At 48.0% G+C, this 71,223-nt stretch overlaps 3 protein-coding genes across 7 annotated transcripts in view; 1 reads left to right on the plus strand and 2 right to left on the minus strand.

The window, feature by feature from the left end:
• The window catches only part of TRAPPC12 (trafficking protein particle complex subunit 12), a 104,408-nt gene extending 103,204 nt beyond the window's left edge, over positions 1–1,204 (plus strand). For all 3 annotated transcript variants that reach the window (XM_032172102.2, XM_032172103.2, XM_032172104.2), the window contains 2 exons: positions 492–579; positions 858–1,204. In XM_032172102.2, the coding sequence (XP_032027993.1) occupies positions 492–579; positions 858–1,100 (331 nt within the window). In that variant the 3' untranslated portion in view covers positions 1,101–1,204. The remainder of the gene's footprint in view (positions 1–491; positions 580–857) is intronic.
• Positions 1,205–8,532: 7,328 nt separating this feature from the next.
• On the minus strand, positions 8,533–46,052 carry ADI1 (acireductone dioxygenase 1). Of its 3 annotated transcripts, XR_009209445.1 has the most exons (5): positions 45,880–46,052; positions 40,777–40,896; positions 22,091–22,270; positions 18,930–20,284; positions 8,533–10,902 (listed from the first exon to the last, which is right to left on the minus strand). XR_009209445.1 is itself a non-coding variant. In XM_032172106.2 (4 exons), exons 1-4 carry the CDS (start codon positions 45,997–45,999, stop codon positions 20,165–20,167), a joined length of 540 nt encoding a protein of 179 aa, XP_032027997.1. In that variant the 5' UTR covers positions 46,000–46,052; the 3' UTR covers positions 18,074–20,164. The 3 variants fall into 3 exon arrangements, 2 of the variants coding, with proteins under 2 accessions (XP_032027997.1, XP_032027996.1); XM_032172106.2 differs by lacking the exon at positions 8,533–10,902 and having other exon boundaries at positions 18,074–20,284; XM_032172105.2 differs by lacking the exons at positions 8,533–10,902; positions 45,880–46,052 and adding an exon at positions 41,724–45,460.
• A 19,191-nt stretch (positions 46,053–65,243) lies between these two features.
• Positions 65,244–71,223, minus strand: part of RNASEH1 (ribonuclease H1) — a 7,241-nt gene continuing 1,261 nt past the window's right edge. Inside the window, exons 3-6 of the mRNA XM_032172590.2 lie at positions 70,660–70,714; positions 70,234–70,318; positions 69,514–69,638; positions 65,244–67,150 (exon numbers count right to left, since the gene is read on the minus strand). Coding sequence (XP_032028481.1) covers positions 67,064–67,150; positions 69,514–69,638; positions 70,234–70,318; positions 70,660–70,714 — 352 coding nt within the window. The 3' untranslated portion in view covers positions 65,244–67,063. The remainder of the gene's footprint in view (positions 67,151–69,513; positions 69,639–70,233; positions 70,319–70,659; positions 70,715–71,223) is intronic.

Raw genomic sequence — 71,223 nt, forward strand, 5'->3', positions numbered from 1 at the left:
GATCCTGTGCTCTGGTGTTCTGTGGCAGAACGCACAGCGTTGTGCGAGTGCACATTCGTGAGGAGGAAACACGCCTGGGACAAAGCCTGCACCCAGGATCAGAAAGCGTAAATGAAGCAGGTGTCCGTTTTTAGCAGGAAGTCATTTAGGTGAAGTTACTCTATCTCAATTAATAAAAACTAGAGTGGCTTGGCCGGGCGCAGTGGCTCATGCCTGTAATCTCAGCACTTTGGGAGGCTGAGGCGGGTAGATCATTTGAGGTCAGGAGTTTGAGACCAGCCTGGCCAACATGGTGAAACCCCGTCTCTACTAAAAATACAAAATATTAGCTGGGCGTGGTGGCAGTCGCCTGTAATCCCAGCTACTTGGGAGGCTGAGGCAGGAGAATCGCTTGAATCCAGGAGGTGGAGGTTGCCGTGAGCCTGTAGGTTGTGTTGGGGACAGCAGCTCCTGGGCTTCCCCGCTAACTGCCGCCGTTGCTTGTGTTACAGAGCATTCCTTCACCTCGGGCAGAACAACTTTGCAGAAGCCCACAGGTTCTTCACAGAGATCCTAAGGATGGACCCAGCAAACGCCGTGGTAAGATCCCCAAGCTGCAGATCCTCTGTCCTCTGCCTTTCACAGACGCTAGAAACACACCCACACACGCCTCAGCAGGGGCCTGCGCTCTCCAGTCCACCAGCTCCAGGCAGTGGCCGTGGCCCTTAGGGGAAGTGACCCAGCGGGGCCACCTAGGCTCTGCCCAGCAGCTCTGCACCACCCGCAGGCCCCTAACACAGGGCCCAGCACGCAGCCTGGAACGGGCGGGCGTCTGTCCTGGTTGTGTGGGCCGACCCTGTGCGTGTGCTCCTCCCTAGGCCAACAACAACGCTGCCGTGTGTCTGCTGTACCTGGGCAAGCTCAAGGACTCCCTGCGGCAGCTGGAGGCCATGGTCCAGCAGGACCCCAGGCACTATCTGCACGAGAGCGTGCTCTTCAACCTGACCACCATGTACGAGCTGGAGTCCTCGCGGAGCACGCAGAAGAAACAGGCCCTGCTGGAGGCTGTCGCCAGCAAGGAAGGGGACAGCTTCAACACGCAGTGCCTCAAGCTGGCCTAGCTGCCGCCAACACACTACGTCAGAAGGAGCCAGGCCTTTGGAACTGTGTCATGAAGCTAATGTATTAATGTGACACGGAGGGACTCAATAAAACTCCTGCTTCACTGGTGTCTGGCTGCGTGTCTTCTTGGTCCCAAGCCACGGCCCAGCCCAGGACTGCCCCGCAGTTGGTCGGCATTCAGCCACACAGTCCCTGCAGCTGGGCCACTGCTCATGAAAGCAAGGGGCAGGCGTGCTGGGAGGACACAGCTCGTAGACACAGGAAATCTGGAGTCAGACTCGGGGCCTCTGTTCTGGGGGCCAATCCTGCTTTGCTCATTCCTTCTGGACATCCTCAGAGAAACGCTGGGAGGTGTGGAGACCCTCTCGCCATGCACCTGCACGTACAGGGGGTTTACAACAGAGAAGACACCCCCCACAGACCGCCGCTCATGCTCCTCTTGCCCTCCCCACACCCCCAAAACTAAGTGCATTGGTCTTACCCATCCGCGCCTCCAGCCCCTGCCTGCCTGTGTTTTACGCGCTCTTCCTTTACTGCTGGATGCCAATCCGCTCATGCTCCTCTTGCCCTCCCCACACCCCCAAAACTAAGTGCGTTGGTCTTACCCATCCGAGTCTCCAGCCTGATGCCGGCCAAACGACCCCTGCCAGCCTGGCGGTGGAGGAGAGGCCATCACCGTTTCTCCCATAGTTTATGCGTCCACGTGGAGAGTGAGCTGAGGAACAGGAACCACGATGCATAATCCAGTAAAGGAAGAGCGCGTAAAACACAGGCAGGCAGGGGCTGGGGGTGGTTTTGAAGCCAGACACGTGTTTTCATGTGTTCTCTCATGCCTGAAAGGCCTTTTGCCTTCACGTTTACACAGTTATTCCTGCTTTTGAAGAACTTAAAGTACCTGAAAATTTCTTCACTTTACGAAAAGAACTCTGACAAGGGTTCTCTAAATATCTACCTTTGTGGATAGTTTTAAATATAATTCATTTTACAGACTGTGATATAAACATCTGCACAAAGCGAAGCCATATTTCTGTTAATTTCTGTAATGGAGTAGAAACATACAAACACAGCATCTACCAGACAGTCTCAGCCCATTTGCTGACATCTAGATTAATTATGCATTAAAATAAAAAGAGGTGAGACAGCCAAAAGGACTGTTGCACACCAAGGAGGTTTCAAAATCTTTCTCTTCGAAAAGAAAAATGAAACTATTGTTAAGCCCAGAAAGCTGAAGATGTAATTAGAAGCCCTTCACCTTGAGGGTCTTCCTCCAAATCTGACTTCAGGGATGAGATGCAAGGCTCTTCCTCTGCTCCCACCTGGCCCCTCACTGCAGGCATCTTGCAGGCTTTGCCAGGCCCGGGGCTCAGCTGTCCCCGGCCAGTTGTGCAGGAAAGCAGACAGCGGTGCCCAGGCTCCAACTAGACGTGAGCCCTGCAAATTAGAAACAGAGATCAAGGTTCCCTAGTAAGCTGGTGAGCCTAAATCCACCCTCCCGCCCAAGTCCCACCCCCATGCCGCTGGCATGAGGCCAGGCCAGGTGACGGTATCATTGCCTCATGTCTTGCCTGGATTATTGCTTTTTTTTTTTTCGAGACAGGATTTTACCCTGTCATCCATCCAGGCTGAAGTGCAGTGGTGCAAACATGGTTCACTCCAGCCCCAACCTCCTGGGATCAAACGATTTCCCCTCAGCCTCCTGAGTAGCCAGGACCACAAGTGTGCTCCACCACGCCCAGGATTTTTTATTTTTATAGAGATGGAATCTCATTATGTTGCCCAGGCCAGTCTCTAACTCCTGGCCTCAAGTGATCCTCCCACCTTGGCCTCCCAAAGTGCCGGGGTTACAGGTGTGAGCCATGGTGTCCAGCTAATTTTTTTTTCCTTACTGTCTGTATGATTGCAGAATTTTTTGTTTTGTTTTGCTAGAAGAGGAAAATGGTGCTGTGAGTGTCTATAACGGCTGGGACAATTGTTGTAACTTATCTAGTTTACACTTAGCTTTTCTTTATGTTAAAAGTAAATTATACATCCCTGAAATCTTTTCTAGAGCCAAGTGAAGTGAATGGCTAACCATCAAAAAGCTAATTTTCTAACTGGGAAATGGGAACCTCGCTGAGTTGATGATGGGCTCACTACTGTGGAAATGCCACCCTGGAATGCACAGTGGAGAATGAAAAAGCCAGTAACCCTGATGGCCATCGTTACGAAATGGCCAGGGTGTGCCAGGCGGCAAAGGTGGATTTGCTCCCTGAATGATCCATCCAGCCGAATCTTGGAGTCATTCCACGTTTGCCACGAGGGGCAGTGTTAGATCAGTGATCCTCAAAGTGGGGTCCCCAAAGCAGCAGCGCCAGGGTCTGCTGGGAACTTGTCGGAAATGCACGTCCTCAGCCCCACCCTCTGATTACAGAGGAGTCAGAACTGCTGGGGCCTGGGCTGGGCCGGGCCAACAGTGTCATCTGCACGGCCCTCCAGGGGCTTCTGGTGCTCCTGCAGGTGTGAGAACGAATGTCAGACGCTGGAGGCCACAGACAGAATTCCAGTTACGTGGCAGGCGTTGGAGCCCGTGGGCATCGCCGTCCTGCCTTACACTGCCGGCCTCTTCTGCGCCCCCTTGAGGACTGTGCCCCCACCTGTTGTCTCTGCCTGGACCCCTCCTGGCATGCACCTTCCTAGTCCCTATTCAGTGTCACACCCTGAAGCCTGCCCTCAACCCCAGGACAGTGCAGCCCCATCCACATTCTCTTTACCTCTTGCCCTGGACCCACACAGGCTCCGTGACACCTGCTCCTGGCACAGCCCCACAGTTGCAGTGCATGGGCTGGAGCTGCCGCCATCAGGTTCTCCTTCAAACACCCAGTTCCAGCGTTCCTCAGGAAGCTTCCCATGCCATCCTGTCACGTCTTGCACCCAGCACCGAGGGCGAGGCCCGGCACAGCAGAGCTGCAGGGGCTCAGCTGTGTACACCACAGTTCTTGAGACTCCGGCCTGTGTGTCCTCCCCAATCTGCTCCACAGGCCCAGGCCCAGAGGTCGTCCCTGCGTTCGCATGGCTTCAGGCACATATGTGCAGACATGACGCCAAGAACGCCAGCTTTGCCAAGGACAGAAGACAGTCTGCCCCACCCGGGGTCACCTGCAGGTCCTGCTCTGACCAGGGTCCAGGCCAATTCCAGGGATGCAACAGCACCCAGAACGTCCTGCCTTGTGTGGCACGTGGGACCGGGGACTCGGGCCCCAGGGCTCCCAACCCTGGCTGTGGAGAGAGGGTGGCTCCGCTGTTGGTCGGGGGCACTGTGTGGGCAGACAGCGTGCCAGTGGCCACAGGATGTCCTGACAGCAGAGGCACTAAACACTCCAGGAGCGCCTGAGCCCCAAGCTCTGGTTCCATCCCTTGCAAGTGAGGGAGGCCCAGTAACAGCCAGACTCCATCAGTTCAGAGGCAGGGGCTAGAGACGGATTTAATTCAACTTACAAATACGAGAATGGACCTTGTCTGCAGTCCTGGGGGAGTGGACAGGTGCGTGCATGCTCCGATGGTGGGATCCAGACCCCCTCATCTCCTGCTTTGGAAGTGCCACCAGGCCACATCCCGAGCCTCTTACAGGCAGGCCCCGAGGTTCTTTCACCTTTCTCTTCTCTCCAGTGCTTGGTGCATTTTCAAACTCAGTACCCTTCTTTTGAATAAATGAGCAAGAAGAAACCTGGTGCTGCTTGCCGAGCTCCTCTCCCTGGGTGGGGAACTAAAGCAAAACCATGCTGGATGGGGTCCCAGACACCCTAAGAAGGCTGAGCTTCTGTCGCTCTCCAGCAGCGCACGGAGGAGTGGAGGGAGGGCCCGTCGCTCTCCAGCAGGAGCACGAGGACTGGAGGGAGGGCCCGTCGCTCTCCAGCAGGAGCACGAGGAGTGGACTGCAGGCTGGTCACTCTCCAGCACGTGCACCAAGGAGTGGAAGGAGGGCCCCTTGCTCTTCAGCAGAAGCACCAAGGATTGGAAGTAAGGCCTGTCGCTCTCCAGCACGTCCCCCTGACAGTGGAGGGAGGGCCCATCGCTCTCCAGCAGGAGCACTGAGAGATGGAGGAAGGGTCAGCCATTTGTCGAGCTCTGCGTGTGAAAAGCTGTGATTTCATTTCTTATCAGTTATTACTGTCACCATCACTCAGGATGAAATTGGCCTCACCCGCTCAGGAGCAATGCTGCCCTCTCCCTGTCCTCCGGGGTTGTTGAGGAAAAAGCCGGACTAACCCGTTCCACACCTTGGCATCAGTTGCATAAATGCTATCTCAGCATGTTCTAGAACACAGTACTGTTTAAACAACGTTCTGGGGGTAACCAAGTTTATGACTTGCAGACTCCATGGCCGTTAAACATGGGGGGCACCTGCCTGCGTTGGAGCAGCCGTCGGAGCCGCGCAGAGCCTGCAACACCCACACATGACTTCCGCCCACCAGGCCAGGTCCCTCCACTCCTCTAAATCCTTCCAGTTCTTCTTGGGCCACTTAAACGCCACTGTCTCCACGAAGTCCTGTCGGATGACCCTCACAGGACGTGACAAACCACATTCTGAACCCCTCTCCCCACCCAGCAAGGCCCTAGCCCGTGAGCATAGGGTTTCCGTTCTAGAACAGTGTTCTGTGAAGGGCCAGACGCGATATTTGAGGCCTCATGGGCCACATGCTGTCCCTGTTGCATATCGTTTTTTTTGTTTGGTTTGGTAAACTGCTTAAGCTGGCAGGACAACGGAACCCGCACATTCTCCACGCAGCCCAGCGCCCTTGGCCATGCAGGGCTGTGCCTTCTGCCAGCTCTGGAGGCCCGGGGGCTGGCATGGGCCTCCCGTCCTGAGCCCCCACGTACATTGCACCCATACTGGGAATGCCCCCGGGATCTGCTGCGAGACCCCCAAGGACCAGCTTCTGCAGTCCTGGAAGGGCTCTCCTGACCCCCAAGTCTGCCATCTTCTGACAGTGGCAGGTGGGCACAGTCACTGGCTGAGCGACCGAGGGTCACTGAGATTACTAGGCCGGCGCTGCACCCAACTGAAATGAACTCACGTGGTCCTCACAATTCCTAGCAGCAGATGCTGTCCGCCTCGCATCTTACAAGAAAGGAACCATCGCCAGAAGACACTGAGCAACATCCTGAGGGTCACAGGGACAGTGCAGAGCCAGGACCAGCCCGGCCCATGGTCCCCCAGCGTGCACCGCCTGGCCCGGCACTGTGTGCTCAGCCACGAGGACCAGGAAGAGTCCTGCCCACAGCTCAAGTGTCTACACTGCACTGCCATCCAGGCTGTGAGCCGCCGCTGAGCATGGGGAATGTGGCTGCTGCAGAGACGTTATGAAACACTTCTAAAAGAATGTAAAAGATCTCATTAATAATTTTGAGTACCTGTTAAAATGATAGTAATTTTGGATATAGATTAAATAAAACATATTATTAATATTAAGATGACCTTTGAACATTTTTAACGTGGCAACTAGAAAACTTTAAGTTACGTGTGTGGCGCCCATTTGTGGCGCCCGTTGTTTCTGTTGGATGGTGCCAAAGAAACCAACACGTAAAAGGCCCTGCAGAGGAGCCGCTGCTTTGCCGATGGTCAGTGTGGGTTCTGCCCTGTGGGTTCCTGGCGACCAGGGCTGCTGAGGGCTGAGGCTGCCACAGGCTAGGCAGATGCTGGCCCTGCAGCCCACACCCTCCAGAGGGCGTGAGGCATGGGACGGGATGTTCCAGAGGGCGTGGGGCATGGGACGGGATGTTCCGGAGGGCATGAGGCATGGGACGGGATGTTCTGGAGGGCATGGGGCATGGGACAGGATGCACATCCCTCACCCTCCAGAGGGCGTGGGGCATGGGACGGGATGTTCCGGAGTGCATGAGGCATGATGGGACAGGATGTTTACTCTGCTCCATGGCCTTGCAGATGGCCTTGCAGCGTTGAGTATAAGTCAGCATTGAAAGCAGTTTTCCCTGGAACATTGAATTCTAGTTGATGTGGATCCAGAACCACGGAGGGTCCTACAACTGCTATGCTGGGGCTGACTTACCGAAGACCACAGAGCGTCTCTCCCCCAGCAGATTGAACCCCACAGGTTCCTGTGGCACTTGCATGTGTGTCTTCTTCTTTTTCCCCCAAATAATTTTCCAGTTTTATTCTTTTCCTTTGACATAAAAGAACACAATTACCGAGAGAAAGAAAAGGAAGGTGAGGGTGACTGCGCGCCTCCCCCATCCCCACCCCCATTCCCACATGGCTCATTTGAACTCTGGGAGGGTTTACAGGTAAGAATGTGAAAATCAGAAATGTCAGGTAACTTTTCCAAGGACCCACAGTATAAAGTGGGAGAGAGGGAGGAATTCCAATCCAAATCTAATGGTGAGGGCTCATGGTGGTCCCGAGGATCTGTGTTGCCATTTCACATGCTGCATATTGCTTTGCAGTGGAGCGCTGAATCCACAGGCAGGGCCGGACCCACCGGTGGGCTGCCGTGGACAGGCTCTGGGCTCATGCACCACACACATGGCCACACGCTTACACATACAACACACACATGCACTCACACAGAGAACCGTGCTCACCTGCATCTAGGTCCTTTACGTCTCGAGGTTTACCTTTATTGGACCTGGAACCTGATTATGGGCAGTCTGTTCCCGCGTCGCTCACCCTCGTCCGTGGAAGAAGTGCCATCTCCGGGACGATGTTAGGCGTCATCCCGCCAGCACAGCCAGCCAGGCTCTCCAGCCTCACTCCCTCCACCCCAGGGCCCCGAGACTCTGCCCACTGTGACCTCCCTCATCGAGATGACCCCCCGTGACCTCCACCCTGGCTCATTCTGACCACCCTGACACCCACTCCTTAAATGCCCACAGTGATCCTGGGGTCCTGCTGCCTGTGGAGTGGACCCAGTGCATCTCCCTAAAGCCTCCGGCTGGCTCGGCCTTTGTCTCAGCCTCCACCTGCTGCCCGGTGTCAGGGAACCCCACTAGCTCCCTGGGCATGCTGAGCTGGACAGTCAGCGAACTGCACCCCTGACCCCTCGGCCACTGCTCCAGGAAACTCACCCAACCCCAGGGCTGCTGGAACTCGCATCCGATGGGTGGAGTTTATTCTCTGCACCCCAGGGCCCCTCACACGTGTCAGGAAGAAGAGCTGCCCTGGCACCATGGGTAGACTGCAGGGAGACCCCAGGATGCGGGCAGACCCCAGGATGTGGGGAGGCCCCAGGCTATGAGAAGGCCCCAGGCTGCAGGGAGACCCCAGGATGTGGGGAGACTCCAGGATGCGGGGAGACCCCAGGGCTACAGGAAGAGACCTGGCTGTGGGGAGAGCCTGGGCAACAGGGAGAGGCCAGGCTGCAGGGAACCCCCAGATGGGGACTGAGGCCAGGCTGTGAATGGGAAACAGTGCTTCTGTTTCCTAAGGCTGCCATAAGACACTCCTAAGTATGAGAGCACAGACCTGATTCCCTCCCCATTCTGGAGGCTGCTGTCAGCAGGCCACTCCTAGAGAGGCTCCTTCCTCTCCTCTTCCAGCCTCTGGGGGCTCCCGGTGCCCTTGGCTTGTGGCCACATCACTCCAGTCTCTCCTCTGGTCACACAGCCTCCTCTGTGTGCCAAATCTCTTGTGGAGCCACTTAAGATGGTATTTGGGGCCCACAATAATCTAGAATAATCTTCTCATCTCAAGATCCTTAAGCTAATTACATCTGCAAAAGCCCTTTTTCCAAAACAGGTCACGTGCACAGGTCCCACAGCTTAGGATGGGGCCGTGACCTTGGGAATGATCGGCGGCCAACCACAAACGCCCACTCAGTAGCTTCCTGGGGCTGCTGTAACAAGGTGCCCAAACAGAGCAGCTTAAAATAGAACTGCATCTTCTCACAGTTCAGGGGGCCGGAAGGCTGCACGCGAGCTGCAGGCTGGCTGCGTTCTCTGGAGGCTCTGCAGTGGCGTCTGTCCCAGGCCTCTCTCCGTGGTGGCCGTGGCAGTCCTCGGTGCTCCTGGCTTTCGGCCACATGGCCCCAGTCTCTGCCTCTGTGTTTACGTGGCCTCCTCCAATGTCTCTGTCTTCTATTCCTGCAGAGACAACAGTCTTTGGATCTAGGGCCCACCCTAGTCCAGGATGATTCCATGTCGAACCCCTATTTAATTACATCTGCAAAGACCATTTCCAAAAAGGTCACATTCCGAGGTTCTGAGCAGACGTGAACTTTTAGTGGACGTTATTCGAGCCCCTCCACCTCACAGACAGGCTCTGGCGGCCTCCTCACCTCAACCCTCCTCCAAGGGTACATCATGTCCCCCTTTAGACAGGGAGACGGAGGCACAGCTTGCAGAACCTGCCCACAGCCACACAGCTACTGCAGCAGCAGAACTGGGGTGATTCCATCTGCGCCTTCATCCATGCAGACACCTCCAAGCCCAAGGCATCCACGGAGGGCTCTTCCCTCGTCCTCTCCACACCCCAAGCTCACAGGGATGTCTCTGCAGAGGTGGAGCACGCGATGCTGCCCTGGGGCCTCTGTCCTGGGATCTCTGGGGCCAGCTTCGATGTCATGATGGGTGGCCACTGGCCCGAAGTCCTGCTCAGCAGCAGCAGCAGCAGGACAAGCCTCTGGAGAGCGTGCCTCCATCTCTGGCCCTGCCAGTGGTGTCCCTCTGTCCTTGGGGACCCCCACACACACACATTCTGCAGAGGCAATCAATAAAGCCGGGGCACCAAGGAGGCTTCAGGAGTGATTAGCAATGGAGCAGGCTGGAAAATACGCGGACGCTAGGGCAGATCATATTGATTCCATTGACTTGCCCTTTGCCAGGCTGTTGTATAACTCAGATGAAATCCTATTTGGATTTTAGAATGGGTGGGATTTTTTGAACCGTTGGTGCAAAATAAACACAAGCATTTTTAACATGGACAAGGAAACACATTCAACTATAATAATAAAGGCAGGCAAGCACGTCCCAGGGAGAGTGGTTTCAGTTGAAAGCACGCTCCACCCTAGAACTGTCACACCTGCGCTGCTCACGCCAGGGACAGACCGCGATGGGAGCACAGCCTCCTGCCCTCCAACCCCTGCCCAGCCCAGCTCCCCCAGCCCCGCTGACCTGGGGGCTGTCTTCATGCCTGGATGCTTCTAGTGCCCTGCCCCCGCCGCAGTTAAGAGAATATTTTGAAAAATAATCACTTCCCAAGGCAGAAAACACAGAGCAGAACACGGAGCGATGCAGAAGAGCCGCCTGCTCAGGGGTGCCCCGGATGTTATCTGCAACCTGGCACAGCCCAACTGCAGGCCTCAGCCCTGTGCCCTGGCCCCACCTGAGCAATTCCTCTGCCTTCTTCAGGGCCCAGCCAGGTGGTCACAGCAAATCTGGTCAGGACCAGGGACAAGGAGCCCGCAGTGACATCCTGCCTCAGCCATCCACCTGATGGTGACGACTGCCCCAAACCCTCTCTCTGAGCAGCTGTGCCTGCCTGGAGCCCCCGTACCCCTCACCCAGCCATAAGGGCTGCTGCACCCTCTGCTCTCCTCACTGGACTGTGGCACCCTGAGGAACCAACCAGCCACTTTTTTATGCATCTCGGCACTCAGGGGACAAAACCAGCTCCCCTGGGGGGGCTTGTGGGACCGAGTTCCGCTGAGAGACATGGTGAATAGAAGAACTTCACGCATCACAGCAGGCAGAGCGCTCCTTGACCCGACCTCATCTTACCAGTACTAGGGACTCACTGCGGTAGTGACGTGGGTGAGGCCCAGAAGTCCCTCCTGCTCACGTGCGATGGGGTGAAGGTATTTTTGAAACCTAGAGAGACAGGGTTATCTGACAGAGTAATAAAGCCAGGGCTGGCTTCTTTCCCCTCAGAATGAAGTTCAAGCCTCCTCAGTCCCATAAGTGCACAAATGTCCACCGTGCTAACTTTACAAGCTCCATTTTCACCTTGGGCAAGCAGGATTTGCGGCGTGGAAGAAATGACCTGGACATGAGCCGGCAGCGGCCTGGGCACAGGAGGCCCTTCGGCCGACAGCCATGCCTGCGCTGCGCGATCTCGTCCCTGTCAGAGCCGCTGACCTGGGTCTAGTCCCACAGAACCTCTCCTGGAGCCTTGGGGACCAGCGCTGGCAGCTGAAGTCACTCCTCTGCATAATGGAATGAGCAGTAAGGCTTTAAGACGTCAACACTGTGTCTACACTGTGTCCCACCGTGAGCAGACGTGGCTTGGTCCCTGAGCCCCCAGGGCAGGAGCCCCCAGGCACAGTCTCCTTCACACTGGGCTCCTGTCACTTGTAACAAAAAGAGCCCCAACTAAGACAACAGAAGAGATCGTGTCACGACATTTCGAAGCACAGAGTTGGAATCCTGGGAAGACGGGAACGGCAATCCTGGGCAACGCTCCAGGTGGATGCGGAGCCAGTGCCCTCCCTCAGGGCTGCTCCCAGGGCCTCCCCCAAGGGCTCCCAGCCTCTGCAGGTTGCCTGGGACAAGAGGTCTTCCTTCCTAGTCCCTCTAACCTGCCCACTGAGTGCACCCCATGAGCCTGGTGTCCCAGGCACTGTGCAGGAGGGGACAGCAGGACAGCAGCCTCTGCCCTGTGGGTCCGCACAGCCTGGGGAGCGGGGACAGAATGCACCTCCCGCTGCGATCCACCTGCCTGCCTCCATCCTTCCCCATCCATTCCGAGGGTGGGCACTGCCTGACTAGGACAGCTCTTCACCTACTTCTCAGATGTCCGTTCCATTGGTTTCTCTTTCTCAAGATGTCTGATCCACTGTCAGCAGTTTCTTGAGTGGAGGTGAGCACTGTGCTTAGGGAGTCACACTTAGGCACCAGTTACCTACACCATGTAACAACACTGCTCTGAAACTTGTGCCTGACGACAGGAACATACATTCTCGCCTGCAGTCTCTGGGTTAGCTGGGTGGCGTGGAGCTCTCCTGAGGCCCTCAAGGTGACAGCTGGGGCTGCATCATCTGAAGGCTCAATGGGGGCTGGAGGACCTGCTTCCACACACCCCCAGCCAGCAGCATTGCTGGCAGAGGCCTCAGACCTCCCCAGAGAGCTGCACAAGTATCCTGCGGACGTGGCAGCCGGCTCCCCCAGAGCGCAGTGTCCAAGAGCAAGCAGGAAACTACATGCCAACAGAGGCCACCCACGGCCACCTCAGCCGCTTCCTACTCGTTAGAAACAAGTGACCAAGAGAGACCATGCTGAAGGGGAGGATAAATGGAGGGAGATCTTCAGAAACTTGTGGATGTATTTTTAAAAACAACACAATTTTTTAAAAAAATTGTTGTCATTTCACTGGATTTGGGGCACTGGGGAGATTGACCCACATCTTCTCCTCCACCATCCAGATTCCTATCATGTGCTGATCTGACCATGTAGTTTGCAGAAAGGAGAGAGAAAGTCTCTTCCAAGTTCTTCTGGAAATTCATCCCAATATTCATCAGATGCTTTTAAGGAACACCAGAAAAAACTCCAGGTCTGCCCTGGGGATAGCTCTGAACCCCTCGTGTGGTTTAACACACAGAGAACTTCCTGTTGCACTGCTGACAGGTACCACGTGGGGAAGAGCTCACTGGGGTCAGCAAAGCTGGGGAAGCAAAGCTAAGCACGGCCCCAAGGCCTCCCGCTGCTCCCGGCACCACGGCTCTCCCCGAGACTCGGACTCCCAACCCATAACAGAACCCTTTAATGCATCACTTCCCAGACCAGCTTTCCTCAGAGCACGCACTGTAAAGACACCAGCCTGGCGCATCAGTTTGGGAGTTTATCATCCAAAGACCATTAGAGGGGCAAAAATCCCCACCTGTCACTCAGCTCCAAGAGTCAAAGACCCCCAGGCCGCAAGGAACAGCAAAGGAGCCCTGCGCCACAGGCCACTCGGCCACCTCCCTTCCGTCTCCAGGGGGGCTGAAGACCTCAAGACGGTGCAAGCCCCAGAAAGGCCCTGGAGAGCCTTTGCTTCCCCTTTTGGTAACGGAGCCAGCCCTGCTGCCAGCATCCCTGACGGGTCAGGCCATCCCAGGGCCCTCGCGGGCCAGGTGGCCCTGCACACGCATGCTCCCAGGTGGCACCCGGGGCCAGAGATCCCCTAATGAATTTCTTGCTGCACACAGGCTGAGTCCAACGACTGTACATGCTCTCCTGCATCTCTGCTGGGAGCACCACCTCTGCTGGGAGCACCATGCTATATCTGCTGTGTGTCTGTGACCCCCATCTGTGACACCCTGGTTCCAGACTTTATTTTCGGTCTCAACACACACCTAATAAGAGATGTGTGCAAAGGGACTTTCAGGATAAACTGGCTCCACCGCCCTATCTCTTCGCCAGCACATGGCCCAGCGTCCAGCACACAGGAGGCAAGCATTTCTCAGATGTGGGATGCATGGCACATCCCAGCGTCTTCTTGATCAGAGAATGAGGGAGAAAAGAAACCACCAGAGTCTCCTGAAGGCGTTGCTGGAAAGAGCCCAGCTCACTGGCCGTGCACTGGAGGCCCCTAGGAAGAATCTGCCCATCACAGTGGATGGAAGCCACGATTGGACATGAGACTTAATGTCAGCTCTGTGTACAAACAAAGCAACCGGCTCATTCTGTAGGACGAATACAGACCAATGCTGGCCTCAGCACAGCCGCATCCCTAGAGTTCTCCCACGCGGCTGACAACAGGCGCTCCATCCATGGCCCGTGAAGTGCCCACAGGCTACAGGTCTTCCCTTGAGATTCAGAAAGTACCAGCCGCTCAGCCCCTGTACACACCTGTCATGCCTCTCGGGCTCCAGTGATCCTCCCACCTCAGCACCTCAGTATCTGGGACCACAGGTGCCTACCACCATGCTCGGCTAATTTTTGTATTTTTAGTAGAGATGGAGTTTCACCATGTTAGCCAGGCTGGTCTCAAACTCCTCAAGTGATCTTCCTGCCTTGGCCTCCTGAAGTGCTGGGATTATAGGCATGAGCCACCGCACCCGTCCTTTTTGTAATTAGGTTTTTACTGCATAAGTCATAAAACAATTACAGGGTCTCCAGAAACTGCTGCCTGATACACTTTCCAAAGTAAACAGCTTTCGGAAAAATGGCTGTTTTTAGATCGCATCTAAATGTCTCATTCTTGGTCTGTGTGACGAGAACCAGATTCCAGCCATCCACCCGCCCACCTGGGGTACCGCACACCAGGCTCTGGGAACGCGCAAGAAGCCGGCACGCTGGGAAGTTACTCACAGCGCCTGGGGTCGCCATCCCGCCCCACGCCCATCCGGATGAGATGTTTTCGTGAGTTGCGTAACTCACAGCCACCCAGTAACACGATCGACCAACAGAGGCCTCACTCTCGGGAAACCGAGGAGCCCGGCCGAGGCAGGGGAGCCCATCTTAGTTGTCAGAGCTGCGTCATGAGAACAAAATGTCTGAAGCTGCCAACTTCACCACAGAACTAGGAAAACACCTCCATCAATAGAACCAGACGATCTCCTCGTGGACACACAGCAAAACGTCTGCAGTGGTTACCTCACACGCCCCCTCTTGGGGGACAGGCAGGGAAAGAAAGACCATGGAGCCCACAGTGCTCGTTGCATCCCACAGTTCATAACCACCAGCCTCTACAGGCTCTCTGGAGGGCTCGCAGAAGCCCACGTCCACACGCAGGCACACACGTCCAACCACATGCATGACGATGTGAGCACAGAAACGAGACCCCCTCCATCTCGGATTGGGTTTAATCTCCTGCAAATCAGCAAATCAGCAGCCGCTTTGTGCAGGCAGGTGCCCACTGCAGCCCGGTTTGCCTTTCTAAATTTCATCTTAATTGAAGGAGGTAAAGAATGAAGTCCACACTCCACAGGATAACTACTTCTAAGGAAGCTGGAAAACTGTCTGGCTTATTGACACAAATTTAAGAAGGAATATTTCCTCCGAAGTCTTGGGTGAACCACAGCAGCTTGGACAGTGTGGACGTCTGGTGTCCTGAATTTGTGCTGGGCTAGAAGGAGAGTGGGGGATTCTGTAAGCCAGGTCGCAGTGGTGTGGGCAGGAGACAGGGGTGGCGTTCACAGTGAGAGACAGCCAGGGGAGGCCCCTGGAAGAATCTGCCCATCCCAGTGGATGGAAGCCACGATTGGACGTGAGGCTTAATGTGAGCTCTGGGTACAAACAAAGCAACCGGCTCATTCCGTAGGACCAATATTAAACATGCTTATACTTTAAAATACAATTTTGATGCAAGAATTGAATTTAGTAGCTGTATTTTCTAATCAAACATTAGAATACGTGGTCTGTACATATACGGCCAGAGGACAGAATGTCAGAAATGGGGACTGCAGGAAATGAACTGAGCTACGTGGCCACCGTGAGCCTAGCTCCTCCCTGCTTCCACCTAGTTCCAGTCTGATGAGTCTGTCTTCGTCCTTCCCTTCTGGAAGAGGTCAATTTAGGCTTTTTTAAAATGGAGAGTTCAGGGTCATGAGCTGATAGCAGAGGGCTCTTCGTCGTCGTTTTTAATCAGCTCACACACAGAGAGCATCCCTGGGGCCCTGGCTAAGGAGGGGCATCTGCTGACAGCCGCTGCTCAGAGGCCAGCGGAGCGTCTCACCGGGCTCTCCAGTCTTCCTTCTACACTTCAATGATAAGGATTGCAAATTTAAAGTAAAATCCTGAGCCCCCCAACTGACTGAATGGACCCCGTTGGCCAACCTTAAAAAACGAGTTCCCAGCCGGGGCGCGGTGGCTCAAGCCTCTAATCCCAGCACTTTGGGAGGCCAAAGAGGGCAGATCATGAGGTCAGGAGATGAAGACCAACCTAACACAGTGAAACCCCGTCTCTAATAAAAATACAAAAAATTAGCCGGGCGTGGTGGCGGGTGACTGTGGTCCCAGCTCCTTGGCAAGCTGAGGCAGGAGAATGACGTGAACCCGGGAGGCGGAGCTTGCAGTGAGCCAAGATCACCCCACTACACTCCAGCCTGGGTGACAGAGCGAGACTCCGTCCCAAAAAAAAAAAAAAATGAGTTCCCAGGCACGATGAGACTGGAGGTCAGACACACCCCACTATACCCCCTCCCTTTTGGGGTTTAGACACAACTGGCCAGCATTCATGTTAAAATAGAGATGGTGAGACCACAGAACAGACTGTGGCAATAAGACACAAATCACACACAGGACCTAAGGCCTGGCCACGCTACAGCAAAGTCTCACACCCTGTGCTTAAATAAGAAACTGTCCTCACCACCACAAAGGTTTTCTTCTCCAGCAGCTAAACCAGCGTTGGCCTTGAGATGAGCAAGATGAAAACAATTTGTAGTTTATCCACTGCCCGATGCTGGCTAACTGGCTCCGTTCCACCAGCCTTAACTACAGCTTTGATGGAACAAGAGACCGATTTCAGTAACTTCCTCTAGACAAGAATAAGCCCATGGATGGGCTCTGGCTGGCTGACAGAGGCTGAGCGCTGGGAGCCTTCACGTCTGTGTTTCAACTTTAGAAGCGCAGAGCCTGCCTGGGATGCACGTAGATGTTTAGTCTCCTCTCCAAGGTGAACGTGGGTTGTATGTAACGTGGATGTTTGTTCAATACACATGCACCAGGACCACTTCATGAATATTCACAGCTCCTCCTGTAACCTGTTGAATATGTATGATCCTCCAGCCCGTTCAGCATAAAGCTCCTGCCTCTTCTCCTCCAAGGTGCCTGTCTCTGGTCTCTGCGGGAGGCTGTGCTTCCCAGCCTGCGGGATGCCACCTTGCAGAGTGTAACTCTTTACAAGAAATCATGTCTTTAGGCTGGGCATGGTGGCTCACGCCTGTAATCCCAACACTTTGGGAGGCCCAGGCGGATGGATCACCTGAGGTGAGGAGTTCGAGACCAGCCTGGCAACATGGTGAAACCCCATCTCTGCTAAAAATCCAAAAAAATCAGCTGGGTGTGGTGGTGCATGCGCCTGTAATCCCAGCTACTCGGGAGGCTGAGGCAGGAGAGGCTTGAACCCAGGAGGCAGAGGTTGCGGTGAGCCAAGATCACGCCCCTGCACTCCAGCCTGGGCGACAACAGCGAAACTCCATCTCAAACAAAAGAAAAAGAAAGAATGTCTCCTTTTCTAAATGTATAGATCGTGTCATCTTTTAGTTAACAAGCGGAAGAGATGGATGGCAAGAAGAGAAATAAAAATCAGAAAGGAGATGATCCTATTCACTTTTCGGAAGTGAGGACAAAACCAAATAGGTAAATGAAGCACCACAGGATGAAGAAGCCTTTCACAGCTATTCCAGACCGGGAAAGCGTCCTGGGGCCAGGACTTCACTGGGATAAGATGTTGAATCTGGAACAAGACAGAACAAGGCTGGACATTTCCTGGATGATCCATGCCTACTCCTTAGAAACAAGCGTGAAGTCCCCACAATGCGAGCGGGCCTCTCACCGGGTTGCCTGTGCTGTCCGCAGTGCGGTGTCTACCTCGAGTAGGAAGACGGCAGGGAAAAATCAAAGTGTCTCGAAAATGCCAACACATTAACCAGCTTGAAGCCATACCCAACTGCAGGAATTCATATTCTGATTTATTAATATCCCAGTCATAAACCCCATGGCAATAAATACACCTGTGCCTGTAAAAAGAGGGCACACTTGAAAAATAACACATGTCCGGGAATATCTTACTCAGCGAGAAGGCAGAGCCTGCTCCAACCTCACCAACTTGGACACAGTGAAAACCAACAGCTGTCCTGCTTGGGAAACTAACAGCTGGGCTCCTTGGAAAAAATACCTGATTTAGAATCTAACGAATGTGTTTATGAAGGATCCATCTTCTTTGTTTTTTTTTTTTTTTTTTTTTTTTTGAGACAGAGTCTCGCTCTGTTGCCCAGGCTGGAGTGCAGTGGCACAATCTCAGCTCATTGCAACCTCCACCTCCTGGGTTCAAGCAATTCTCCCACCTCAGCCTCCTGAGTAGCTGGGATTATAGGCACCCGCCATCATGGCCAGGCTGGTCTTGAACTCCTGACCTCAGGTGATCCGCCCACCTCGGCCTCCCAAAGTGCTGGGATTATAGGCATGAGCCACCGCGCCCAGCCAAGGATCCGTCTTCTCTAACATTCAGCGTGAAGAGAGACCCTCACTACTTTACAGTGATGCCTTCAGGAAGAACAGCCTTTTACCTCCCTAGGTTTTCTCCCCGCCTAGAGTTCTGTTTCTTACTACAGTACATTTCCACTCGTTTAGTGTTTTTCAAGCCTCGAGCTCTCCTCAAACCGTCCCAGTGTTTAAGATACTAACAAGGGGCTGCCCTGACCCAGGAGACAGGGTTAGTGTAGGGATCAGAGAACAGAAGCAGGAACGCAAGACGCCAGATACAAACATGAACGTGCTGCAGGATTCCATGCGCACCAAATTCTAGAAAAGCCAAAACCCACCCACACGGGTTGCTCAGGATGGGGTGGGGGGACTAAGAAGGGGCATGAGAACCTTCTTTGGGTGATGAAAATGTCCTGTGTTGTTGTTCTGCCTGAGGTCATGCTGCCTTTGTCAACATTCAACAACACGGAAAATGAGTGCATTTTAATGTATGTAAATGACCCCTCAATAAAAACGAAAGAGGTGAGCAACACCCTGGGAAAAGGAAATGTGATTTCACCTTAAGTGCTTTAGCAGAATTCTATTATATGCCTCAGCTCTTACTCTCTTCTTTTTTGAGACAGAGTCTCGCTCTCGTCACCCAGGCTGGAGTGCAGTGGCCGCAATCACAGCTCACTGCAGCCTCGACCTCCCAGGTTCTGATAATCCTCCCACCTTAGCCTCCTGAGTGGCTGAGATTACAGGCATGAGCCACTGCCCCAGTAACTTACTCTTGCCTGTAAAAATACAGCTCTGAAGTGAAGAAATCCGAGGCGCCACATCAAGGAGGCGAAACCAGAGTCCGCAGGAAGCCAGCCCCGCACGAGGAGTTTCAAACGCTAAGAATCCTGACAGAGAAAAGTTACATGAAGCAAGAAAGGCAATTTAAGGTGATAGTTTATCATATGAATGTTTCATTCTTAAAAATGAACAAGCTCTATTTATAATGCCCATTTAGAAATGAATCCATTAAAAAAAAATCAGTAGATCAGCACTTATTTTAATTACTGAGATAGAGTCATACTTGACAGAAGCAAGCCCTGGGGTATATGTTACCATCACATCACCTGTGGATATTTTAATCCTAAAATTGAGACAGAGTTTACTTAAACATTTAAGGCTTGAGTTTCCTCTGTACAATGTGGAGGTGATTAAAAAAATTAATCCTAACATACTTTAAAAACGACCTGCCCTTCCAAAACATGAAGTTAACTTGGGGTTCTTCTATGATATAACAAACTAGGCATAATCCTATCTCAGAATTGTTGAGTAGAAAATTTATGTATTAATACTCTTGTTAAAATTCAACAGCTTGATGGTGAAAGAATCCAGAGATCTCACACTGAAAAAATACTAACACAGCTCATATATAAATTACTTAAGAACAATTATAGAAAGAATCTAAATGGGATGATTTTAACAAACCAGGCAAAATATCATATATACATGAATATGAGGTAACTCCAAGCCATGAGCATAAGATTAAGGCAGTTACTTTATTTTGAACAAGGAAGTGGCATAAGCAACTCAGTGTGTGCCCCTTAAGGTGGGAGCTCTTCCCCCTACCACTCCCCATCCCAAGGCATAATTTTGGAGAAAAAAGTGTCTTCTATCTGGCTAGCTGTGTTATCAATGATTGCACCTTCTTACACGGCAGACACGGCATCACGTCCAGACGAGCATCTAAGGAACTGCATTTGGGGAGATGAAATTTCCATCTGGGTCTGAGCTGAATGCATGAACTAACGCAGGGCCATGGACCCACTCGTCTTGATCAAGTTACAGAAAATGAAGGTGACTCTTTACACTTCCAAGTTGCTTTCTAGATCCTTTCATTACAAAATATTCTGATCAAATAATCTTACAAAGGAAAGATAACCTAGCCTTGAGTCTATCCTCTAAAAGCAAAGAGAAAATGATTGATTTTCTGCTCAGTCATCATACTGGGGACCTTTATGAGGCACTGCTAGGCCGTCTCTGCCAGAAATTTCATGTACTGCCCGCGGGCTTCGAAATGGTCAGCGGGCCGGTTGTACGCTGTCCACACCGGTTCTCCCACAAACAACCGCATGGCCTTCGTGTAGTTCTGGAAAACAGACAAACACACCCAGCATCTCATTAAACCAGCCGGCCTTCTACTTACTTTTATTTATTAACATATCAACTTATTAACATTAATTGCTATAAACACTTTTCTTGCTATTTTTATTGTGCGTCTTTAACAATTTAGGCCACATTTTATTCGTGGAAGGACGATTTGTATCAGGTGGTGCAGCTGGCACTGCCTGTCCTCACGCGTCAGGTAAGAGCATCTGGAGCTGAGGCTCGGTGTTGAACTCCGCACCTCCACGCTCTCTCTAGAGATACACAGTTAGGAAAAGCACCGGCTCCAGCCCATGTACCCTCCACCTCCTCTCCGCCTCGTTTGGCTACAGTTTTCCTAAGAATTAGCATCAGGGCCCACGTGTTGCTGGTGGGCAGGAGAGGACAATTCAGCGACATCCATCCAAACTAGAAACACACGTGCCTTTTAATTCAGTTTTCACTTTTAGGAATTTACCCTACAGAAAAACACACATAAGTGCAAAATGACAAGCATGTAAGGGTATTTATTACAGCACTGTTCACAAGAGCAAAAAATTGGGAACAATGTATATACTCATCATTGAAGGTCAACAACTCACTGAAATAAATTAATAGTTAAATACAGTAAAGCATGTCCAGCACCAGAGTACTGTGCAGCTGTAATCAGGGCTGAGGCTGGTAGATACTGATATGAAACAGTCCCCAGTGAACATCACGTAGAAAAAAGTAAAATGTAGAACCATGGGCAGAGTCTGCTGCCTCCTGTTTGAAAAAGGGGATAGTAAGAATCCTGACCAGGCTGGGCGCAGCGGCTCATGCCTGTAATCCCAGCACTTTGGGAGGCCAAGGCGGGTGGATCACTTGAGGTCAGGAGTTCGAGACCAGCCTGGCCAACATGGTGAAACCCCATCTCTACTAAAAACACAAAAATTGGTGGTGTGCCCCTGTAATCCCAGCTACTCAGGAGGCTGAGGCAGGAGAATCGCTTGAGCTTGGGAGGCAGAGGTTGCAGTGAGCCGAGATCGAGCCACTAGATGCCAACCTGGGCAACAAAGTGAGACTCCATCTCAAAGGAAAAAAAAAAAAAGAATCCTGACTGACAGGCACTTGGATATGCGTAAGGTCCCTTTAAAAATAACTTTTTTTTAACGGAATACTGGTTACTTTCAGGGAGAGAAACTGGGGGGCTGGGAACGGGGGTCAGAGGGAGACCTTTCACCGGGTCCCCTTTCATATTTCTAAATTTTAAACCATGTGCATTTAGTATTTATTCAAAAATTATACTTAAATCTCAGCGTTACCCCAATCACCTCCAGTGAATCCCAAAACTACCTTATCTGTGTTTATTGCCAATCCTGACTGGACTGCGTTGCTGTTCAATTCCAAAACTGAAATGTTTTTCAAAGTGACAGTGTGGCAACATGACAACCCTACAGGCGCCTCACCGCCAAGCACGGGCTGGGGTGACAACCCTACAGGCGCCTCACCACCAAACACGGGCTGGGGCAGGGCCAGGCTCATGGGTGTGTACCTGCCGCCACCTGTACCTGCCCCCGCCTGGGTATGAAACGCACACCCGTCCACCAGGATTGCAGGCAGGGTCCGCGGAGGCTGCCACGGAAGGACAGCTGTCACCTCAGACATCGCCTGCGGCTCCACAGAGCCTCTCCTTGAAGCACGGGTCAAGGAGCCCCGAGCCCGGCGACCGCACTCAGAGTCTGCGGAGGCCGCGCAGTTCAGCGGCAGGGATGCCGCGGCCAGGGCCACCACACAGCCCAGGCTTGGGGAGAAAGCACAGTGCTCCCACCTTTTCGTCCACTGTGAAGCGGTGATAGATCCCCGCGGGGAGCGTTATCATGTCTCCCTTCTCCATGAAGATCCGGATCCACTTGTCCTCCTTGTCCCTCACGTCGAAGTACCCACTGCCATCCAGGATGTAGCGGATCTCATCGTCCAAGTGCAAATGCTCCTCGTAAAACATCTTAATCTAGTGCAGAAGGAACATTCCTGTGAGTCTACCAGAGACCTGTCACTCAAGATCGCACCCACCCACTCAGCAGACTGAGCCTTCGGTGGGCCAGAGCTGAGGTGAATGGTATTTCCTAACAGTTTAAGGGCCAGAGCTGGAATAGTTTATGAAACCTGTCAACAAATGGGCAGTAACTGAAAGTGAACAGACCTGCAGCAAAGGTTCTGAACACTTCACACAGGCCAACTCACCCAACCTGCACGGCCCCACGAGGTGGCTGCTCTATCAGCCCCATTTTACAGATGTGGAAATGGTGGCAAAGAGAGGCTTAGTCACTGGCCCAACCTCACACGACGAGACTGCCCCAAAGACACCCTGGCCCCATGCTCACACCCACCCAGTGTGCTGCACACAGCAGTCATGAAATCACAACACACAGGGTGAGTGAGAAGCCAGTGGACGTTGCACGGAGGCAGGCACAGACTCCACAAGCATTTTCTATGTCTTCACATTGACTTGTGTGTATTTTTTTTTAGATGGAGTCTCGCTCTGTTGCCCAGGCTGGAGTGCAGTGGCACAATCTCAGCTCACTGTGACCTCTGCCTCCTCGGTTCAAGCGATCCTTGTGCCTCCCAAGTAGCTGAGATTACAGATGCCTGCCACTATGCCCAGCTAATTTTTGTATTTTTAGTAGAGATGGGGTTTCAACATGTTGGCCAGGCTGATCTCGAACTCCTGACCTCAGGTCATCCACCTGCCTCAGCCTCCCACAGTGCTGGGATTCCAGGCGGAAGCCGCCATGCCTGGTCTGACTTTTGTGTCTTTCTGAAGGTGTTTTATTCCTAACATTTTATAATAAAAATATTCAAGTATGCAAAAACATTGAGAGTATTTTACAGTAAATATCCATACCCCCTTCACCAAGACTGTGCCCTTAGAATCTGATTCTGCCTAGCCGGGCGTGGTGGCTCAAGCCTGTAATCCCAGCACTTTGGGAGGCCGAGGCGGGCGGATCACGAGGTCAGGAGATCGAGAATCTGATTCTGCCTGCACTGTTCCTATCACCACACCTCCCACTCGGGAGTGTTTTAAAGCTCCATATACACACACACACACACACACATAACACACAAACACACATAAAGACAGGGTTTCACTCTGTTGCTCAGGCTGGAGTGCAGGGGCACAATCATGACTAACCACAGCCTCAAACTCTGGGGCTCAAGAGATCCTCCTGCTTCAGCCTTCCCAGTAGCGGGGACTACAGGCGTGCACTACCATACCTGGCTAATTTTTTTTAAAAAATTTTTTCTAGAGACAGGGTCTTACTATATTGCCCAGGCTAGTCTCAAACTCCTGGCCTCAAGTGATCCTCCTGCCTTGGCCTCCCAAAGCACTGGGATTACAGGCATGAGCCACTGCATTCAGCCTACCTTGTTATGCGTTACAAAATCATAAATAAAATGAAAACAAGATTAGGAGGAAAACCTTAAATTTGAAATCAATCTATTCATAGCCACACAGAAAGAAAAGACAAATGGAAATCACTTTTTTTTTTTTTTTTTGAGACGGAATTTCGCTCTTGTTGCCCAGGCTGGAGTGCAATGGCGCGATCTTGGATCACTTCAACCTCCGCCTCCCAGGTTCAAGCAATTCTCTGCCTCAGCCTCCCGAGTAGCTGGGGTCACAGGCATGCGTCAGCACACCCGGCTAATTTTATATTTTTAGTAGAGACGGGGTTTCTCCATGTTGGTCAGGTTGGCCTCGAACTCCCGACCTTGGGTGATCCACCCGCCTCAGCCTCCCAAAGTGTTAGGATTACAGGCGTGAGCCATCGCACATGGCGACAAACGGAAATAACTCTCGAACATATTATTTTGACTACACCCTCAGGCTAAGACAGAAAAACCGCAACCCAAGCTTAGGTTGCACTCAGTAGGCCGCTGTTTGTCATGGTCTGGGTGCAGCCATGCTGATGCCATTATGTGTGTTATGGGATTGAGAGGATGGGAGAAAATATTGATATGCCTGGGAGCCAGGCTTCTCACAGTGAGAGGAAAGATGCAAATACTGATGAGGAAGGCAAAGGAAAGCCCTGTGGATTTAACTGGAATTAGAGGTGTCCGTTTGAACTACTTGACATACACACACACGGACACATGCACACTCACACATGCACACTGTCACACAAGCACACACACTCACATGGTAGCATCCACACAAACCTACACACACACGCACACACACATACACGCTCTCACATGTGTACATTCACACACTCACATGCACACACGTACACTCTCACATCTGTGCATTCACACACATGTACATACTTAACACTCTCACTCATGTGCATTCACACACATGCACACACGTACACACATGCGTGCATTCACACATGTACAGACGCGTAACACATTCATGTGCATTCACACATGCACACATACACACGTACTCTCACATGTGTGCATTCACACATGCACACACGTACTCACACGTGTGCATTCATACACATACACATATACACACACGCTCATTCACACACTCACATGCACACATACACATGTACACTCACACGTGTGCATTCACACACATGCGTGCATTCACACGTGCACACAGACGTACACACACATGCATTCATACACATGCACACATACGTACACACGTGCATTCACACACACGCACACATACGTACACACTCACACGCATGCATTCACACACATGCACACATACGTACACACTCACACGTGTGCATTCACACACACGCACAGTACTCATCCTGTCCATGGAAAGCACCTGAGCATAGTGACTCTGCAGGGCACTCCCATTAGAGTTTCTAAATGCCAAGGCTAGGTGCCAGGAAGAGCAGCTGACCCCGTACGAGGTCGGGAAAAGCAGCAGGTGTGCCTGGACACGCTGTGGGTCCAGAAAGTAATGGGCTGGGGATGCATCAGGGGACAGAAGCCAGCTAACGAGGCTGCTGCTTGCCAAGCCTGAGGTCTGGGACAACGTGAAGATCAACATAAATCCCAGCAAGAATAGACCCTAGACCAACAAGTGAAACAAGAAGGCCTCGAGCCCCAGTGGATGCCGAGTGAACACAGAAGAAGGGGACACGCCTCCTGACAGTGAAAACCAACCCCCGGGTGAGCGCCATTGCACGGTCATGACAGTCACAGCCCACAAAGGCAGGAATCATCACGACTTATGAAAAACGATGAGTGAAAGTTTGAGGGGAAATGGGATATTCATGGTCTAAAAGTAACTTTCCACACATTTCTTACTAGTTACAGAGGAAAAGAAAAGGAACTTCCCCATGGAGAAACTTGACGGACGCCGGCTTCACCCAGGGCACGCTGACATCAGCAGTGAGGGGCCTCGGACACGCTTACTCACAACGCCATTGCGTAGGGTTCCCGCTACAAACACACGACCTAACACTGAGGAAACCAGTGGCAATCACAAGATCGTCAGAAAAGAAGGTTATTTTAGAAAAACAAAGGATAAGCCTGTATCAGCAAGAGGGTTTTATACCGGGAGAGAAGTAATTCCAGAAGACAGCAATGATGAAGCTAATGTAACTTAAAACATCAGCAGCAGGCCAGCCTCTGCTATGAGATAAAACGTGGCTGAGAAGAGGCCGGCTCATCTAAACTTCCACGTCAGAGTCACACCATTTACATCCACCAGAATCTAATGAATCGTAGGGCACTCAGTGAGAAATAAAGACAATATGTGGACTCTAACCAGCAAGAATCATTTGACATAGAGAAAAGGAACTCAAATCAAACGACAGATCTATTTTTGACAAATTTCCACACCCTTATGCTCTTCTGCTCTTAGTTCTATCTGGTATTGTTGGTTCACCTGAGTATGTCTGTATTGTTGGTTCACCTGCGTATGTTTGCATTGTTGGTTCACCTGCGTATGTTTGCATTGTTGGTTCACCTGCGTATGTTGGTATTGTTGGTTCACCTGAGTATGTTTGTATTGTTGGTTCACCTGAGTATGTTTGCATTGTTGGTTCACCTGCGTATGTTTGCATTGTTGGTTCACCTGAGTATGTTGGTATTGTTGGTTCACCTGCGTATGTTTGCATTGTTGGTTCACCTGAGTTTGTTTGCATTGTTGGTTCACCTGAGTATGTTGGTATTGTTAGTTCACCTGCGTATGTTGGTATTGTTGGTTCACCTGACTATGTTGGTATTGTTAGTTCACCTGCGTATGTTGGTATTGTTGGTTCACCTGAGTATGTCTGCATTGTTGGTTCACCTGAGTATGTTGGTATTGTTGGTTCACCTAAGTATGTTTGCATTGTTGGTTCACCTGAGTATGTCGGTATTGTTGTTCACCTGAGTATGTCGGTATTGTTGGTTCACCTGAGTATGTCGGTATTGTTGGTTCACCTGCGTATGTTTGCATTGTTGGTTCACCTGAGTATGTCGGTATTGTTGGTTCACCTGAGTATGTCGGTATTGTTGGTTCACCTGAGTATGTTGGTATTGTTGGTTCAGCTGCGTATGTTTGTATTGTTGGTTCACCTGAGTATGTTGGTATTGTTGGTTCACCTGAGTATGTTTGCATTGTTGGTTCACCTGAGTATGTCGGTATTGTTGTTCACCTGAGTATGTCGGTATTGTTGGTTCACCTGAGTATGTCGGTATTGTTGGTTCACCTGAGTATGTTGGTATTGTTGGTTCACCTGAGTATGTCGGTATTGTTGGTTCACCTGCGTATGTTTGTATTGTTGGTTCACCTGAGTATGTTGGTATTGTTGGTTCACCTGAGTATGTTGGTATTGTTGGTTCAGCTGCGTATGTTTGTATTGTTTGTTCACCTGCGTATGTTTTCTAAGGAGCTTAGAAGTCACCACTCCATCCTATCAAGAAAAACCAACTCTTTTTAAATCTGTAAGAGAAGTGATGTCACAGAGCAAACCACCGCCCCTCACACTGTAGAGACAGGCAGACAGAAAGAGCCACGCCTAACCAGAGCAGAAACCCCTATGGGAACCAGGGCTGGGGTCAAGAAACGCAAACTGTACTTGACCAGTTGGGGGCTCAGTGTAGACAAGTCTGAGAGCTAAAAAAAACTCCAGACCCAGTCATCAGGGGCTTTGCACTTTTGTAAATTTTACCTGCAAAAGCTCTACTGGGTCCCAACAGTGAATATCAGAGAAAAATTCCCTGTGCTTCTGGCACAGGGAGGAAAAGGAGGCCATTCTGAAGTCTATCAGGATACATCTGAAATCTCTTCTTATGAAGGCCTCAACTCAGGAGAGCTCAGCCAGCCAGATCCCAGCCTGCTGGGCTTTCAAGAGAGTCTGACCTGGGTGAAGGGAAACACACAACTCCAGCCCCTCCAGGACTCCGTGTTATGGGCTGAATACTATGACCCCCCTCCCCACCGTCCATGGCTGAAACCCTACCCTCTCATATGGCGGTATTGGCTGGTGGTGTCTTTGGGAGGTAATTAGGATTAGATAACGTGATGAGGGTGAAGCCCTCATGAATGGGATTAGTGTCCTTATAAAAGTCCCAAAAGAGCTTGCTGCTTCTACCCACCATGTGAAAACACAGTCATCTATAAACCAGGAAGCAGCTCTCACAAGACACCAAAGCTGCCGGTGTCCTGACCTTGGGCGTCCCTGCCTGCAGACTGTGAGAAATAAATTGTTGTTTAAGCCACCCAGTTTATGGTATTTGCTTATGGAAGCCTGAGCTGACTAAGACAGGAGAGGAAGGGAAACTCCAAGTCCAGCCGCTTCCAGCCATCATGTCCCACTTAAAGGAGGGAGCCTAAGAAACGCTGGTGAAGTTCACAGCCCAGAGGCACAGGCTGACTACAAGACTGAGACTGTCCTAGCCAATGCAATATGAAGAAAAATAAGGCATACTGATTAGAAAGGAAGAAATAAAACTCCCTTTGATCGCAGATGGTATCACTGTCTAGGTAGGAAATCCAGAAGAATCAACAAAAAAAAAAGTTCCTGGAACTAACAAGCAATCATGGCAAGTGTACAGGATACAGGGTTAATACACAAAAGTTAATCACTTTCCTATATACCAGAAACACAGCAGGTGATATTTGAAATTAAAAACACAAAACCATATACATCTGCACCCCCAAAAATGAAATGCTTAGGTATGAATCTAACAAAATATGCATAAGATCTACAAGAAAACTACACAACTCTGATGAAACAAATCAGAAACTAAACAAATGGAGAGATTCCAAGTTCGTGAATCGGAAGACTCAGCAGTGTTAAGACGCCCATTTTCCCAACTTAATATATAGGTTCAGTACAATCCAATCCAAAGTTCCAGCTAGTGATTTTGCACCTATCAGCAAACTGATTGTGAAGTTTATCTGGAGAGGCACAAGACCCAAAATACCCAACACAATATTGAAGAAGAACAAAGTTGAAGAACCGACAGTACCTGACTTCAAGACTTACTATCATGCTATAGTAATCAAGACTGTGACACTGGTGAAATAATACAAAAATAGATCAATTGATCTTTGACAAAGGACCAAAGGCAATACAATGGAAAAAAAAAATGATCTTTTCAACAAATGGTACTGAAACAATGGTAAATCTACACGCAAAAAAATTACTCTAGACACAGACCTTACACCCTTAACAAAAATTAAGATAATACAGATCACGGGCCAGGTGCAGTGGCTCACACCTATAATCCCAGTGCTTTCGGCCACTGAGGAGAGAGGATGGCTTGAGGCCAGGAGTTTGAGACCAGCCTGGGCAACACAGAGAGATCTCATCTTCGCAAATTAAAAAAAGAAAAAGAAGCCGGGCGCGGTGGCTCACGCCTGTAATCCCAGCACTTTGGGAGGCTGAGGTGGGTGGATCACGAGGTCAGGAGTTCGAGACCAGCCTGGCCAATATGGTGAAACCCCATCTCTACTATAAATACAAAAATTAGCCGGGCGTGGTGGCACGTGCCTGTAGTCCCAGCTACTCAGGAGGCTGAAGCAGGAGAATCGCTTGAACCCAGGAGGCGGAGGTTGCAGTGAGCCGAGATCGCACCACTGTACTCTAGCCGGGGCACCAGAGTGAGACGCTGTCTCAAAAAAAAAAAAAAAAGCCAGGCACGGTGGTGCACGCCTGTAGTCCCAGCTACATAGGAAGCTGAGGTGTGAGGGTCACTTGAGCTCAGGAGATCAAGGCTGCAATGAATGATCATCATTGACTCATTAAAAAAAAGTCTCTTAAAAAAATTTTTCAATGATTACAGACCTAAATATAAAATGCAAGACTCAGCCGGGCACGGTGGCTCACGCCTGTAATCCCAGCACTCTGGGAGGCCAAGGTAGGCGGATCACTTGAGGTCAGGAGTTCAAGACCAGCCTGACCAACGTGGTGAAACCCCGTCTCTACTGAAAATACAAAAATTAGCCAGGCATGGTGGCACACACATGTAGTCCTAGCTACTCAGGAGGCTGAGGCAGGAGAATCGCTTGAACCCAAGAGGCGGATGCTGCAGTGAGCAGAGATTGTACCACTGCACCCCAGCCTGGGCAACAGAGTGAGACACTGCCTCAAAAATGAATAAATAAATAAAAAAAATACAAGACTATAAAACTTCTAAGACAACTTCTAAGATAGGAGAAAATCTAGACAACCTTAGGTTTGGCAATGACTTTTTAGATATAGCACCAAAGGCACAACCCATAAAATAAGTAACCAATAAGCTGGACTTCACTGAAACTAGATTTTCTGTTCTGCTATCAGGAGAATGAAGACAAGCCACAGAGTAGGAGAATATATTTGCAAAAGACATATCTGATAAAGGACTATTATCCAAAATATACAAAGAACTCTTAAAGTTCAACCATAAGAAAACAACCTGATTAAAAAATGGGCCAAAGACCTTAACAGACACCTCACCATGGAAGATGTGCAGATGGCAAATAAGCATATGAAAATATGTTCCATGTCATATGTCATCGGGGACTGCAGATGACAACAAGGAGATACCACTCTACGCCTAGGAGCATGGCCAGAATCCAGAACACTGACCACACCAGAGGCTGGGAGGGTATGGAGCAGCAGGAATTCTCACTCCCTGCTGATGGGAACAACTGGGACAGTCAACGTGGAAGACAGTTTGGCAATTTCACATAAAACTAAACATACTCTTATCATATTATCTGTGAGGGTTAATACTGAATGTCATCATGATTGGATTGAAGGATGCAAAGTATTGATTCTGGGTGTGTCTGCGAGGGTGTTGCCAAAGGAGATTAACATTTGAGTCAGTGGCTGGAAAAGGCAGACCCACCCTTAATCTGGGTGGGCACCAGCTAATCAGCTGCCAGCACAGCTACAATATAAAGCAGGAAGAAAAACGTGAAAAGGCTAGACTGGCCTAGGCTCCCAGCCTACATCTTTCTCCTGTGCTGGACCCTTCCTGCCCTTGAACATCAGACTCCAAGTTCTTCAGTTTTGGAGCTCGGACTGGCTTTCTTTGCCCCTCGGCTTATAGACAGCCTATTGTAGGAACTTGTGATCATGTGAGCTAATACTTAATAAACTCCCTTTTATATATATCTCTCTGTCCTATTAGTTCTGTCCCTCTAGAGAACCCTAACACACTATCCAGCAATTGTGTTCCCTGGTATTTACCAAAAGGAGCTGAAAACGTATGTCCACACAAAAACCTGCAAAAGGATGTTTACAGCAGCTGTATCCATTAATTGTCAAAACTTGGAAGCAGGCAAGATGTCTTTCAGTAGGTAAATGGATAAACTGTGGTACATCCAGACAGTGGAATATTACTCAGCAATAAAAAGAAATGAGCTACTAAGCCACAAAAAGACAAGGAAGAACCTTCAATGCATCTTATTATGTGAAAGGAGCCAGTGTGAAAAGCCTATCAACTGTATGATTCCAACTATGGGATATTCTGGAAAAGACAAAGCTATGGAGGCAGTGAAAAGATCAGTGGTTCCCTGGGGTTGTTCGGGGAGGAATGGATAGGTGGACCACAGAGAGTTTTTAGGGCAGTGAAATATTCTGCATGACACGAGAATGGTGGACACATGTCTTTATACCTTTGTTCAAATCCACAGAATGTACAACACCACGAGTGGACCCTAATGTGAACTGTAGACTTTGGGTGATACTGATGTGTCAGTGCAGGTTCATCAGTTGAAACAATGTACCGCTCTGGGGAGGGAGGCTGATAAGGTGGAAGGTGGTACAGGTCAGCGGGATGGGTATGTATGGGAAGCTTCTATATCTGCTTCTCAATTTTGCTGTGAAGTTAACACCGCCCTAAAAAATAACGTCCAGTAAAATTTATTTTTATTTTTATTTTTTTGAGACAGAGTCTGGCTCTGTCACCAGGCTGGAGTGCAGTGGCACAATCTCGGCTCACTGCAAGCTCCGCCTCCCTGGTTCACACCATTCTCCTGCCTCAGCCTCCAGAGTAGCTGGGACTACAGGCCCACACACCACGCCCAGCTAATTTTTGTATTTTTAGTAGAGACGGGGTTTCACCATGTTGGCCAGGATGGTCTTGATCCCTTGACCTCATGATCCACCTGCCTCGGCCTCCCAAAGTGCTGGGATTACAGGTGTAAGCCACTGTGACCGGCCTTATTATTTATTTTTTTTTAATTGTTTTAAACTGAAAGCATTCAGACGCAGAGAAGCTGAAGGAATCCTTAACAACAGATGTGCACTACAAGAAATGTTACACAAAGTCCTTCAGGCAGTAGGGAAAGAATGTCAGACAGAAATATAGACCCTACACTACAGAACAAGGAGCACTTGGAATGAGAGCTACATGGGTAATTAGAGATTTTCTGCTTCTTATTCAAATCTCTACAAGGTAACTTACTATTCAAACAAAAATAAAAACAATGTACTGAGGGGTTTATAAAAGTAAATTGGGCCAGGCACGGTGGCTTCATGCCTGTAATCCCAGCACTTTGGGAGGCCGAGGCATGCAGATCGCCTGAGCTCAGGAGTTCAAGACCAGCCTGGGCAACACAGTGAGACTCTGTCTCAAAAAAAAAAAAAAAAAGTAAATTGTCTGAAACAATGGCACCAAGATGAGGGGGAGAAACAGAAGCTCAAGCTGTGCCAACATTCAGAGGTGCAATAATACTTGAAGGCTGGCAGGTCGATCAAGGATGGAACTTCTGGTTTCTGGTTGGACACGTAAAGCACTTGGAAGTCTCACGCCCCTTCTTAGATCCAACAGAGAACTGAAGTCACTGGACAAATTACTACCCGAATCTGGAGAGAGAAGCGGATACACAGAACCACAACTGAGATCAGTTTCCCAGGAGCCACGAACTGGTAGGAACACTTCCAAGGCAATTTGGACAAACTGCTGGAGGCTGGGTGTGGACTAGCTTCAGGGCGAGATCCTGGGTGCCTGGTATCACAGGGACACTGCACTGTCATGGGTTTGCACATCCAGAAACCCCCACCTTGTTCTCACAATGAAGATCCAAGAAAAATCCCTTCACATATCAGGCAATAAAAGGGAAAAAGGAACCATTTTTAAAAACCCCCAGAACTCTGTTCATAACAAAAACCAAGGGAAACAACTTTACCAGAGGCTTCTCTGTCATGGGGGAAGGGCAGCTGGCCAACTGCAGCCCCCTCTAGCCCAAAGGAACAAAAAAGAGGCTAAGAAACACTTCTGAAGATCAGCCCAAAAACTCAGGCCCAGTAAAAGACTAAGACCCCTAATCACAAGCCTAAGATTATAGAACACCTCTCCTCCCCGACGCCTCACCCTCACATCAACAGGTCTCCAGAATAGTAAGTGAATTAAAGCTGCAAGAAATAAATCTCCTTACAAAGGAGTTTTTAGGAAAGCAAAGACATCCAGGGGAGACAAAACAAAACAAGGAAACCGAAGCCTCTGGTATCTACAGCTACAGCAAACATTCTACACGGCACAACTTCTACCCAGATAACATAACACCTCCCGTGAATGGCCTCTTCACCTCGGCTCCTATTAACAGATACAGCATATCAGGCTATCAACGAAAATAACAAGGCATGATATAAGGCAAGAAAAAATATGTATGAAGAGACAAAGCAAGCAACAGAGACTGACTGGGACATGTCACATATTTTGGAATTATCAGATAGAGAACTTTTTAAATTATGGCTATATAGTAAGGGTAATATGGTTTGGCTGTGTCCCCACCCAAATCTCATCTTGAATTGTAGTTCCCATAATCCCCACGTGTGGTGGGAAGGAACCAGTGGGAAGTAATTGAATCATGGGGGTGGTTTTCCCCATGCTATTCTCATGATAGTAAGTTCTCATGAGATCTGATGGTTTTCGAATGGGCTTCCCCCTTCGTTCACCTTGCATCCTTCTTCTTCCTGACATCTCATGAAGAAGGATGTGTTTGCTTCCCCTTCTGCCATGATTGTAAGTTTCCTCCCCAGCCCTGCAGAATTGTGAGTCAATTAAACTTCTTTCCTTTATAAATTACCCAGTCTTGAGCAGTTGTTTATAGCAGCATGAGAACAGACTAATACAAACGGCTCTATGGAAAAAGTAGACAACATGCAAGAACAGATGGGTAATATAAGCAGAGAGAGGGAAGCTCAGAGAGAATCAAAAGAAAATGCTGGAGGTCAAAATCACTCTAACACAAACAAAGAATACCTTTGATGGGTTCATTAGTAGAATGGACTAAGCTGAAGGAAGAATCAGCAAGCTTGAAAACATGTCCAATGAAACTTCCCAAACTGAAATGCGAAGAGAAAAAAGAACGGGGAGCGGGGGTTGGGGGAGAACAAAATAGTCCTGAACGGTGGAACAATTATAAAAGATGTAACATATGTATAAATGGTATAACAGAAGTAGAAGAAAGAGAGAAAAGTGAATAAATATTTGAAATAATGTCCACAAATTTTCCAAAATTAATGACAGACACCATACAGATCCAGGAAACTGAAAGAACACCAAGCAGGATAAATGCCAAAATATCTATACCTAGGCATATCATATTAAAACTGCAGAAAGCGAAACACAGAAAAACTTGAAAAAGGCCAAAGGAAAAAATGCACCTAACCTGTAGAAGAAAAAAGATAAAGAATTACATCAGACCATTCCTCAGAAACTATACAAGCAAGCAAGAAAAAAAACTACCAATCTAGCAATCTGTATCCAGCAGAATTATCCCTTAAAAGTGAAGAAGAAATAAAGACTTTCTCAGACAAACAAAAATGAAAAGAATTTGTCGCCAGTAGACTGACCTACCTTGCAAATAAATGTTTACAGTTCTTCAAATGAAAAAGAAAATTATAGCCGGGCGCGGTGGCTCACGCTTGTAATCCCAGCACTTTGGGAGGCCGAGGCGGGCGGATCACAAGGTCAGGAGATCGAGACCACGGTGAAACCCCGTCTCTACTAAAAATACAAAAAATTAGCCGGGCGTGGTGGCGGGCGCCTGTAGTCCCAGCTATTCGGAGAGGCTGAGGCAGGAGAATGGCGTGAACCCGGGAGGCGGAGCTTGCAGTGAGCCGAGATTGCGCCACTGCACTCCAGCAAAAAAAAAAAAAAAAAAAAAAAAAAAAAAAAAAAAAGAAAAAGAAAATTATATAGGTCTGAATCTCAGATCTAAGTAAAGTGGAAAGAGAGAGTAGAAATAAGAAGAAAACTAAAATCTTTTATTTCTTTGTTCTTCATTGATCTAATCGATAACTGTTTATTGAAAGTAATGTCAGTAACAATGTATTAGGTGATTATAACATATGGAGAATAAAATAAATAACAGCAATGTTGTAAGAAATGGGAGGGAGGAATTGGGAACACTCAGTTATTAGGTAAATGTATACTGTAAACTCTGAGGCAACCACTAAATTTTTTTTAATGATAAGCAGAATCATATAAAATGTTCAATTAAAACCAGACAAGACAGAAAAAGAGGGGAATATTTAAAAACAACAATAGGCCAGGCACGGTGGCTCACGCTTGTAATCCCAGCACTTTGGGAGGCTGAGGCGGGTGGATCACGAGGTCAGGAGATCGAGACCATCCTGGCTAACACGGTGAAACCCCGTCTCTACTAAAAATACAAAAAAAATTAGCCGGGAGTGGTGGCAGGCACCTGTAGTCCCAGCTACTCAGGAGGCTGAGGCAGGAGAATGGCATGAACCTGGGAGGTGGAGCTTGCAGTGAGCCAAGATCATGCCACTGCACTTCAGCCTGGGCAACAGAGTAAAAAAACAATAACAAAGAACAAGCACAACAAATAGAAAACAGTCCCAAATATGGTAGACATTAATTCAACTGTATTAATAACCAATTTAAACATGAACGATCTAAATAGACCTTTAACAGAAAGAAACCATCAAAATGGATTAAAAAAACTAACTATACTACATGTCATCTACAAGAAGCCCTCTCTAAATATAAAGACACAAATAGGTTAAATGTAAAGGGATGGAGAAAGATATACCATATTAACACAAATCAAAAAAATGCTGGTCAGAGACAGTGCCTCATGTCAGTAATTCCAGCACTTTTGGAGGCCAAGGCAAGAAGATCACTTGAGACCAGGAGTTCAAAAGCAGCCTGGGCAACATAGGGAGACCCCACCTCTATCAACAATAAAAATGAATTAGCCAGTTGTGGTGGTGTGCACCTGTAGTCCCAGCTACTTGGGAGGCTGAGATGGGAGGATCACTTGAACTTGAGAGGTTGAGGCTGCAGTGAGCCATGATGGCACCACTGCATTTCAGCCTGGGTGACAGAGCAATACTCTGTCAAAAAAGGAAGAAGGGAAGGGAAAGGAAGTGGAAGGGAAAGGGGAAGGGGGAGGGGAGAAAAGGAGAGGAGACGGGAGGGGAGGGGAAGGGAGGAGAGGGGAGGGAGAGAGGGAGGGAGGAAGGAAAGAAGGAAGGAAGGAAGGGAGGGAGGGAGGGAGGGAGGGAGGAAAGGGAAAAAGCTGAGGGAGCTATCTTAATTTTAAAAACAGCAAAATCATCAGAGATAAAGGGGGACATTATATAATAATAAATGGGTCAATCTTCCAAGGGAACATAACAATCTTTAACACATATTTATCTAACAGCTGAGCATCAAAATATGTGAGGCTAACACTGATAGAATTGCAAAGAAAGACGACAAATCCACTATTATAGTTGGAAATTTCAATACTAACAGTAATTGACATCCAGCAAGCAGAAAATCAGTAAAGATATCGTTGATCTGAATAATACCATCAATCAACTGTTCTTATTGGCATTCATAGATTACTTCATTCAACAACAATGGAATACCCATTCTTCTCAAGCTCACATGAAACATTCACCAAGACAGATAACATTCTGGACCATAAAACAAGTCTCAATATATTTACAAAGACTCAAATTACACAAAGTTTATTCTCTGACTGCCCCAGAAATAAATTAGAAACAAATAAAAAAATCTAGAAAAATCCCCAAATAATTGGAAACTAACAAATATCTAAAAACAAAACATCCCCACAAGTCAAAGATAAAATTAAAAAGTAAATTAATTAGAATGTATTTAAAATTAAATGAAAATAAAAAATATATCAAAATTATCAAAATTTGTGTGATGCCACTAAAGCAGTACCCTGGGGGAAATTTACAGCACTAAACCCCCGTACTAAGGAAAGAAAAACAACACTCTGCGAGGCCAAGGTGGGAGGATCACTTGAGGCCAGGAGTTCAAGACCAACCTGAACAAGCTGGTGAGATTCCATCTCTACAAAAACTTAAAAAAAAAATTAGGCAGGCTGGGCGCGGTAGCTCATGCCTGTAATCCCAGCACTTTGGGAGGCCAGGACAGGCGGATCACCTGAGATCAGGAGTTTGAGACCAGCCTGACCAACATGGAGAAACCCCATATCTACTAAAAATACAAAATTAGCTGGACGTGGTGGCGCATGTCTGTAATCCCAGCTACTCGGGAGGCTGACGCAGGAGAATCGCTTGAACCCAGGAGGCAGAGGTTGCGGAGAGCCGAGATCGCACCATTGCACTCCAGCCTGGGCAACAAGAGCGGAACTCTGTCTCAAAAAAAAAAAAAAGAAAAATTAGCCCGGCATGGTGGCACATACCTGTAGTCCTAGCTATTCAGGAGGCCGAAGTGGGAGGACTGCTTAAGCCCAGGCATTCAAGACTGCAGTGAGCTATGATTGCACCACTGCACTTTAGCCTGGGTGGCAGAGCAAAAATAATAATAAAGTCTGTTTCTAGAATAATAATAATGACGAAGAAAGAACTCAAATCAGTGACTTCAGCTTCCACCTAGGGAACTCAGAAAAAAGAGCAAATTAAAACATGTAAAAGAAGACAAATTATAAATGTCAGAGCAGAATCTAATGAAACAAAAAATAGAAAAAGAGAAAAATCAATGAAACCTAAAGTTTTTTGAGGACCAATATAATTGATAGGCCTCTATCCAGACTCAGGAAAGAGAGAGAAAACACAAATTATCAGTATCAGGAATGAGAGAAGACAGCACTACATACTCTACAGATATGAAAAGGATAATAGAAAATATTCCAAATATTTTTATGGCAATAAATTTGACAACTCAAATGAAATGGACAAATGCCTTGAGAGAAACAAACAAATAATGCTCATTCAAGAAAAAATGGGTTACCTGAATAGCCCTACATCTAGTAAAGAAATTGAACTCACAGTTAAAAACCTTCCCACAAAGAAAACTACAAGCCCAGATGGCTTCACTGGTGAATCTCCAAACATAAGGAAAGAATAATACTATCTACACATACTCTTCCAAGAAACTGAACAGGAGGGACTACTTCCCAGCTCATTTTATGAGATCAGCATTACTCTGATATGAAATCCAAACTAAGACATTGATATAGTTTGGCAATGTGTCCCCAACCAAATCTCATGTTAAATCGTAATCCTGAATGTTGGAGATGGGGCCTGGTGGGAGGTGACTGGATCACGGGGATGGATTTCTCATGAATGGTTTAGCAGCACTCCCTTGGTGCTGTCTTCACCACAGTGAGTGACTTCTCACAAGATCTGGCTACTTAAAACTGGGTGGCACTTCATTCTCTCTCTTGTTCCCATTCCTGTTATGTGAGATGCCTGCTCCCACTTTGCCTTCTGCCATGACTGTAAGCTTCCTGAGGCCTCACCAGAAGCAGATGGTGGTGCCAGGAAGCAGATTTCCTGTACAGCCTGAAGAACTGAGACGCAATTAAACCTCTTTTCTTATAAATTACACAGTCTCAGATATTTCTTTATAGCAATGCAAGAACAACCTAATGCAGAAAAAATGGTACCACAGAGTGAGGCATTGCTATAAAGATACCTGAAAATATGGAAGCAGCTTTGGAATTGAGTAACAGGCAGAGATTAGAAGTGTGTAGAAGGCTCAGAAGGAGACAGGAAGATGAGGGAAAGTTTGGAACTTTTTAGAGACTGGTTAATTGATTGTGACCAAAATGCTGATAGTCATACGGACAATAAAGTCCAGGCTAATGAGGTCTCAGATGGAAATGAAGAATTTTTTGGGAACTGGAGCAAACATCACACATGTTTGCCACAGCAAAGAACTTGGCTGCATTCTGTACATGCCCTAGGGATCTGTGGAAGTTGGAACTCGAGAATGATGCCTAGAGTATACGGTAGAAGAAATTTCTAAGCACCAAAGTGTTCAAGATGTTTCCTGCCTGTTTCTAACAGCCTATGCACAGATGCAAGAGCAAAGGAATGACCTGAAGTTGGAACTTATATTTAAAAGGGAAGCAGAGCATAAAAGTTTGGAAAATTTGCAACTTGGCCACATGGCAAAGAAAGAAAGTTTTTGAGAGAGGATTTCAAGCAGGCTTGTAGAGCAATAACTTCCTAGAGAAATTTGCATAACTACAAAGAAGCCAAGGGTTGATAGCCAAGACAATGGGGAAAAAACCTCAAAGGCATTTCAGAGACCTCTTCCTAGAGAAATCTGCATAACTTCAAAGATAGTCAAGGCAATAGGGAAAAAAACCTCAAAGGCATTTCAGAGACCTTTTGGCAGCCCCTCCCATCACAGGGCCAAAGGTCTAAAAGGAAAGAATGGTTTCATGAGTCAGGCCCAGAGCCCCTCTGCCCTGCAGAGCCTCAGGACACTGCTCCCTGCATCCCAGCTGCTTGGGTTCTGCTAGGGTTCTAGCCTCAGATCAAAAGGGCCCAGGTACAGCTTGGGCCACAGCTCCAGAGGGCGCAAGCCATGAGCCTTTGTGGCTTCCATGTGTTACTAAGCCTGTGAGTGCACAGAGTGCAAGGGTTGAGGCTTGGGATTCTCCACCTAGATTTCAGAGAATGTATGGAAAAGCCTGGGTGTCTAGGCAGAAGTCTGTTGCAGGGTAGAAGCCCTCATGGAGAACCTCTACTATGACAGTGCAGAGGGGAAATGTGGGATTGAAGCCCCCTCACAAAGTCCCCACTGGGGCACTGCCTAGGAGCTGTGGGAAGAGAACCACCATCCTACAGACCCAAGAATGATAGATTCACTGGCAGCTTGCACCCTGCACCTGCAAAAGCTATAGGCACTCAAAGCCAGCCCATGAGAGCAACCTCAGGAGCCCCTGCAAAGCCACAGGGGCAGAGCTGCCTAAGGCCTTGGGAGCCCACTCCTTGCACCAGTGTGCCCTAGATGTGGGACATGGAGCCAAAGGGTATTATTTTGGAGCTTTAAGATTTAGTGGCTGCCCTGCTGAGTTTTGAACTTTCATGGGTCCTGTAGCTCCTTTCTTTTGACCAATTTCCCCCTTTTGGAATGAGAATATTTACCTAATGCCTTTACCCCCTTTGTATCTTGGGAGTAACTAACTTGTTTTGATTTTGCAGGCTCATAGGTAAAAGGAGCTGAGTATCAGATGAGACTTTGGACTTGAACTTGGGACTTCTAAGTTAATGCTAGAAGAAGTTAAGATTTGGGGGGACTATTGGGAAGAGATTATTGTATTTTGAAATTCAAGAAGGGCATGAGATTTAGGAGGGGCCGGGGCAGAATAATACAGTTTAGATTTGTGTCTCCACCCAAATTTCATATTGAAATGTAATCCCCAGTATTAAAAGTGGGACCTGGTGGGAGGTGACTGGATCATGAGGGTGGATTTCTCATGAATAGCTTAGCACTATCTTCTTGATGCTATCCTCACTACAGTGAGTAACTTCTTGTGAGATCTGGTCATTTAAAACAGTGTGGCACCTTGCTCTCTCTTTCATTCCCACTCCTGTTATGTGAGATGCCTGCTCCCACTTTGCCTTCTGCCATGACTGTAAGCTTCCTGAGGCCTCCCCAGAAGCAGATGGTGGTGACAGGAAGCAAATGCTTCCTGTAGAGCCTGCAGAACTGTGGGCCAATTAAACCTCTTTTCTTATAAATTACACAGTTTCAGGTATTTCTTTATAGCAATGCAAGAATGGCCTTATACAGACATTAAAAGAAAAAGAAAATATTTCGTTTATTAGTAGTGAATATAATGATATTGCTTTTCCAGGTAATTCAGGGCCCCCTTACCTTTTCTTCATAATTTGGTAGTTTATCTTTGCATATGGTTATGATGTCCATCCAGGAGTAGTTCCTCTCTCTTCGGATCTTTTCTAATTCTGGATCATTCTCATATTTGTCAGCATCCAGCTAAAAGAGTTAACCCACCACAAACAAGAGCTCAGATTAACAAAGAGATGTAGAAACATTCTCTTTCTGGATCTCCAATATGATTTTATACTCCAAATTTATCATTTGTTATTTTGTCAACCCTCAACTAACTCTCTTCATCTCCTCTAGCTATTTAATGGATTTTCCATTCTCCAAAACACCAGCTATACACACAATGGAGTTCTGTTTGATTTCTGCCTCCCTTCTCTGCAACAGTCCATCCCAGGGGATTCTTTTTCCCATTTTGAGATGATGGTCTCACCACCTCAAGCCTGTCTGATCTCTCCAGAGGTCCCTCACTGTGCCGTTTCTCTGCCACGATCCCACTCATGAGTCTCATTGATCCTCAATGCCATCTCTTTAGTCAGTTTGTTTCCATGAGCCAAAACATTGTATGCCCTCACAGCTTGCAAATAAAACTCAAGTTAATTAAGCTGGAATGAGAAACCTTCTATCATCTGGCCCCAGCTGACTTTCCTACTTCTATCTTTTCTTGTCTCCTACTTTTCAAAGAACTCTACATTCTAAACCAAATAGGATGATTGGCTATCTTAAAAATATTTGATATTTCACATCCCCATAACCTTGCTCCTGACAGCTTTCTACGCCTAAAATTCCCATTCGACATTTTCACTTATCACAATCCTATCTCTATTAAGGTTCAGTTTTACTGTTCCTTCCTGACGAAGCACTTCCCTGATGAAGCTCCAGGCAGAATTCATCTGAACTCTTATTTAAAACTATTGGCAGTGAATCTAGCACACTTTGTTTTGCAATAAACTGCATATTATATCATCACTACTTACTGAACAACAAACTCCAGTGTTGCAGGAAGTCAGGGACCCCGAATGGAGGGACCAGCTGGAGCCATGGCAGAGGAACATAAATTTTGAAGATATCATGGACATCTATCAGTTCTCAAATAATACTTTTATAATTTCTTATGCCTGTCTTTAATCTCTTAATCCTGTTATCTTCATAAGCTGAGGATGTATGTCACCTCAGGACCACTGTGATAATTGTGTTAACTGTACAAATTGGTTGTAAAATGTGTGTTTGAACAATATGAAATCAGTGCACCTTGAAAAAGAACAGAATAACAGAGATTTTTAGGGAACAAGGGAAGACAACCACAAGGTTCGACTGCCTGCAGGGTCGGTCAAAAAGAGCCATATTTTTCTCCTTGCAGAGAGCCTATAAAAAGACGTGCAAGTAGAGAAGGTATCACTAAATTCTTTTCCTAGCAAGGAATATAAATATTAATACCCTGGGGAAGGAATGCATTTCTGGGGGGAGGTCTATAAACAGCTGGTCTGGGAATGTCTGTCTTATGCAGTTGAGATAAGGACTGAGATACACCCTGGTCTCCTGCAGTACCCTCAGGCTTACTAAGGTGGGGAAAAACTCCACCCTGCTAAATTTGTGGTCAGACCAGTTCTCTGCTCTCAAACCCTGTTTTCTGTTATTTAAGATGTTTATCAAGACAACACGTGCACCACGGAACATAGATCCTTATCACACTTATGGAAAATGGAACCTATGTGGAAATATTGGGGGCGAGTTCCCCCGATATTCCAGAATATATTAAAGTACTAGTCATCGATATGTTATTTTCTACAAAGATGACTCTAAAACTTAGCATATCCACTGCATGATATGCACAGTACTATTTGCTATGGTCTGAATGTGTCCCCTCCAAATTCATATGTTGAAACTTAACACAAATGTGATAGTATTAAGGGGTGGGACCTTTAGGATGTGATTAAGTCATGAGGGCAAGCCCTTATTTATAGGATTAGTGGCCTTATAAGAGAGATGGAACTGGGCGCTGTGGCTCACACCTATAATCCCAGCACTTTGGGAGGCCAAGGCAGGCAGATCACCTGAGGTCAGGGGTTCAAGACCAACCTGTCCAACATGGTGAAACCCCGTCTCTACTAAAAATACAAAAATTAGCCAGGCACGGTGGTACACGCCTGTGATCCCAGCTACTCGGGAGGCTGAGGCAGGAGAATCACTTGAACCCAGGAGGCGGATGTTGCAGTGAGCCAAGACTGCACCACCAGCCTGGGTGACAGAGCGAGGCTCCATCTCAAAAAAAAAAAAAAGAGCGAGAGAGATGTAAGGGAGCAGTTTGCCCCTTCCACCACATGAGGACAGAGCAAGGAAATGGCCGTCTAAGAGGACAGGATCCTCAGCAGACACTAAATCTGCGGGCACCTTAATCTTGGACTTCTCAACCTCTAGAACTATAAGAATTCTATAAATTGCTGTTGTTTATAAATTGCCCAGTTTAAGCTATTTCTGTCATTTTGTTATAGCAGCAGGTATTTAGTTTATTCCAAGCTAAAATAATCTTCCAATTGTTTGTACGCATGAGAAAAGGTTTTTTAGAACTCTATGTCACTAATAACAGATTGATTAAACAGATACACAAACATGTTCATATGTGTTACCTCTGTTAAAAATTATGGGAGATGTTATATATAATGTTAATATGTGGTGTGTGTGTGGTTTTTTTGTTTTTTCGGTTTTTTTAGAGATGAGGTCTCAAACTTCTGGCTTCAGGCAATCTGCCTGCCTCGGCCTCCCAAAGTGCTGGGATGACAGAAGCCACCATGCCTGGCCCAGGAGAGGTCACTGTTTTGGACTGAGCCCCTGCACTAGGCCCCAAGATGAGACCAAACCAAAATGGAGCCACTCATGCCATATGCCACATGATCAAACTAAAACTTTAAAGAAGGAGATGGATCTTAAACAGACCAGCTTTTCCTGAGATCAGAAGATTCCAGTCTTCCTGAGTCAGAATAATAAGGAAGTTGCTTCTGCTTTAACCCTTAGGAAAAAAGGTAACCTAATGTAACTTGATGTTAACCAATCAGCTTTTTTACCTATTGCTCTGTTTCTTTGTTGCCACCCTACAAAACCCACTGTTGTGCTATTACCCTGTTGAGCTCTTATTCTATTTTGTAGAATGGAGATTGCCCTCTTCACAAATCAAGAATAAAAGCCAATTAGATCTTTAACTAAATTTGTTGTAATTTTGTCTTCCAACAGCACTGATCCAGAATGGATATTAAGAAAGCATATAGGCCGGGCACGGTGGCTCACGTCTATAATCCCAGCACTTTGGGAAGCCGAGGTGGGTGGATCACTTGAGGTCAGAAGTTTGAGACCAGCCTGACCAACATGGAGAAACCCTGTCTCTACTAAAAATACAAAATTAGCCCTGCATGGTGCCGTGTGCCTTGTAATCCCAGCTACTCGGGAGGCTGACACATGAGAATGGCTTGAACTCGGGAAGAGGAGGTTGCGGTGAGCCAAGATCATGCCACTGCACTCCAGCCTGGGCAAAAAGAGTGAAACTCCGTCTCAAAAAAAAAAAAAAAAAAAAAAGAAAAGAAAAAGAAATAATATAAAAACACACAGGACATTAAAACCACAGACTAAACATGATTTAATTTTGATAGCCCTTTGACTCAGAGCAGAACTAGACGGTAGGAAAAACTATGTTTGAGCCCATGTAATAATTTAAAAGATGTCTATTAAAATAAATCTTGTTTTATTCTTTGAATACTTTTAGAAGCTGACCTGTAATCTCACTCTTGTTCTTAAAACCGTCAAATGCACAATGAAACTCCCGAAGTGTATTAATTTGAACCCTCTGGTTGTTTGGATCGTGGATAGACATTATAAGCCAAAATTTATTCTCCTCTCATTAATGGAAAACTATAAACCACTTGATTGCTTTGAAGATAGTACCCTCCAGTAAGGTAAGTGTTAAACCTTATCCTAGGAAAAGACAAATACTATGTAAACATTAACATGCATGCCCTGTTTGGCACTGGTATGCCAACTGTCACTTCCCTCTTCTGTTATCTAGGATAGAACAAGATGATCTCCAAATAGATTATGCTGGAATATTCTATTCTATAATCCTTTCCCAAGGGAAAAAGTGTAGTGTCCGGGTAACCCTGTGTATTTCATTTAAATCACAAGAATGAAGATTAGATCCAGTCACGCCGCAGCCTATCCCTGAGGCCTCCCCTGGCCCTCTCTTTTGCAGTAAACCTTTGTTATTGCAAAACCATGTGCAAATAAACAAGGTGAGCGCGTCAGGACTGCTGCTGTGCAAACAACGGGACACCGGTGCAAAGCCTAGCCCCGCCTTGCAAAGTTAGCGTTACAGAGGCAGGGCTGACACCGGGCCCGGCCGGGACCTGAGCCGGCTCCACCGCCCGCTGGAGACGCCCCCACCCCACCACCGAGCGCGACCCCCCGGGCATCCCCGACAGACCGCGGCAGGACCCCGCCTCGATCTGCTGGCGCCCGGTCCCTCCCCCAGGACACTTTCAAGCGGAGTCCCCCTTCCTCCGATAGAAGAAACCCCTGGGCCTTTGACCGAGGTTAGCCAGGCAGGTGCAGGGCGTCGGACAAGCTTAACGATCCCACGAACTCGCAGCCCGCCTCCGGCGAATCTTGCAGCCCTACCGGCCGACCCTTTGCGAAGCCCCTGACTCGCCAAGTCTGCTGCTGAGCATGCGCAGCACACCCCAGGCAACAGAAACAGACCGCCGACCCCCACCAGCCCCGCTGCTGAGCATGCGCAGCCCAGCCCAGGCGCCGGAAGCCAACCGCCGACCCCGTAAACTCCGCTGCTGAGCATGCGCAGCACACCCCAGGCGCTGGGAGCTGACTGCCGACCCCTCAACGCCGCTGCTGAGCATGCGCAGCACACCCAGGCGCCAGGCAGCAGGCCCTGACCACCCAGCCACACTGTTGAGCATGCGCAGCCCACCCCAGGCACCGGGAGCGGCCACGGACCCCCCAGTCCCGCTGCTGAGCATGCGCAGCATACCGCCGCTCCCAGGCCGCTGTCCGGCACCCGGAGGAGGCTGGGCTGTGCGCGGCGTTTGGGGGTCGGCGTCGCCCGCAAGCTCTGCGAGGCTTGGGCCCGCGTACCTTCCAGTAGAGCACCCCGAGCCGCCGCAGCTGCTCCAGGCCCACCGGGCGGCCGGGGTCGGGGCGGTGGGGTTGCCGCGGGTCGCCCGGGGCGTCGTCCATATACCAGGCCTGCACCATGACGCGCAGTAATGGTGCTGGGTCCGAACCCAGGGGCCGCGGTCGGAGTCTGGCGGCCGCGCTTTCTTTTATAGGGAGGCGTGGACGCGCATGGGGGCGGGGATTGGGCGGCGGGGTGGAGGCAGGGCCGGCGCAGGGCAGGACCCACGGCTCCGCTGTTTTTGGAGGCAAAGGCATTCAAGCCCCGGCCCTGTCCTGGGCACTTTCGGACCTGCCTGAGGCCCGCGGCCCGGGGCCAGCCGTTCTCCAGACGCGCCGAGCAGGTGAAGCTCACTGTAGGCATCGCACGTGCCTTGTGTGTGCTGCTGCGGTCTCCCTGCACCTTCAGAGCAATCTTGTGAGGCAAACGACGTTAAACGTGTTTAGAGCATGGAAAGTAAATGCAAATGCAAAAAAAAAGAAGGATTTTGTTAAGCTCATGCAGTCCATATGGGCACAGTTGAGGCTTCACAGCTCGGACCCCAGGTGAGACATTGTCCTCCACCTCCCCGCTCGCCAGACTTTTGCAGTGTCGGCATTCTGCAATGCTACCCTGTACTTTTTAAACTTCCTCGTTTCCCCTTTTCATCGTTTCTTCCTTCCCCATACACTGTAATGTGCTAGTCCTAGAATAAAAACAAGCTTCCCCTGGCCGGGCGCGGTGGCTCGCGCCTGTAATCCCAGCACTTTGGGAGGCCGAGGCGGGCGGATCACGAGGTCAGGAGATCGAGACCATCCTGGCTAACGCGGTGAAACCCCGTCTCTACTAAAAATACAAAGAAATTACCCGGGCTTGGTGGCAGGCGCCTGTAGTCCCAGCTACTCCGGAGGCTGAGACAGGAGAATGGCGTGACCCAGGTGGCGGAGCTTGCAGTGAGCCGAGATCGCGCCACCGCAGTCCAGCCTGGGCGACAGAGCAAGACTCCATCTAAAAAAAAAGAAAAGGAAAAAGCTTCCCCTATCCCATTCTGAATTTTTCAATGTAGCTAATAAAGTCCAGCCGCTTGACTATCCTAGATGTCTTTTCAAACCAACCCGTTCAAAAAGATCAGATTATCTCAGCCATTCCCTCCGTCTCTTTAACAAATAACGATAAAGCAGACAGGATTTAAACGAGACTGCTGTAAGAGCATAACCCCAATGCATGCAATTGACTCTTGAACTTCCAGAAATATTGCACGAAAAATATACACTTATTTCATTTCTGTTCCCTTGCTCTGATGGCTTTGCAAATGCATCCTCCTTAGATAGTCTACCTCTCCATCTCTTCACTTGACCAGTTTCTACTCATCCTTAAAGAACGCACCTTAGACGCCATTGCCCATTGTTCTGCGGCACTCATGACAAACCTTCATGCAAGAGTCTAATGGCAATCTCGCACCTCGCATTTTCTCCTTAACCCACTGCAATAAGGCTTCGCTTCTCACCACTGGAGAACTGCTAATGACTGCCATATTGCCAGATCTGATCATGGCACTTCTGTTCTTACCAGCAACATTCATCACAGTTGCCCACGCCCTTCTTGAAACATTTTCTCATTTTCCTTCATGAGGGCATCCTGGCTGCTCCTTCCCAGGCCCCTCCTTGCTCCTGCTCCTCTAACCACTGGTTAGTGGAGCATTCCAGACTCTCCTCGTCCTGTTCCTATCCACTCACTCCAGGCGACTTTCCATGCTGTGCTGCCGGCTCCTACAGCCACGTCTCCAACCTGGACCTCATTCCAGAACCTCAGGCTTGAGTATCCAGTTGGTGTTGTCACATACATGGCTAATAAGTGTGTCAAACCTAACATGGCCAAAACAACTGATTCCCCACACACCCCCCCCAAACATGCTTCTCCCTAACCTTTCCCGTCTCAGTGAACGGCAGCACTGACTGCCCAGTGGCTTAATAAAAAAATCTAGGTGTACTCTCAGTTTCGCCTTCCCTCACCCTAAAGATCCAATCCAATCTATCAGCAAGTCATGTTGCTTTGACCTTCGAAACACACCGCAAATCCATTCACTTCTCTCCAGCCCAACTCTCCGCTGTCTTTTCTTGCCTGAGGGAATTGACTACTTGAAATTGCCCCCCCACCGCTTCCATTTTTGCCCAGTGCAATCCATTCTATGCACAGCACCCAGAGTGACCTTTTAAAATTAGGAGCCGGATGCCAGGCACAGTGGCTCACGCCTGTAATTCCAGCGCTTTGGGAGCCCAAAGAGGGTGGATCACTTGACCAGGCGAGGCAACATGGGGAAACCCCGTCTCTACTCAAAATACAAAAATTAGCTGGCCGTGGTGGTTTGCACCTCTAGTCCCAGCTACTGTGCAGGCTGAGACAAGAGGATTGCTTGAGCCTGGGGGTCTGAAGTTGCAGTGAGTTGAGATTGTACCACTGCACTGTAGCCTGGGTGACAGAGCAAGACTCCGTCTCAAAAAACAAACAAACATGGAATCCAGTCAAGCCCCCTTTCTGCTTCAATCCTCCTTTCTATAGCCTCGGCCTGACCACCTCACAGCCCATCGCCCTCCTGTCTTGTTCTCTGTCCTCCAGATACTTTGGCCTTTCAGTGTATTTGAGTCATATGCTCCTCCTGCCTTTGGGCCCTTCACCCATGCAGCGTTTCCATGAAAATGCTCTTCCTTCCTCCAAGTACTTTTCTCCTGTACAAAATAATAATTTCAGCTTAACTATCCCTTTCTTAGAGAAGCCTTCTCTGACCACTCCCTAGACAACTAGATGAGCTCTCCGTGTTAAACGCTGTCATAGTGCTAGGTTAGAGTTTGTAAGGACATGTTGACTTAATGTATTTTCACCATAGGACTGACCAGTCCATGTGTTGTTTGGTACTTGCTGAATGAATGGATTTGTCTGTATTGCTGAGTGCCACATATACCTTGAGGTCAGAGAATGTGTCTTATTACTTGGTACATAGTAGACAATTTTTTTGAAAGTTTGTTGAATGAAAGGATAGGATGAGGAACACTCCAAATAGTCTTTACTACCTTACTGTAATTGCACTCCTATCTCATATCTAATGCTTCTTATTTCCTAGAAAATAGTAGTAGTAGGCTGGGTGCAGTGGCTCATGCCTGTAATCCCAACACTTTGGGAGGCCGAGGTGGGAGGATCACTCAAGGCCAGGAGTTCCAGACCAGCCTGGCCAACACAGCAAGACCCCATCTCTACAAAAAACATTTTTATTAAAAAGAAAATAGTAATTGTGACAATAATAATAGCAGTGTATGCTGGGTAACATTTTAAAGATTTTATGCATATTATTTTTACTCCTCATGATTACACTATGAAGTTGGTATGACTTATTATCCACATTTTAAAGATGAGACATGGGAGGCCGAGGCAGGAGGACTGCTTGAGCCCGGGAGTTTGAGACCAGTCTGGGCAACACAGCAAGACCCCATATCATTTAAAAACAAATGAGACAACTAGGACACAAACAGGTTAAGTAACTTACGGTCACACAACCAGAAGTGACAAAGCTGGTATTTGAGCTTGGGGAGCCCAGCCCAACAGCCTGTACACATAACTGCTAAAATCGAGTACAAGAAGTAATGATGCGGGTTTCATCCCATCGTAGAATAAACTTCATCTTGAAATTGGAAGAGTGCTTCCGGTTCCCCTCCCACCCCCAGGCTGCAACAGCCCCACACCATTGTGTATCTACCATTTGTCAGCCTCTGTCTTCAGTAGCTGTTCCTTTTTTCCTATTAGGTATGGGGGAAACAGTTTTATGCCATAGAAAACATACTTTAGAAAAGCAAGATGATCAAGAGGCTCTGAGGAACTGCCAAGGCAGCCCGGCACTTGCTGCTGGCAGGAGTTCAAGCAGGCAGACTCAGACGAGAACAGCACTCATTACTTCATACGGACATTGCCGGCCCATGGGATTCCTCCTTTGAAGGGGAATCTTTGGAACTTGAACTATCTCTTCCAGAAGAATAGCCAGCAGCAGCCCAAAAATATGTTTCATGACCAGAATTTATCACCCCAATGTAAGACACTTGGGAAGAATCTGTTTAGATGTTTTGAAAGACAGATGGTCACCATCGCCGCAGACCTGCACAGACTGTTACCCGTCTGGGCTTTGTGATGTGCTCCCAACCCAGGGGCGCATTAACAAACCATATAGGGATACAGTAGAGCCACAGAAGACCAGGAAAATCCAAACTGCTGGAATGTGGAACGCAGATAAGGCTGTATAGACAGGGGCAGCAAATTTTCTCTGGAAAAGGCCAGATAGTAAATCCTTTAGGTTTTGTAGACCAAGAGTCAAAATTGAGGATAGTATGTAGGTACTTATACGACAACCACATTACAGCGTACAAACCATGCTTAGTTCGTGGAACATACAAAAACAGGCAGCAGACTGAATCTGGCTAATAGCCTGGAGTTCGCCAATGCCTGCTGTGCACTATTAATAATAGTTCATTTTTATCTGATGATCAAGTGTACTTTACTTCTGACCTGTGGAAAGAACTGCCAAGAGTCTGAGATGTTTACCCTCCTTGCGAGCTAAGAAATTAGCCTGTCCCAGATTCATGGGTGTTAACAGAAGACGTGAGATTATCGGCTCAGAGATAAAACACAGCCTATTACTCAGGAGCCTTACAGCAGTAGCAGGGGCCACAGTGTCTGCATTGTTGCACAGGTTCCTGAATGCCAGTCCCCACCAGGGGACTTGAAAAGGAGTGATACCTGCATCTTCAGTGGGTTGCGTTACAGGGGAGAAACTTTGAGCTTGGGAAAACCAAAATATTTCCCTGAGTCATACTCAGCTATTCAGCAGGAATGCTTCCTGTGTACTTCCCAAGTTGTCACAGAGAATGTTAAAAAGATGTCTACTCAAAGGTCAAAATTTAATAAAACCAGTCATTTTTACAGCTTCATTAAAGACATTCTTAAGAGAAGCGGGGGTTTATTTTTGTTTCTGTTGTTTCAGTGCAGGTGTGTGAAAAACACAATGACGGCTGGTACAGTGTGTACCGTGGCGTGGCTCTCTTGGGCATGGAGTGCTGAGCCCATCGCTGACTTTGCACCATGAGTGCAGTGCAACACAGAGAAGAAGGTACATGTCATCCTGGCATTGTGAGAAAAATAGTTTTGACTTCAAACATCTTCATACTGTAAGAACCACAGCTCTCATCTTTTTTGTTCAGGGTACTTTAGGTTGCAGGTAACAGAAATCCAACAAGTTGGCCAGGTGCGGTGGCTCACGCCTGTAATCCCAGCACTTTGGGAGGCCGAGGCGGGCAGATCACAAGGTCAGGAGTTTGAGACCAGCTTGACCAACATGGCGAAACCCTGGGTATGGTGGTGCACACCTGTAATCCCAGCTATTCAAGAGGCTGAGGCAGGAGAGTCACTTGAACCCGGGAGGTGAAGGTTGCAGTGAGCCGAGACTGTGCCACTGCACTCCAGCCTGGGTGACAGAGTGAGACTCCATCTCAAAAAAAGAAAAAAAAGAAAAGAAAGAAGTCCAAGTTACCTAAGCAAACAAACGGGAACAAAGATATGTTGGGTCATATAAATGAGAAGGGTTAGAGCAGAACGCACCTTGGGCATGGCTGGATTCAGGGCTGAAAGCATGTTAACAGCTCTGTCTCTGTCTCTTTGTCTCTATCTTTTCTGTATGTGTGTGTCTCTCTCTCTCTTTTTTTTTTTTTTTTTGTATTTTTAGTAGAGACAGGGTTTCACTGTGTTAGCCAGGATGGTCTCGATCTCCTGACCTCGTGATCCGCCCGCCTCAGCCTCCCAAAGTGCTGGGATTACAGGCGTGAGCCACCGTGCCCGGCGTGTGTCTCTCTCTTCACTTAGCTTTTCTTCTTTTCTCTCCCTCTCTTTCTCATTCTCTTTCTGCCCCCTTTTCTCCCTCCTGTCTCTCTTCCTCCCTCTGTCTCTCCTTCTCTCTTTCTCTCTCTCCTCCATATCTCAACCCTCTTTTCTCTATACATTGTCTGAATACTCAGCTACTAAAAGGAGCTCTCTGCACAGGTCAGGAAATAGCCGCCAGTAGCTCTAAGACTACACTTGCTTGCAATTCAAGGCAAAAGAGCTCTGTTATGTAGTGATTGGATATCCAGTCTCATGGGAGATTCCAGATTGCCAGCCCTTTAGATCTCTGTGGGAGCCTGAGGTGCAGACTCCACTACCCTGGGCCTGGCCGGGTACCCAGCCTGGGAGGTGCTCTGCCTGGCAGCCCCTCAGCCCCACCATTGGTCAGGGAGAGGGGTGGTGGAAGGGCAGACCAACAGGCCAGATGTCCATGACAAATACTAAGCTGCCAAGGTGTCCTACTGGTGAGTGTCTCCAACAGCTTGCGAATGAAAGAGACGAGCAAAGCTGACACCACGCCTTCAGGTCTCATACCCTCCTGGCTGTTCCCTGCTGAACCCAGTCTGAGTGCCGCCAGGGCAGACACCATTCTGTGGAGGAGCCTGGGTCTACACCACTCTTCCTGGGAGGGTCAAAACTGACTTAATGTCTTCTAAAGGGAACAGCCTGGAGGGCTTGCTGGGAAATAGAGAAAACAGAAAGGGACCCGGGTATAATAAATAATGGAAGACAGGTGGATGGCTAGAAGCTGTGGAGGAGCACCTGGGTAAAAAGGATTGTTTCAGGAGCAGTTGACAGCTAACGGCTAAAAATACAGTGTTTGCAGTGAAAGCAAGCGTATGTCTATAAATAAGCCTGAAGTTAACAATAAGACCTGTGTAATGACAACCAGTGAGACTATCCCAGACCCTACAAGTGAAGGAAGCCGGGCAGGTTCACAGAAGATACCTAAAATGACAGGAGACTGTAATAGATTCCTGTGTCAGAGTCACGCCTAGTACTGCACATGGAACAAAACCACTTCCAGAATACCATTCCAAATTAGGGCAGCAAGTGTTGATAATTATTGAAGGTAGGTGACAGAGGTATTTGGACGGTCATCAAACCATTCTCTTTTGTATTTTAAATTTTTTGAAAATTTTCAATTTTAAAAAAGTTATGTTATCTATAGGTCGGGCGCCGTGGCTCACACCTGTAATCCCAACACTTTAAGAGGCTGAGGCAGATGGATCACCTGAGGTCAGGAGTTTGAGATCAGCCTGGCCAACATGGTGAAACCCCGTCTCTACTAAAAATACAAAAATTAGCTGGGCATGGTGGTGGGCACCTGTAATCCCAGCCACTCGGGAGGCTGAGGCAGGAGAATAGCTTGAACCCAGGAGGCAGAGGTTGTAGTGAGCCAAGATCATGTCATTTCACTCCAGCCTGGGTGACAGACCACAACTCCATCTCAAAAAATGATTTAAAAAATTTAAAAAAGTTATGTTCTCTATAAATCAACAAGCAACCCATCTGTGCATGTAACATTTCTTAATTGAAAAAAGGGAGTGTGGGTATAGATTCTTCACAGAGAAGCAGCATATTCAGAAACAGCTGCCTGGAGGACACAGTCAGCAAAATGTGGTTGAAACTAATTAAAAGGAAAACATTTCTCTTGATCTTCATACATCTTTGAAGTAAAGATGGAGGATTTTTTCCTGGGAGAAAATGCGGGCTGGTTTACAGCATTTCAGTGAATTACGCCAGACCTCCGTGCCCCCAGGATGAAATCTAACCACACGTCCATTCCAGGGTATCTCATTCTGCATTTGTCATCATCTTCAAGGTCACACTGTCCCCAAAACGTTTCCCAAAATGTGTGTCATGTCACCTAAGTTGTGAGATGATTAGCAAAAAGGGTTTTGAGGTTAAAAAACAAAATGTGACGTCCTAGCTTCATCCTGGGCAGCGGAAGGCTTGTGATGAAGACACTGTTTTGGGTAGCACAACTGTTGGCTCTTTGGGGAGAGGCATCTACTGACTCCGAACATGTTCCACAGAACATTCTTCCGTGAACACCAATGTTGGGGGCTGGGGAGGCCAAGGCAGGAAGCAGAAATCCAAGAAGGGCAAACGACTCAAGTCGCTTTAGGAACCAGAGAGGTGGCTCCACGCGAAGGCGGAATGACTCCAGTCGCTTTAGGAATCAGAGAGGTGGCTCCACGCTCCTTGGCCTAGTCATCACCGGCAGGTCGGCAGCATGGGCTCCACACACCCTGACTCCGGAGCTTGGCATCCCGGGACACAGGGAGGGCACAGGGCTCAGAGGCACCCCTCCCCCACCCAGCCTGCACTCTTCCCCCAGTCTGCAGGGCACCCCCCACCACCCCCCAACAGAGAAGAATCACACAGGGTGGGGCAGAGAGCGTGGCACAGGGTGGGAGCACAGTGCTGTGTGTGCGGAAGGGGGGTTGCTGGTGTGTGGTGTGTGTATGCTGTGGTGTATGAGGGGTGTGGTGTGTGCATATGGTATGGTGTGTGTATGTTGTGTGCTGTGTGTGATGTGTCTGTGGTGTGTGTGGTGTGTGTGTGTGTATACTGTGGGGTGTGTGTGGTGTAATGCCTGTTGTATATGGAATGTGTATAGTATGTTGTGTATTGAATGTGTGTGGTGTGTGTATGTTGTGTGGTGTGTGTGGTGTGTGTCTGTGGTGTGTGTGTATACTGGTTGTCTATGGTGTGTGGTCTGTTGTGTGTAGTATGTGTGTTGTGTGTGTTGTGTGGTGTGTGATGTCTTTGTGTGTTGTGTATGGTGTGTTGTGTGTGGTGTGTTGTGTGTTGTGTGTGGTGTGTGTGCTGTGTGGTGTGTGTTGTGTGTGGTGTGTTGTGTATGGTGTGTTGTCTGGTGTGTGGTGAATTGTGTGTTGTGTGTGGTGTGTTGTATATGGTGTGTTGTGTGTGTGTGCGCGCGCGCGCACTTGCGTCTGCACAGGTGCTGGAGGAGGCGTCTGCATCTGCGTAGCTTGTGGGCCGAGGCGGTGGGAGGCTGGTGGGGAGGGCGCAGAGTCGGGAACCCTCGTGGGAGCTCCTGGCCGAGCGCTCCTCAGCCCGCGGGGATCCCACCCTCATCTCGAGCCTCTGGGAAGGACCGAGAGTGAACGCGTCTCCAGCCGCCCTGCCTGCGCGCTCTCTCGGGTGTCGGGTGTCGGGCACAGCAGCCCGATGCCAAAGCCGGGCCTGGCTGCTCCACCTCACGGGCCACCTCGGGGGGTGTGTCACACTGAGAAACGCCACCCGCCCGCAGAGTGACGCCTAGACCCTGGCCTCGCATCACGCTAAGATCCCCGCTGAGGCCTGCGCGCTGCTCCCTGACCATCACGCCTGTGCTAGCGTCACCCTTCCCGCGTGCGCATGCCCTGCACTCTGCCCGCACGTGCAGGGGCATTCACGACACTGGGGAGCTCTGCGCATCGCCCTCCTGGAGACTGCAGTGCACGCCCCTGGGAAGCCTGCGGGCCCCCCTCCCGTGTGCCACCTCCCTCCCGTGTGCCACCTCCCTCCCGTGTGCCACCTCCCTCATGCCCACCTTCCTGGGCACAGCTCTAAACGGCCTTGTCTGGGAAACTCGCTTGGCCGTATGTTGATTTCTAACACGTTGAGAGCCAAGAGCCGCATGGCCACACATGGATATCACTTCCTAGTGGCCCACAGGACTCCACCGCAACACAGAGCCTTCGTTTATGTAAATACACTTCTATTGTTGCTTTTTAGATTTTTGCTGTTTGTGACTTTTATAAATAATGTTTCAAAAACATTCTTGTTCATGTTTTATCCACTCATTATTTACTTAAGATAAATTTTAAAACGCACTTATCTATACTTGTGCAAGACATTGCCCTGGGGGAGAAGTGTGTGAAGGAGACCCAGGGCCTCCTTGTACTTTTTCTGCACCTGCCTGTGAATCGATACTTATTTAAAAATACGTAGTTGTAAGACATGTTAGCTTTAACAACGAATGGTGCTGGAACAAGTGAATATCCCACAAAATACGTATGCACACGAAACTTGGGTTATCTTCTTTAATTTAGCCTGAAGGAACTAATTTTCTGAATTTAAAATGCAGAAGCTGGATATGTAGCTTGAACCTGTGGTCCCTGCCGCTCAGGAGGCACAGGTGGGAGGATCGCTCCTGCCCAGGAGGTCAAGGCTGCAGCGCGCCATGATCGCGCCGCTGCACTCCAGCCTGGGCCAACAACCACCACCACATGTATGTACTTGTTTGCCATGACTGTTACTGTACAAATTGTGGAAGAAGGACATATGTACTAAAATCTCCAGTGGGACCTGCATGTCCCTATGTGACAGACATTTCAAGACATCTGAAACTCTGAAGCAGTCTCGTGATGGGCTCAAAAGGCCCCCATTCTGTGTGCCTCACGCAGTGCAAAGCTCTGGGCCTGGCAGCACTGGCCATCCTGCCAGCCTCAGGATCACCCAGGGCAAAGCATCGCCCTTTGCTGCCCCCGCCCTCCGTCTCCCATCTCACCTGCCTGCACTCCTCTGTGTATGGTGCCCTGGGACACAACCCCAGCGATCTCAGAACGGGCACCCATTCTTTCCCTCCAGCCCTGTCAGTCCACCTCTGTGCCCTGGCCCGGCCCTGTTGCCACCACTGCAGTGAGCCACAGGAAGGCCCCCCACCCTGGGCTGGGTGGTCCACACTGCAAATGCCCCCAGCCCACTGCGGGGCTTAGGCAGGCACCATTTTCTGCTGAAATGCAAGGAATCCCTTTTCCTAAAGGCCAGAAACACATCTAACTGATGGTGCTTAGCTTGGAGGCACTCACCACCAATTTATCACCCGAATGGAAAATGTTGAGGGAGTGCTAGACGAGGCCGTGAGATGTGAGACTGTGTAAGTGACACAGTGCAGGGAAGAAGGAATGAGAGTATCAGTAGTAGTAGTATGGGGAAGAAGGAATGAGAGTATTATTATTAGCAGTACGGGGAAGAAGGAATGAAAGTGTTAGTACTAGTAGTACGGGGAAGAAGGAATGAGAGTATTAGTAGTAGTAGTAGTATGGGGAAGAAGGAATGAGAGTATTAGTAGTAGTAGTACGGGGAAGAAGGAATGGGAGTATTATTAGTAGTAGTACGGGGAAGAAGGAATGAGACTATTAGTAGTAGTAGTACGGGGAAGAAGGAATAAGAGTATTAGTAGTAGTAGTGCAGGGAAGAAGGAATGAGAGTATTATTATTAGTAGGATGGAGAAGACGGAATGAGAGTATTAGTAGTAGGATGGAGAAGGAGGAATGAGAGTATTATTATTAGCAGCTGATGGGATTGCATACCTGGAAAACTCAAGGAAATTAACTGAAGTGTTAAGACACAGTAGGAGAGTGAGCAGGTATTGTTACAAAAGATGGTGACTTTTCTGTATAAACAAGAACAGTTTCTAACAGACTTAATATTGCATTTAAAAGCAAATTAACTTGGAACAAACTTAATGTGCCCCAAAACTTTGCTGCCACCCTGTGCTTCCAGCATTTGCAGAAATTTGGATACAGCGGCTCTGTTCATTTTACTTTCAGTCCCTGCAAAACTCAGGGACACACTTCCAAGGGCAGGATTTTCTAGCTCCCCATGCCTAAGGCATCATCTTTGGATCGAGTAGCGTACACTAGGATCTAGGATCCCATCGGCCCCAGCGTACACAATCACTCTGGGTGCCCTTAAGAAGGGCAAAAGCAGCTCCACAATGGGGCAGTAACAGTAATGGGTATATACGACCCAGCAATTCCTCTCTATCCCTCTCCTGGGATCTCAAGGACATCTAAGTAGGGGTCCTTCCCTCCATCTTGGTCAAAGCTTAGGGCAGATTCCATGACAACTGGTCCTCTTGCACTGTCTCCTTGTAGAAGACATGTTTTCTCACTCCCACCCCAAGATGAGAGCATCGCAGGCCTTCCTCCTGCAGGTCTTCAGGTAGGTTTGGAGGACAAGTGCACAGGGGAGGTGGCAGGAAGGGGATGCAGGACTCCCACTGCAAGCTACCCCATGGCATCACAGAAAGGTGCTGGGTGAGTCCCACCAAGGTCGTTGCTACCAATGAGCCCCTCGCAGAAGCCCTTCTGAGGGGTCAACAACACTGCCATGTTTTCACACGTGCCACACTGAATCATGACAATGTGGAAGCCAAGGAGCGATGGTTGAATGGTCCAAGAATCTTTCCCAGAGCCTTTTAGAAAAAACTTAGGGCACTGTGTTGTAGGATATGTTGTGGAGGGAACCAGGTCACCTTTCACATTCTTTCCTGTTTTGATTCATTCTCTTGTTACCAATAATCTCAATACAATATCTGCCCAGTAGACTCTAAAAAGAACAACAGGAAAACTTCTTACAATGGAAAGTGACGAACTCACACCTGCAGGCAGACCCTCAGACACACGGGACGGTGGCAGGCTTCTGCTGAAGGTGCGTGTGAGGTTGGTAAGTGAGAAATTAGAACTGAAATTCATATTGCAATGTTCTGTCCTTTTAGAAAGTCATATAATCTGTGACTCTCTAGAAACGAGTGAGCTTCTTTTGCAAAGAAAAATTTATTTGACAATAATGTTGAATTAGAGATGAATTAGCGCATGAAGAAATAGAATAAAGCCCCTGACGGTGTTTTAGAAAATTACAAATTGAATAAAGTTATTTACAATCCTAGAACAAACCAATGCGGAGAAAGGTGACTGGATCCCTTTGTAAACAGGTGCGTTGCTTTCTCAGGGTGGAAGCACTGGGCCACCACCAGTGCCACTCAAACCCGCACTAGACAGTGGCCAGCCTTTGGCAGATATGCCTTGGAATGCTGATCCCTTGGCCCTCCAGGCAGCCGCACGGGGCCCGAGGTGGCCTGAGCCCCTGAACCAGGAGTAACTCTGCTCAAGACTCCCGAGAGGGAGCTAAGCAGGACAGACGGTCACTGAAGATGCGCACGTTGGGAAACAGCCAGCCACCGCATCCTGACGCACGTGCATCCTCATGTGGCCAAGGGTGCTGGCCACACCCAATTTCAGCAGCTGGCCCCAGACCATGAAGCACCTTTGGGACCAGGGCCTGGGGCTGCTGGGAGCTGGAGGTCAAGGGAGGAGGAGGAGGAGGACGGCTCAGATGGGGGGCTTTGGGAGATGGCTTGGTGGGTCTCTGGGGCTCAGCTCCAGGCAGTAGCCCAAAAGCTGTGTTTTGGAGACTGCTCGAGGCTAATATGCCCTTTTAGAGACTCGTAAAGGAGTTGCAGGGTGAGTGACTAATAATGTGTGTGTGTTTTGCAATGGAGAGCTTTGATGCTATGGGAAAATTCTTGATATGGAAATGTTTGAGTGGATATAAAATCTAATTTCAACTTTACATTTGTCCATAAAAAGAAAGGAAGGGCTGTTTAACATTTTCATCTATTTTTGCATACAAAGTTTCTTATCAATGGTGACTATCAAGAATTTGGGCCGGGCGCGGTGGCTCACGCTTGTAATCCCAGCACTTTGGGAGGCCGAGGCGGGCGGATCACGAGGTCAGGAGATCGAGACCACGGTGAAACCCTGTCTCTACTAAAAATACAAAAAATTAGCCGGGCGTGGTGGCGGGCGCCTGTAGTCCCAGCTACTCGGAGAGGCTGAGGCAGGAGAATGGCGTGAACCCGGGAGGCGGAGGTTGCAGTGAGCCGAGATCGTGCCACTGCACTCCAGCCTAGGGGACAGAGCGAGAAAAAAAAAAAAAAAAAAAAAAAAAAAAAAAAAAAAAAGAATTTGGACCAGGCACGATGGCTCATGCCTGTAATCTCAGCACTTTGGGAGGCCAAAGTGGATCACCTAGGGTCAGGAGTTCGAGACCAGCCTGACCAATATGGAGAAACCCTGTCTCTACTAAAAATACAAAATCAGCTGAGCATGTTGGCACATGCCTGTAACCCCAACGACTCAGGAGGCTGAAGCAGGAGAATCGCTTGAACCCAGGAAGTGGAGGCTGCAGTGAGCTGAGATGGCGCCATTGCACTCCAGCCTGGGCAGCAAGAGTGAAACTCCGTCTCAAAAAGAAGAAAAGAATTTGAAGAGGCTGGGCGGGTTGCTCACACCTGTAATACCAGTGCTTTGGGAGGCCAAGGCAGGAGGATTGCGTGAGCCCAGGTGTTAGGACCAGCCTGGGCAACATAGAGGGACCCTGTCTTTACAAAACATTTAAAAATTAGCTAGGCGTGGTGGTACACACCTGTAGCTCCAGCTACTCAAGAGGCCGAGGTGGGAGGATTGCTTGAGCCCAGGAGTTCAAGGCTGCAGTGAGCTATGATTGCTCCCCTGCACTCCAGCCTGGATGACAACGTGAGGCCAAAAAGGATTTCAAGAGATCATCATTAAAAAGCTGTGGTTGGGAAGTTTACAGCTATTTTAATTATAAACCTGATAGGAAAAAGTTATTTTCCAGAAGCTGCTCATTAAATGTTTTGAAGAGTGTTTATCTGGAAGTTGTATACAAGTTTTCTACCTATGGTCTTTGGTCTTCCCTAACACTTTGTACTTTATTTGTGTTATAAGTACAGTTGTTGTAGAAGCCCAAATACCAGGTTCATGTACCTGCTGTGTAGCTGAGGCCAAACATTGCGACACAGGTGTCTGGAGACAGAGAAAGGTTTATTCCATTTGGCCAAAGTAAGAAGACAAGACAGGAAGATTTCTCAAATCCCCTTGACGAAGAGATAAAGAGGGGGTTTTTATGCAGCTGACGAGCCAGGGAGGGGGTGTTTCAGGGAACGGAGGGAACGTCCGTGTGCCTTCCATGTCGGCTAACCCTTCCAGCAGCCAGACCTCCGGTGTCAGCACCTGGTCGCAGCACTTTCAAGGCATTTGCTCCGTCTGCAAACATTTCTCATGCCCCTGACGTTATCTCCTCCCGTTTGACAAAGAAACAGTAGATGAGCAGTTTATAATGATGTTGTGGGAACAGCAATTATGGGTACAAAGCGAGTGGTTTCACAGGTGTCAGCCAGAGAGGGCCCGATCAGAACGTTCATTATTTTAGTCACTCACTGAAACATGCTGAGTGCTGAACTCCCAAGGGGCCCCGTTACTCAGCCTCGCATCCCTTGACGGGGATAGGTTCTAAGGAAGGTGTCCTTAGGTGATTTCACACCCCTACATGGTACAGCCCACTACACACCCGGGCCACGTGGTACAGCCTATGGCTTCTGGGCTATAAACCTGTACAGCAGGTCACTGCTCTGAATCCTGCAGGCAACTGTCACACAATGGTAAGGATTTGTGTGTCTAAGCATAGGAAAGTTACAGCAAAAACACGGTATTATCATCTGACGAGGCCACTGTTGAATATGCAGTGCATCGTTGACAGAAATGTTGCTATGCAGTGCATGAGTGCATGTAAAGAATTTAGTGAAAGTGTTCACTGAGACCCAAAGAGATGCACCCAACAACGCCCTCCACTTGGCCCCGATGTGCTGTAGAAATCATATTTTCTAGCCATGCCCTGACATTATAAAGGCTGGGAGGCACTGCACTAAGGTGCCCAACACCACGCCCAGCTACTTTTTTTGTATTTTTAGTAGAGGCAGGGTTTCACCATGTTGGCCAGGCTGGTCTCCAACTCCTGACCTCATGTGATCCACCCACCTCGGCCTCCCAAAGTGCTGGGATTACAGGTATGAGCCACTGCCCAGCCTGTATGCTATCTTAAAAAAAAAATTGCTTTAAGACAGAATTTCGCTCTTGTTGGCCAAGCTGGAGTGCAATGGTGCGATCTCAACTCACCGCAACCTCCACCTCCCGGGTTCAAGCAATTCTCCTGCCTCAGCCTCCCGAGTAGCTGGGATTACAGGCACCTGCCACTGCGCCTGGGTAATTTTTGTATTTTTAGTAGAGATGGGGTTTTACCATCTTGGTCAGGCTGGTCTTAAACTCCTGACCTCATGATCCACTTGCTTCAGCTTCCCAAAGTGCTGGGATTACAGGCGTGAGCCACTGCGCCCAGCCAACATCATTTGTATTGTAAAAATCCCACAGACCGTAAAGTTTCTAGAGGCACAACTTTTCATCTATTTCCAATTCTGGTTCAATTTTTTTTTTTTAAATCAGATTCTCAGAAGACAGAGGCAGCACAACATGCTTTTTGAATCTTCTCAAATCCCCACCTAAAAACAGTACTAAACAGCAAAACCAAAAAACTTACGGACATTTGTAACAGAATGAGGCGACAAGTGTTGACAAGGATGTGCAGTGAACTGGAACTCTCCTGCCTAGCTGGAGGGAATGTAAAATGTGAAGTTCACGCTTGGAAAAGTTTCATAGTTTCTTAAAAAGCACACACCTGCTGGCTGGGCACGGTGGCTCACACCTGTAATCCCAGCACTTTGGGAGGCCGAGGCGGGCGAATCACGAGGTCAGGAGATCGAGACCATCCTGGCTAACACGGTGAAACCTCGTCTCTACTAAAAATACAAAAAAATTAGCCGGGTGTAGTGGCAGGCACCTGTAGTCCCAGCTACTTGGGAGGCTGAAGCAGGAGAATGGTGTGAACCCGGGAGGCAAAGCTTGCAGTGAGCCGAGATCAGGCCACTGCACTCCAGCCTGGGTGACAGAGTGAGGCTCCGTCTCCAAAAAAAAAGAAAAAAAGAGCACACACCTGCCATATGACCCAGGCATTCCATTCCAAGGCATTTACCCAAGAGAAATAGAAGACAAAGATGAGGATATAAATGTTCATGGCAGCTTTATTTGCTTTATTTTTATTTAGAAATGGGAAATAATCGAAATATCGGTCAACAGGTAAATAAACTGTGGTATATCCATGCAACACAAAGTGTGGATTACTGATGTACACAAAATGGGTGAGTGCCAAAATAATTATGCTGAGTAAAAGCAGCAACTCCCCCCACAGTACTTGCTCTGCGATTCCACTCAGATAAAATTCTAGAAGATATAAATTAACCTTTAGTGAGAGAGAGCAGACTAGTGGTTGCCTGAGCACGGGGGACACGAGGGGCGGTTTACAAAGGGGTGTGAAAATGCTGTTGGTGGTGATGCACACGTTCTGGCCATAGCTTCACAGGCAAATGCATCGGTCACTTGACATATGTGCAATTCATCATCTGTCAGTTACACTTCAATAGAGCTGTTTTAAAAAGCAAGGTGGGGCTGGGTTTGGTGGCTCACACCTGTAATCCCAGCACTTTGGGAGGCTAAGGAAGGAGGATCACTTGAGGCCAGGAGTTTAAGACCAGCCTGGGCAACAGAGTGAGACACTGTTCCTATTTCAAATAACAAAACAAAAGTGGTACAATAACAACTTTTAAAACTCAAAAAGAAACGAAGAAAGAGATAAAAGAGATTCAAGAGACAGTGGCAAACACTGAAAACAGGCAATTTAGATTTCAACATACAGATAACAGGGATCCCCACAGAAAAAAGCCAAAGCAAGAAAAATATAACACTAAACTCCAGTTCAAGCAAATCTTCTTAAAATAACAGATGTGAAGCACGCATAGAAAGAGCACACCATACACTTGCAAATATGGACCAGGACAACCAATACCCACACATGACACGTTCAAATAAAACTGCCGACTTGACAGAAAAAGGAAAAAATCCTTTAGGCATCTAAGAAAAAACAGCATATGACTGTCAGGGGAAGAAAATAAGATTCATCAGGCTTTTCATGCATCACTTTATGCTGGAAGAAAACAGAATAAAACAAGATACTTAAAGAAAATCTGGGCCAAGAATTTCGTATCCAGCAAAACTGAATTCAACATCAGAAACTCAAGGAATACTGTCCCCAAGATGACACTGACTATAGACCGGTTATGAGAACTGAACACACAGAAATGAGTCAATGGCAGTAAAAAGGAGTGATTTTTCTGACAATGTAGACACAGTGCTGTTTTCATCATCACAATCAATGCTACGGTATTAGTATTTTTTTTAAATGCTAAAGAGGAATAAAACAAATGAGTGATTACGGGATATTCCATGCCATCGTCCTGTGTCTTGAGAAGCAGGATTCCGAGTGCAGGAGACACAGACATCATATAGAAGAGGCTACGTAAAGGCCCCGGGACCCTGAATTTGTATTGGGAATATCAATATAGGCTCAGAAAATATTTTTCCTTTAAATGTGTGTGTGCAATGGTTTTTTAAAGCTCTGTCCAAAAATCTAGAAACAATGACCAACCCGACAGCAATGAGCATCCTAAACTGGATCTGAAATACCATCTCTACCAGACTCTGGGAAAAATAATGGATTCCAAGTGTTAAACGGAATTAAGTTTGGCCTAAAACTGCCTCTGTACATAGTGACTTATAACCTCACTTAATGTATAAACAAACTGGGACGTGACTTGAGAGTACACTTCTGTAACAAGCAGCAGAGTCTCGCCAATCACAGGCTGAAGGCTGCCAAAACATACCTATGTGAGGTGGAGGCTGACCTGCAGTCAGTCTGGCCATGTATGTGTGTCTTTCCCTTCCTGTGGCTATAAATAAATACAGCCTGCACACAACGCACAGGGGAGCGTTCTGAACCACTTTTGGTCCTGAGTGCTACCCAGCTGAAGAAACGATTTTCTGCTCAATTAAACTGCTAACTTGTCTAAAGTTTTTCTTTTAAGACAGGTTTGGAGCAGAAGCTGTATAAAATGGGCCTAGAGCACCTTGACATGCCAGGCTGCAGGGAGCTATCAGTGACTGTGCATGTGGTCTGTGCACACATGTATGCACACGTGTGCACACTTATCAAAAGAAATCAAGAGCCAAGCTGAAGAGGCTCCCTCTCACTGACCGAATAAGCTAGTCTGAGCTAAAGAAAGATAAAAATCACAACAGATTGAAACCCACCAAATATGCTTAACTCCACAAATTCTTTTTTTTTTTTTTTTTTTTAAGACAAGGACTTGCTGTCGCCCAGGCTGAAGTGCGGTGGCACGGTCACAGCTCATGCATCCTCGACCTCCTGGGCCCAGGCGATCCTCCCATCTCAGAGGATCCTCCCATCTCAGAGGATTGTCCAGAATAGCTGGGACAACAGGCAGGCACTACCACACCCACCTGATTTTATTGTAATTTTCTGTAAAGACAGGGTATCGCTATGTTGCCCAGGCTAGTCTCAAACTCCTGGGTTCACGTGATCCTCCAGCCTCAGCCTCCCAAAGTGCTGGGATTACAGGCATAAGCCACCATGCCCAGCCCATGAATTCTTGTATGTACGTAAAAACCCTTCACCACTCGCCTTCCTTGACAGACAACTAATGCATTATCTTAAAAACTTAGTGTACAAGAGCAAAGAATCAAGCATTTTTTTTTCCTCCCCCTGCCTCAGCCTCCGGTACTGGGTTTACAGGCCCCCACCAGCCCGGCTAGTTTTTTTTATTTTATAGAGACGGGGTTCACCTTCTCCTGACCTTGTGATCCGCCCACCTCGGCTTCCCAAAGTGCTGGGATTACAGGCTTGAGCCACCGTGCCCGGCCAAGAATCAAGCATTTATCCTGCCCTTCCTATATGAACTGTACCACTGGGTAATCAAATAAGTATAAAAAAGAAAACCCTTTCTTAGAAAACCATTCCAGCTAATAAAGGCAAGCAAAATGACAGAATGAGAATACCACCATTTTGCAACCCCAAATAATTAATGGATCTTGGCACTGAGCATCAGCTGCTGTCAACATGGTACTTTCCTGAGGAAAGCTCCTAACCACCTATTCTCCTGCCAAAGGGATCAAATTTGAGGCTCATCAAGCCTCTGGACCCAGCTGCCAATGTGCAGGAAACATAGAGGGCCATGCTGAACTACACCATGACCACGTGGTCAGCAAAATCTACACTGTGGGAAGCCATGGGACAAACAGCCCAGGCTCTTCAACAGATAAACGGCAGGGAAAACAGTGAGGCAGACGGGACTGCAAATGGACACTGAAGTAGTTAAAAAAGCAGACAAGACTAAACTGCCACCAAAAAACCAAGAAAGTCATTTCTGTAAAAGTCAGGATTACTTCTAGGGGCAAGGAGGGAGAGAAGAAGGAGGCTGCAGCTGGAGGGCACTTGGAGAGCCTTCTGGGGTATCTGGCAAAGTACTATTTCTTCCCCAGGTGGTGGACACAAAGGTTATTCACCTTACAATCATAATCATTCAATAAGCTATACATTTGTTTTGTGTCACTTCCTGTATGTTTTTATGATAAAAAGGTTTAAAACTAAATAAATAATCATGTCAAACTTTTATTACTTTTATTTTTTTTGAGACAGTCTCACTGTTGCCCAGGCTGGAGTGCACTGGTGCAATCTCGGCTCACTGCAACCTCCGCCTCCTGGGTTCAAGTGATTCTTGTGCCTCAGCCTCCCAAGTAGCTGGGACTACAAGCCCGTGCCACCACACCTGGATAATTTTTGTATTTTTAGTAGAGACAGGGTTTCATCATGTTGGCCAAGCTGGTCTCAAACTCCTGACCTCAAATGATCCGCCCCCCTTGGCCTCCCAAAGTGCTGGGATTGCAGAAGTGAGCCACCGTGCCCAGCCGGTGTCATTCTTTTTTTTTTTTTTTTTTTAATTTGCGCAGTTTTTAACAAAGGAGCCACATAAATTTTTGAAAGTTCATGTATGCATCTTGGTCTTTACAAGTCGCAGCTGTTCCCAGAGAATGGCCTGGCAGCCAGGGTCGCCGCAGGCAGGCTTTGCCCTATACTAAGTGCCCAGCAAGCAGGCACATGGGGCTGAGACCCAGCACACATCCTGCCCACTGAGCTGCCTGCCCAGGCCCTGGGCAGCATGTTTCTCTAATGTACCCATGGGCACAAGTCAACTACACAAGCAGGAGACTCAATCCTGTCGACTGGACGGTAAATGGATGCTTTCAGAATACTTCCAGACTTCTGAGTTGCATCTTTTAACCAGTGGTTTTTTAATTTCTTATCAAAATATAAGCCACAGCATTTTAGGCCATTTGCCTTGCTTGCCTGCAATAAAACAAGCAAGGACAGTAATGAACCCAGTAAACATAATGCGGAAATCTCACATAATTCTCCAGTCTCAAAGATGTTGAATTCATTATATACTTAACCATTTTTTTATAAAAACGTGTCACAGAAGGCCACTGTGCCTGATTCCGTGTGAAAGACGCATCTGCCCATCACTGCAATGGTCCTACCTGCAGGCTATTTTCCACACCAGTAAGTACAAGTAGCAAGATCGCCACTGGCTCAAGTTCTCCCAAGGACTAAAGTCACATGGCTCAGTCTTCCGATTGTTTAGCTCCTTTTCTGGCCAATCTATCAGCTTCTTCATTGCCTATAAATCCCGAATGACCAGGAACATGCATCTGTTAAGATAAGTGTTTTCCTTTTATTTTTACTCATCTTTACATAAGCAACACATAACTATATTCTCATCATAAAAAACCATTCAGAACAGACTGCATAGCATAAGCTCAACTTCAACGCTCCTCTCTCCAAACATGATCCTCAACAGCACGCTGTCGATTCTTCATGTGTTTACACAACGGATGTATTTACAAACATTCCATTTTGTTTTTCCACAAATTGGATTTTACCGTTCATATTGCTATTTCCTACCCACTTATCAATGGCACTTGATAAGCTTTCCAGGCAAAACACATGTATGTGCAGATGGGTGGACGGATATGTATGCAACACACACACACGCTTCCGTTGCAGTGCTGTCAGAATGAATAATGTACTTATTTAACCACTGTCTACATTTATGTTGCCAAAGCAAATTTGCACATCAGGCTACCAAACTGTTATCAGTGGTTCCGGGAAGGCAGAACAAGGCAGGGCTGAGACAATGGTTGCAGTTTAATTTGTTCTGTATTGCTTGAAAAAAACTTTTTAATAAAGATGATCTATGATTTTAAAAAATGCTTCCATCTTGGAATAAAAGTTCTATTACCAAGGCTTTATCACAAAACCTTACTATTGTTTGAAACAAAATACACTGATAGTTTTATTTAACATTATGATGCATTCCAAAGAAATGAACAGGGTGACATACAGCTGTCATAGTAATGCCACGTGCCCAGGTTGGGTGTTACTTCGTGTTTTTTTTTTTTTTTTGAGACGGAGTCTCGCTCTGTCACCCAGGCTGGAGTGCAGTGGCGTGATCTCAGCTCACTGCAAGCTCCGCCTCCCGGGTTCACGCCATTCTCCTGCCTCAGCCTCTCCAAGTAGCTGGGACTACAGGTGCCCGCCACCACGCCCGGCTAATTTTTTGTATTTTTAGTAGAGACGGGGTTTCACCGTGGTCTCAATCTCCTGACCTCATGATCCGCCCGCCTCGGCCTCCCAAAGTGCTGGGATTACAAGCGTGAGCCACCGCGCCCGGCCTTACTTCGTATTCTTAACAAAATATAAGGATCGTAGAACATCCCACAAACCACACTGCCTGTGTATTCCATGCCTAGTGATACTCTCACTAAAATTGTATTACTTGTGGTTGCGGTGAGCCAAGATTGCGCCACTGCACTCCAGCCTGAGCAACAGTGCGAGACTCTGTCTCAAAACAATAAATAAAACTTTGACATGATTATTTATTTAGTTGTAAACCTTTTTATCATAAAACAAAAACATATAGGAAGTGACACAAAACAAATGTAATCCCAGCACTTTGAGAGGCCAAGGCAGGTGGATTGTTTGAGGTCGAGTTCAAGACCAGCCTGGGTAACATGACAAAACCCCATCGCTACTAAAAGTACAAAAATTAGCCAGGCGTGGTGGCATATGCCTGTAATTCCAGATACTTGGGAGGCTGAGGCACGAGAATCACTTGAACCCAGAAGGCAGAGGTTGCAATGAGATGACGCCATAGCATGGGGTGACAGAGTGAGACCTATCTCAAAAACCAAACCAAACCAAACCAAAAAACTGTATTACTTGTATGATAAGGAAAAGAATCAAATGTGTGTATGTGGGTGGGTTTGTTTTGTTTTGTTGAGACAGGGTCTCGCTCTGTCGCCCAGGCTAGAGTGCAGTGGTGCAATCTTGGCTCACTGCAACCTCGACCTCCTCAGCTCAAGTTATCCTCTCACCTCAGCGTCCCGAGTAACTAGACTACAGGCATGCGCCACTACACCTGGCTAATTTTTTATTTTTTCTAGAAACAGAGTCTCACCATGTTATCCAGGCTGGTCTCGAACTTCTCAGCTCAAGTAGCCCCTTTGGGCCTCCTAAAGTGGGTTACAGATGTGAACCACTGAGCCCAGGCTCAAATATTTTTTTTTTTTTTTTTTTTTTGAGACGGGGTCTTGGAGTCTCGTATCGTTGCTCAGGCTGGAGTGCAGTGGCGCGATCTCAGCTCACTGCAACTTCCGCCTCCTGGATTCAAGTGATTCTTCCGCCTCAACCTCCTGAGTAGCTGGGACTACAGGCACACACCCCCATGCCCGGCTAATTTTTGTATTTTTTAATAGAGATGGGGTTTCACCATACTGGCCAGGATGGTCTTGAACTCCTGACCTCGTGGTCCACCCACCTCAGACTCCCAAAGTGCTGGGATTACAGGCGTGAGCCACCGCGCCCAGCCTCAAATATGTTTTAATATATATTATGATATTAATTTCATGGAAATTGTTATGTCATTAAACCACTTACATAAACCATTAATCTCTAGTAAACTTAGCTTATTTGGTCATAATAGCCATAGGACATGAACATTTAAGATACTCACCCACTGAATGTCCATCCCCTGGGTCAGCCTCTCCAGTGCCACGAAGTCCTCTTTGTTGATCACCTCTTTCCCTGCACTTGTCTTCCACCCATTTTTCTTCCAACCTTGAACCCAGTTAGTTATACCTACAAAAATGCATGATCACTGGTGAGTCAATCTTGAGTGTCCTGCCTTTTTCACCTCCTTCGTCTTACCTCTTATAATTGATCCCACTTGTATTCTGAGTCACCATCCTTGACTATTCACTTCCTTAGCTGGCCTTAGTTGCTTTGGCCTTTGGCACAGCCTGAAATACCCCCCTCTCTTCCCTTTCCCCTAATTTGTATTCTACCTATAGCTGTCAGCTTAAGATGTCATTTCTCCCAGGAGCCTTCCCCAGCCTCGTAAGCATCCCCTACATGCTCCTATTCAGGGCATTTCCCAAAGAAGCAGTCAACACGCCATCTTAAGTGACTTAGACATACACAGACTAGAAGTAACACTAGAGCAGAGCCACTTCCACTTCTGACTGCATCTCCAGTGCCTGGCAAAGAAATAAGCAGGTGGAAAACATCGGAGCAGCAGAAGGGAGACTCCGAAATCCTCACTCTTTGCTTGGTACCTGACAAACCAATGTCACCTTCCCTGTTCCCATTTGGGTCCTGTCCTGTTACAACACCTCCTACCAATTTCCCTTCACAGTTACTGGAAAAACAGAAGAAATCAAATGTGAAAGCTTACCATTTATCGTAAACATACTGTCTGTATACAGAACCAGTTTATTGATGTTTTGAGTCTTTGCTTGTTCAATGGCTTTGCAGGCTGCCTTGAAAAGACAAGTCGATAGTCATGCTGCAGAAAATGTTCAACTTTGACATTACTGAAGTTCAAACGTACTTTGAAATTGAAACATCCCCTCTGTACTGTGATGATTATATTCTCTGTAGGAAACATCACTATACATACAATTCTCCTGTGTAGACATGTATTTGAAGTAAGTTTTTAGAATTTTTCTACAAAATTCCTATTTTTCAAAATTGTTATTAAACCCAAGTCTCTTCTTCAAATATCTTATATGTATAGGTAGAAAAAAAAAGAAGCAGTTTATTTGATAATTCCATACTCAATGCTCAAAAATGAGAGGCTTAAACGTATCTGATAACTTACATGAATTTCTGCTCTTTGGTTTGTCTGCCGCCCAGGAAGTCTAATGCCTACATTTCTGTTTCAAAACAGTACAAAAGAAAATAAAAGTATAAAGTGAATTCTCAAAGTGATTCTTCTTAATGGATAACGATAAACTAGTGTGTATGCTTATTTGAAATATAAAAGCATCATATAAAAATCAAACTAACGGTATAAAAATCAAACTAACGGAGAGACTCCCAGAAGCAGAGAGGAGCACACAGGTTTCCACACTCGGGCACCTTCTGACTCTCATGGGTTCCACTAGGGCAGAGGAAGTAAAAGCTAGTTCTCTGAGGACCCTGAGTTCGGCCCTATGGCTGCAGTGGAAGAATCCCAGGAGAAAACTCAGGAAGAAGAACGGACAGAGTGAGACTTGACTGAAACTACCAAAATCCTCCAGGAAGTAAAGGAGGAAAATGAAATCAGGGAATCAGAAAAACCCTCAGACGAGTTATTTAAAATCTGGGGTCACCAGGAGATCCAGAGTTTCCTAAAAGAATGAGCAATTTTTGGGCCAGGGGTGGTGGCTCATACCTGTGATCT

This window comes from Hylobates moloch, unplaced genomic scaffold, assembly GCF_009828535.3.
Source record: "Hylobates moloch isolate HMO894 unplaced genomic scaffold, HMol_V3 SCAFFOLD_13, whole genome shotgun sequence".
NCBI lineage: Eukaryota > Metazoa > Chordata > Mammalia > Primates > Hylobatidae > Hylobates > Hylobates moloch.

Coding starts and splice junctions, on each gene's coding strand:
- ADI1 (XM_032172106.2), bottom strand. CDS start 45,999: ATGGTGCAGGCCTGGTATATGGACGACGCCCCGGGCGACCCGCGGCAA. Junction 40,897..45,879: donor TCGGGGTGCTCTACTGGAAG/GTACGCGGGCCC, acceptor TAACTCTTTTAG/CTGGATGCTGACAAATATGA. Junction 20,285..22,090: donor GCTTCACAGTGGACGAAAAG/GTGGGAGCACTG, acceptor TCTGTTTTCCAG/AACTACACGAAGGCCATGCG.